This window comes from Eumetopias jubatus, unplaced genomic scaffold (assembly GCF_037043125.1).
Source record: "Eumetopias jubatus isolate StellerSeaLion01/CBP00866 unplaced genomic scaffold, mEumJub1_p1.0 scaffold_11, whole genome shotgun sequence".
Lineage (NCBI taxonomy): Eukaryota > Metazoa > Chordata > Mammalia > Carnivora > Otariidae > Eumetopias > Eumetopias jubatus.
Window position 1 is genome coordinate 45,518,972 of NW_028274817.1, and position 72,089 is coordinate 45,591,060.

The 72,089-nt window shown below is 39.0% G+C and overlaps 1 protein-coding gene across 1 annotated transcript; it reads left to right on the plus strand.

The window, feature by feature from the left end:
* Window positions 1-14,071: 14,071 nt before the first annotated feature.
* On the plus strand, window positions 14,072-52,301 carry LOC114202257 (nuclear RNA export factor 2-like). The gene is made up of 22 exons (XM_028095361.2): window positions 14,072-14,106; window positions 15,992-16,089; window positions 36,782-36,965; window positions 37,198-37,351; window positions 37,655-37,738; window positions 37,853-37,957; window positions 38,075-38,155; window positions 38,274-38,343; window positions 38,492-38,580; window positions 38,701-38,808; window positions 38,986-39,095; window positions 40,931-40,967; window positions 41,324-41,392; window positions 41,478-41,533; window positions 41,673-41,780; window positions 41,901-41,959; window positions 42,070-42,185; window positions 42,278-42,320; window positions 42,902-42,974; window positions 43,529-43,711; window positions 51,993-52,053; window positions 52,192-52,301. The coding sequence occupies exons 1-22, from the start codon at window positions 14,072-14,074 to the stop codon at window positions 52,234-52,236; spliced, it is 1,968 nt and encodes a 655-aa protein (XP_027951162.2). The 3' UTR covers window positions 52,237-52,301.
* The last annotated feature ends 19,788 nt before the right edge of the window (window positions 52,302-72,089 follow it).

Below are 72,089 nucleotides of genomic sequence, written 5' to 3' on the forward strand. Positions count from 1 at the left end.
TTAATTGTATGTCGATTATACCTCAAAAAGTCTGTTAAAATAAATATTGATTGGATAAAAGAATGAACTCATAACCTAGGACAGTTGTTTCCCAGAAACCTACCTCAAATGTATATTCTGTTTCACATTTCACAATTGAGTAACCAGGCCCCTAAATTTTCACTCTCTGAGAATCTTAAGAATGGGTTTCAGAAACATAATTGACCCTTCTATCCTTACCTTTTATATGGAAGACTCAACAAACACAGCCCCACCCCAAACCTTGGTAAAAAACTGGTATGAAAGAAAGGACTTCTTAGACAAGCCCCTCTGATCTGGCCAAGACTAGGCAGCAGTGAACACAGTTGATATTTCATGGGCAAAAGTGGACTTGCTGAAATTGTTGGCACTAGGCAGGAACATCATAGCTCCAGGCTACACCATATGTTGAAAAAGACATTGTGGGCCATTGGCTGAAAAATCCCTGTGGTGAAGAAGAACTGTATTTGAAGTTATGAGAAGGAAATGAGAAAATCAATGTGACAATGAAAAAAAATTATATACAACTCTCTCATACTTTAAAAAGGGGGGATATAAAAAAGGATTCTTTATGTGCTAGAACAGGGTAATGTATGTGAGGATTCAGTGATAAGCTGAGAGAAGTAAATGGCTCCACCTAGGACAGAGAGTTGGAGAGAAGGAGGTTGTTCAAGAAGGACAGGGGCTGATACTCTTCCATCTCATAAGACTGCAGGGAAGGGAGGCACGACTGCCTGATGGAAAGAGTCTGATGAAGTTTTATTGTGCACTGTGCCAGGTAACCTCTCCCATTGTACTCCTGAGGATATCAATAAAAGGCACCTTGAATATTTTTTGAAATTAAATTTATTATTAGTTGAAAGGTGGGAGATGGATTTCAGCACCTGCTGTCAAAAGTGGCCCTAAGTGCCCCAATAATATCCTGCTTCAATAAGGTTGCCACCCTTTACTGCAAATTATTTCAACCAAATTTGAATGGTTAAATATGGGTTTTACCTTCAGAGAAATGTAATAATTCTGAAGAAACTTAGAAGTTTCAAACTTGCACAAACAAGCACAGCTGCAGGAGATGCTCCAGTCTTCTTCGCAGAGGTTTTAAAAACATTGAGTGGATTTGACAGGTGCCTGCTTCTTCCCACTCCTACCCTGTGCTTGCCCCCTCCTCTGCCTGTTCAGTTGACTGTCTGCCAGTCCTAAGAAGAGAAGTTCTAGATTGCGGTGGTCTTTTTTTGGCAGCTTGATTTTTAAAACAAACATTTATCAACTTTACCCCACTCCAATGCCAACAGAATGATGAACTACCTGTTGTAGGATGAGATGCAATGACTATTACAGGAACCAGTAAAATAGAGTGAGGGTGTAAAGAAAATTAGGGTTAGTGTTGAGCGTGAGGTGTTTCAAATAGTACAAAATATAAGGGTGATTAAAGGCTCTGCTTTAGATGCTTTTACTGACTCCTCCAGTAATCAAATCCATACTCTGGTCTCTGCCTTGGGAGGTACTTAGGACTACCACGTTTTTAGTCTTTTAGGATTCTGCAATTTGTTTCTTAGGGACTTGGTATTTAGTTTCTGTGGTCTGCTCAAGAGTTATTACAGATCCATCTGTTTTCCAGCTTCCAAAATTTTGCTCAGATTTTTTTTTTTGTCTGCTGTCCTTTTTTCCCACCTTTTTTTCATTTGAGGAGGTTTTCTACTGAGATCAAAAAAGCATTTGTATTCAATTTTCCAGGAATAAGCAGAAGTTCATGAATAGATTTTTCTAACAGTCCACTATGCTTTCATTTCTGGAATAAATTCTTTGTAATCTTATTTCTTTATAAAATATTGGTTGGTTCAATTTGGTAATATTTTATTTAGAATTTTTACATCCATAATTATACATGTACTATAATTTTCCTTGCTTATGTTATCTTTTTCTAATGCTTTGTGTCCAATTTTACTAGCTTTACAAGAGAAGTTTTTTCTTATTGATTTTAATGATAAATGTTTTCTCATCTGGACAAATTAGTGGATATAAATACATCTGAATAAATAAAAAGAAGGATAGTCTTAACATGCAGAAAGGGACCATTACTATTTCAAAAGCACTGCTCTATGAAAGGAGGCCAAAAAAAAAAAAAAAAACCCTTCAGTGCATGGACTATTACCAATGAAACTAGGATAAAAGGTTGCTTTGTTCAGGAGATTTCATTAAAATGGCTTTGTTAGTTATAATGTCTATCTTGAGGAAGAGCCAATAAACTATGTTTTTTATTAGATATCAGTGTTTTTTTTAAGTTTTTATCTAAATTCCAGTTAGTTAATATACAGTGTAAGATTAGTTTCAGGTGTACAATATAGTGATTCAGAATGGCTAAAATCAACAATACAAGAAACAACAGGTGTTGGCGAGGATGTGGAGAAAGGGGAACACTTTTGCACTGTTGGTGGGAATGCAAACCGGCACAGCCACTCTGGAAAACAATAAATTATGAGTGAATAGTGTCTTGCTTGTTCACCTCCATGGTGATATGTAAGACAAAAGAAAAATCCTGAGTGGATCCTCACAGTGCTCAGCTTTCTTCCCAGGTCAGGCCAGAACAACCCTTCACAGTGGCAGATTCAGGAGGGAGTCCCAATGTTCTCCCTTATCCTTCCTTCCATCCTGCAATTTTCAACTAGCCATCTACAGTTATTCCTTTGCCCATGTTATCCCTTATTATGCCATGCCTTGGTACTAGGTGATTTAGATGAGAATCATCACGATGGTTAATTTTATGTGTGAACTTGACAAGGCCACAGGGTGCCCAGATATTTTGGTAAAATGTTATTTCTGGGTGTGCCTATGAGGATGTTTCTGGATGAGGTTAGAATTTGAGTTGATAAACTGAGTAAAGCAGATTTCCCTCTTCAGTGTGGGTGGGCATAATCTAATTGGTTGAGTGCTGGAGCTGGAATTCTCCCAAGAGGTAAGACTACATCATTGGACAGGGTTTCACTTCCAGTTCTTTAATTAGATAGTGGAAATGAGTAACCTCTTGATAACCCACAGCCCCCAGGGAAATCTGTTGACTGCTTCTTCCTGTTGAGTAAGCTAGATCACTTTCAGAAGCTTCACTTAATCTTTAAATATCTCTCAGGCCACCTATATAAGATGCTCAGGGATTGTATGTAAAAGTTTTTCTGAAGATACAAAGACCAAGATCTCCAGAATGCCTCTCTGAAACTCGTCAGGTTAGAGGCAAGCATAGGTTTCCTTTCCATAAATTTATGCTGAATCATTTGGGAGCACTGGCTCCACACCTAGGGTCCTGGTCAGCTAGGGGCTATTAACTGTTAGAGGGAAGAAGGATATATGCATGGAATATAACTATCATTCATTCACACATTCATTCATTCATTCATCCAAGCTCCTAGTGCATGTCAAGCATAATGATAAGAAGGGAAAATAGGACCATAAAAAATTCAGGCAATGTCTTTGTCTTCCTGAAGCTTAAGAATCTATATAGAGAAATGCAACAGGCTCTGGAGTAAGGGAAGTATTTGGGCCCCTATAGTGTCTAACCCCAGTTTACAAGGTCAACTCTTCCCCTTCTGCATGTCTCATAGACAATGCCGTGGCATGACCTAGAATAGAAAGCTGTTCACCAGGAGCCTGTCCATTGTGTAAATAAAAGGCTGAGGAACCAGCTTTCCAAACATTCCACCCAATAAAACACTTAGTCCTTATTAGGTGCAGAAATATACTAAAATTTCATTTAATTCTCATAACAATTTGAGGAGCATGACTATTTTCTGTCTATATCTAATTAGGAAGTTAAGGTTAAGGAAGATTGAGTGTCTTAAAAGAAAATAGAAGGCATATTGGTAATAGGAAAATGTTAAACTTTGAGCTATGAATTATTAACTAGTATAATATACTGGCTCCCATCCTTCAGGTCCAGGCCAAAGTAGTGGCAAAGCACATTTCTCAGTCCAGTGCTTGGAAGTTTATTGGCCCTTAGAGAATCATATGAACTGGAGAAGCTGTAAGATAATGGAAGCCTAACATGCCATCCTCCTGCCTGCTCTGTATCATTGTTCCTGCCTCTGCTCTCTTGTCTCTTATAATAATGCCAACTTGACACTGGGCTTTGGTTTTTTTTTTTAAAGATTTTATTTATTTATTTGAGAGAAAGAGAATGAGAGAGAGCACGAGAGGGAAGAGGGTCAGAGGGAGAAGCAGACTCCCCACTGAGCAGGGAGCCTGATGCGGGACTCAATCCCGGGACTCCAGGATCATGACCTGAGCCGAAGGCAGTTGCTTAACCAACTGAGCCACCCAGGCGCCCAACACTGGGCTTTGTTTTGACTGAATTATGTTCTCCCCCAAAGTCATATGTTGAAGCCCTAATTCCCAGTGCCTCGGAATATGACTACATCTGGAAATGGGATCTTTAAAGAAGTGATTAAGTTAAAGTGAGGCTGTTATATACCTTAATCCATTCTGACTGGTGTCTTCATAAGAAGAGGAGTTTAACAAAAAGCAGAATCAGACCCATAAATAGAGAGAACAAACCATTGGTGACCAGAGGGGAAGGGAGTCAGGAGACGGGCAAAATGAGTGAAGGGGAGTGGGAGATACAGACTTCCAGTTATGGAAAGAATGTCATGGCAATAAAAGGCACAACATAGGGAATATAGTCCAAGATACCGTAATAGCATTGTATGGTGACACTTGTGTGCATGGCACAACCTATAGAGAAGTTGAATCACTATGTTGTACACCTGAAACTAACATAACATTGTGTGTCAACTATACTCAAATATAAAAATTTTAAATAAGTAAATCCATTTTTGTTCTTTTTAAAGGAGCTTAAGACACACAGACACCAGGAGTGTGCGTGCACAGTGAGACAACCATGTGAAGAGGCAGCAAGAGGGCACCCATCTGCAAACCAGGGAGAGAAGCCTCAGAAGAAACCAAACCTACCAACACCTTGATTTTGGACTTCTAGACTCCAGAACCATGAGAAACAAATTTCTGTTGTTAAACCACCTAGTCTGAGGTATTTTTGTTATGGCAGCTCAAATAGTCTAATACAAGCTTTATGAACATGTTGCAGAGTTTTGTAGGTTATAAAGCAGGTACAAAAGCCTGTCAGAGAAAAGATGAAAGTAAAGTGATGATCAATGACCAGTAAAACTAAGAGAAAGATGGTTTATTTGTATTTGTGTCAGGCAAAGTAGATATCAAGCATTATTTGAAATAAAGAAGGTTACTATATAATCATAAAAGAAAATTTATTAAAAAGATAAAAATTCTGAATTTACATTCACCTGATAACATAGCTTTAAAAATATATAAAGCAGTAAGTAACAAAGTTACAAGTAACAGATAGTAAAAGTCATTTTTGTTTATACAACAAGGAAATTCATTTGCTTATATAATTGAGAGTCCAGAAGAAGAGGCTTCAAGGTTAGTTGATCCAGTGACTCCAGGGTATAAAGATTCAGGCTCAGTCTTGAACCATTCACTGTGGCCAGGGACATAGGTTTATTGGGTTCAAGTAGACTAACTCTGGACACACTCTTAGAGCTAGTGGTCATATTCCTCCCAAACACATGACTGTATGAGAGAAGTAGTGTGCTTATATACCTTAATTTAAATATACTTTATTGTTAAAGAATGCTTACCGTCATCTTAGCTTTCAGTGAGTCATAATCACTGATCACAGTCACCATAATATAATAATTTGAGCCCATTAAAATGATGAGGCATGAATATGTGTAGGTAAACAAAGATATCATCTCCAGGGACCAACTCAAAGCACATTTATCAATATAAGCATAATACCCACAATACTTAATCTCTACTTGTTTCCAAATACTCTCTATCCAAGTAACAAAGACAGGTACTTCTATTCAAGAACTACCTACACTGAATTAGTGAATGGGTAGTTACAAAGCACTAACGTTCTCACTGACACAGTACAAATTTTGGAAGAATCTCAAAGACATCCAGTGCAGCATGCTTAAGTCTAATTTTCTTTGTCAAGTTTTTAACAGGGACTTTTCTTCACTATTGTACTTAGATATTACTGTGTCAGGATAGTTTTATAAAGGAATAAATTCTTCATATTTACTATTTTATCATTCTGTAAACATATAACAGATTTCATAAAGATATGAAAGATGGGAATCAAAGAAAATTGTCACCACTTATAGTCATCAAAAATTTTCTTTAAAGAGCATCATTAAATTTCAGTATGGAATGTCTTTAAAAGCTCTGGACTTTGAGAGGAAAGCTAGTCTCATATAAATATACAAAAATTAAAGAATATCTTCCATTAATACACATACTTGTAAATATAGGCATACCTCAAAGATTACAGGTTTGGTTCCAGAACACAATAAAGTGAATATCTCAATAAAATGAGTCAAATGAATTTTTTGGTTTCATAATGGGTATAAAGTTATGTTTACACTAAACTGTAGTCTATTAAGTGTGCAATAGCATTATATAAAAATTTATATACCTTAATTTAAATATACTTTATTGTTAAAGAATGCTTACCATCATCTTAGCTTTCAGTGAGTCATAATCACTGATCACAGTCACCATAATATAATAATGAAAAAGTTTAAAATATTGTCAGAATTACCAAAATGGGACAGAGTCACAAAGTGAGCAAATACTATTGGAAAAAATGCCAAAATGTGACACAGGGTTGCCACAAACCTTCAATTTGTAAAAAAAAAAAAAAAAAATTACAGTATCCGTGAAGCACAATAAAACAAAATACAATAAAAAGAGGTATGCCAGTAGGTTAAAAGGAATATTTGTCTTAACAAACACAAAATATGCATGTGAAAGAAAATCTAAAATAAGATAACAATTCAGGGGTGCCTGGGTGGCTCAGTCAGTTAAGCATCTGCCTTCGGCTCAGGTCATGATCCCAGGGTCATGGGATCGAGTCCCGCATCGGGCTCCTTGCTCAGCGGGGAGTCTGCTTCTCCCTTGCCTGCCGCTCCCCCTGCTTGTGCTCTAGCTCTCTCTCACTCTCTCTTTCTCTCTCTAACTCTCAGATAAATAAAATATTTTTAAAAAGATAATAATTCAATCTGCAAATATACAGATATGAAAACCAAACACCAAGATAAAAATGTAAACTTTTAATTAACATGCTTTATATCATATAGATAAATTGTGTGGTGTATTTTGGTTTTGCTCATATTTTATTTCAGGCTGCATCTACACAATCAAATTAGTTTAATCATGTTTACTCTTTAGTTTATCCTTTTTCATAGTTCTTTGAAATGTAGGCTTAGGTTGTTTACTTGAGATCTTTTTTTAAGATTTTATTTGTGTGCGCGAGCGAGAGAGAGGGAGAGAGCATGAGCAGGAGTTGGGGGAGGGGCAGAGGGAGAGAGACAAGGAGACTCCTGGCTAAGCAGGGATCCTGATGCAGGACTCCATCCCAGGACCCTGAGATCATGAGCTGAGCTGAAGGCAGATGCTTAACCGACTGAGCCACACAGGCACCCTGAGATCTTTCTTTTTCAATGTAGATTATTTTTTTTTAGAGATTTTATTTATTTGACGGAGAACCAGAGAGGGGACACAAGCAGGGGGAGTGGGAGAGGGAGAAGCAGGCTTCCCACTGTGCAAGGAGCCGGTTGTGGGGCTCTATCCCAGGACCCTGGGATCATGACCTGAGCTGAAGGCAGACGCTTAAGGACTGAGCCACCCAGGTACCCCAATGTAGATGTTTTCACTATAAACTTCCCTGTTAGTACTGCTTCTGCCATATCCCATAAGTTTTAATATGTTATGTTTTGTTTTCATTTTTCTCCAGATATTTTTATATTTCTCTTTTAATGTTTTCTTTGGCTCACTGGCTGTGCAAAACTGTGTTGTTTGATTTCCACATATTTATGAATTTTCTAGTTTTCTTTCTGCTATTTTTTAATTAAGAAAATTTTCATTATGTACATGACCATGTCTGCAACTGATTTCTAGTTTCATTCCATTGTGGTCAGAAAACATACTTGGTATTATTTCAATGTTCTTAAATTTATTAAGACTTGCTTTGTAACCTAACACGTGATCTATTCTGGAGAATGTTTCATGGGTGCTTGAGAAGAATGTATATTCTGTTGTTGGGTTAAAAATTCTGTATATGTCTGTTAGGTCCATGGTGTTATTCAAATCCACTATTTTTTTTTTTTTGATTCTCTATCTGGTTGATCTATCCAGTAGTAAAAGTAGGGTATTACAGTCTCCTACCATTACTGTTTTGTTCATTTCTCCTTTCTGCCAATGTCTGTTTTCTATATTTAAGTGCTCTGATGTGGGATGCATATATATTTATAATTGTTATATCTTCCTGATGGAGTGATCCTTTTATCATTATATAGCATTCTTTATTTTTTTCTGACAGCTTTTGACTTAAAATCTATTTTGTCTGATATAAGTATAGCAACTTTTGCTCTCTTTTCATTACTATTTGCATGGAATATTTTTTTCCATCCCTTTACTTTCGCCCATATGTGTCCTTAAATCCAAAGTGAGTCTCTTGTAGACAGCGTATACTTAGATCTTGTATTTTATTCATTCAGCAACTTTACTTCATTTGAGTTTAATTCATTTATATTTAAAGTAATTATTTATAGGGTAGGATTTACTACTGCCATTTGAAAAACTGTTTTTTGTTTGTTTTATAGTTCTTTTATCCCTCTTTTTCTCTTTTGCTGTCTTTCTTTGTGCTAGAAACTTGAGTAAACATTTCTCTAAAGACACACAAATGTCCAATAGGTATATGAAAAGATGCTCAATGTCACTAATCATCAGGGAAATGCAAATTAAAACCACAGTGAGATCACCTCATATCTATTATAATAGCTGTGATAAAAAAGTAAAAGATAAATGTTGGTGAGGATGTGAAAAAATTGAAACCCTTATACACTGTTGGTGGGAATGGGAAATAATGCAGCCTCTATGGAAAATAGTATGGAAGTCACTCAAAAAATTAAAAACAGAACAACAATATGATAAAGCAATCTCACTTCTGAGTATTTATTGAACAGAATTGAAATCAGGATCTTGAAGAGAAATTAGTAGTCCATGTTCATTGCATTATTCACAATAGCCAAGATGTGGAAACAACCAAAAGGTCCATAGAAAGATAAGTGAATAAAGAAATGTGATATATACATACAATGGGGTATTATTCAACCTTAAGAAAGATCCTGCCATATGCAACAACATGGAGGAAACTTGAAGGCGTTTTCCTAGGTGAAATACGCTAGTCACAGAAGGACAAGGACTGCATGATTACACTTATATGTGGCATCTAAAATAGTTAATTTCATAGAAGCAAAGAAGAGAATGGTGGTTATCAGGGGCTAGGTAGGAGGATGGGGATATGGGGAGTTGCGCTAAACAACATGTATAAATTTTGGTTATGCAAGATGAATAAACTCCAGTGATCTGAAGTACAACATTGTGCTTATAGATAACAATACTTTTGATCACAATTGGTTAAGAAGGTAGATCTGATGTTAAGTGTTCTTGCCAAAATAAAAAAAAAAGAAGTATCATGTTTGTTGTTTCATTTTTTACTAATGTCATGATTGACTAAACCAACTGAGCAACCTGTTCAGTCATTTTATAACAGTCAACTTACTTTTTGATGTTTTTAATAGATGATTTTTTTCCTGCATCTATCGAAAGGATCATATGGTTCTTATCCTTTCCTTTATTAATGTGGTGTATCACATTGATTGGTTTGCATATATTGACCGACTCTTGAAGCCCAGGAATAAATCCCACTTGATCGTGGTGAATGATTTTTTAATGTACGGTTGGATTTGATTTACTAATATTTAATAGAAGAATTTTTTAAACATTGTTTGTCCTTCATTTTCACCTTCAATTTCAAATTAGAAATTTCATTTCTAATTACTGATAATATTTTATCAATAATGAGTTTATTACAAGAAACTAATTATAAGCTACATTCTACAATCCCTTTCAAAAGAATGTGTTTCCTTTAGGAAACTACATCAAGAAAATTAGCTCCCTCTTCTGCAGTATTTTTAATTTCTGCCATACGAGACTTTTGTTTTAGGATGTTGAGTGTGTGCTTACCAAATTTATCAGCTAAAAATTGTGTAGCTAGAGTATGATTTTCTGGTTAGTGTGGCAGATGTCAAATTTATTTAATTTCCAATTACACTTATTTATATAATTTGTGTTTCAATGTCTATTACTGCATAAGGGACTTGAATGAATTTAAATCTAAATTTTCAGTTTTTCTACTCTAACCATTTGCATGTATTAATTTATATCATTTGAAAGACTTTTAATTGCTGGTTTGTATAAAAGTATCCCATATAAAAACCGATACACTGAACTAAATTTGGATTTCAGAATCAGGTTCTAGTGGACTTTTGAAAGTACCTGTGTATTGTGTAAGACTGATGAATCACAGACCTGTACCCCTGAAACAAATAATGCATTATATGTTAATAATAGAAAATTAATTAAAATTTAAAAAATAAAAATAAATAAAATTGATTCAGTAACAAAAAAAAAAAGTACCTGTCAGTTTTTAGAGATCACAGGATATGCCATGTTTTTTGCATTTTGTGAAAGAATATACTGGTAGAGCATCTTGTACATTTTAGGTTATAATTGGGCTCAAACAGACTGTTGTGAAGTAGATAATTAAGAAATTATCTGGGGATATTATGGAAATACAAAGTTTACCAATATCACTTAGTTCCCAAGCCTAATTTTCTTCTGAATAAAGCTGGCTGGGGCGCCTGGGTGGCTCAGTCATTAAGTGTCTGCCTTCAGCTCAGGTCATGATCCCAGGGTCCTGGGATCAAGCCCCATACTGGGCTTCCTGCTCCACAGGAAGCCTGCTTCTCCCTCTCCCACTCCCCCTGCTTGTGTTCCCTCTCTTGCTGTGTCTCTCTCTGTCAAATAAATAAATAAAATATTTTTTAAAAAGCTGGCTAAGCTCACTCATTTATATCATTTGCAGACATCTCTCTCAGCAGTAGATTGAAGTGTGATATAATAACAAAACAGTGTGGCTGCTTACATAAAAACTGATTTCACAATATTTTTAAAGATTATTTTTTGAGTGGCAAAAAACAGTTACATTGAGTAGATAACAAAAGCCAAGGTGAGACCGTTTACATTTTCCACTTTTGATAACTTTAAAACCTTGAACCACATTTACTTATTTTTAATGGTCTTCATGTGAATGGGGTTTTCAAACTGTATCAGAGAATCATACTATCATAAATGGCACAGCTCGTGAGCAAAAATCCTGTAAGGAATCCCAATCTTTTCATTCCTCTCCATCCTTTGGCCTCAAAGAAGTTTTCATTGTAGATGTAATTTTCTATTTCCATGCTGTGGAAGCCCCCAAGAATGAACTCATTATCTGTAGTTGTTGAATTTTACATTATATTAGGGAAGGGGAGCATAGGGAGCACTTTGTCACGGAGCATTGTCTACAACTGGTTTTCTTCTTTCCCATTGCTTGACACTGACAGTAAAATTACTTCTAGTTAAATAATGAACTTCTTGAACAAAAAAACAACCATCTTCTGATTACAATTTCTATAAAGATACAGTCACATCTGATGAATTCCCTTGTATAATGTTATCAGGTAAGTCAATTTTACTTTCTGGAAGTAAATTCACATAGGACCTCTAATTCAGTTGTACATATTTGTTTTTGAACCAAAAGCATTTGAGTATTTATGTTTAATTTAATGGATCACAACTGCCTGTTATTCCCCTTTTCCATCTTTCTGTGTTAGGTAAAGCCACTCCTCCAAAAGCCACTAGCGCTGACCTCCAAAATGTTCACCACCAAACAGAAATATAAAAGTAGTAAAAGTTGTTCCCAACAAATCTTGCCAAATAATGTTCAAGAAGAATGACATATCAATCTGCCTCAAATAAATGCAGTACCTGATAAATGCAGTGTGTAAACTGCCTAGCACATATAAGCTGTGTTCATATAGATGTTTATCCGCAGGCTTAGCACCCCCCCCAATGTATATTAAACAGTGCTGACAGGCACCCATTGATGTAACTAAATATTTTTTTAATCCTAAAAAATTCCTGGTAATCATCTCAGAGGAAAAATATATGATATGACTACAGGTCTGACAGGAGAAAATCTGACTTTTCTGAAGAAAAGTTATAATTAGAACTACAGTGTTCATCTTTTGGTGAAAGAAGCTGATCTCAATCACCATCAATATGTGTAAGTCTCACTTGAGCATAAGTGGGATAGGTATAATTCTGCTGTGTCTTACACTGTGATCTGTCCATCTGTAGGTAGTTACAGAAACTAGAGTTGGTCCAGGCATAAGGTCTTGATGTCAGACTCCTGTGACTATAAAGATGCTTCCTGAATCTGATTTGAAGTTTTGTAATAGGTTTTATTGTAAATACATGGCTCCATTTTCATAACCTGCATTTACATGTGTCCCATAAATGATTTTTCAAAATTATCTACAGAACACCAATTTTCATGAATTGTAGTCAATCAAAAAGAAAATCACAACTTCCTTCAGTAGTCTTAGAACTACAAATACAGAGTCTGTTGTCCTCCTTACTAAAATATTCAGATTCAGCCCGGGTGCAAAATTTGGTCTGTTGAAATTTCTTCAGCTTATTTGTGTAACTATGCTATATTGCAGGTACCCAGCAAAATAATACCATTGCTTTTATAGCATTAAGTTTCCTAAGTCAGCAAACCAGAAAGGCCACATCAAATTTATTGTGGATATACATACAAAGCTTCAGTTTTCCACACAAATCAGCAAAAGAGGTGTTCATAAAACTGCAATTTAAAAAAAAACACTACATTGTATATTCTTCCCCTTTCTCTTCTTTCTAGGGAAGTTCAAAGTATATCTAATATACACAGTAATATCTAATTCAGATTCCACTCATTTTTAATTTTTGTAATTCCAGCAAGAGCCAGGTATTATGTTTAAATTCTGCAATATTTCCCTTTTTGGTATTTATTTAAAAGGAGATGTTTTCAACTAGCATTTAGCATTATATACCACCTATTATATAAATGAATATTATATATATTATTACAATTATATTTATACATTAAAATAAATCTAAGGGCCTTAATTAAAAATTAAAGTTTTAATTTTGAATAGTTCTAATTACTGGTAGTACTTGAAATTATTTAAATGGCATTTCAAAGAGGTCCTCCATTATCTCAACTTTTCAGAAACTGAGGATGGCTTTCCAGTTAGTCTGAATAAGGAAGGCTGAATTAATATTAATTTTCTTTGGAGAATCTAGTGGTTGATCAGAAGACAAAGTTTGGATCCAAAGTGTCTGAAGGCAATCCCTGACTTGACATCTATAAATTCTGACTTCTTAGGCAAGTGGCTTAACACATCTGTGCTTCAACTTCCTCATCTGTGAAAATTGGAATAATAAAGATAGCACCTATGCCATAGAATTACAACTATTAAATGAGTTAACATTTTTAAGTCCTTGACACATAGTAATTACACATTTTTTTTCAAATTAAAAGCTAAAATTCACTTATTGGTTTGCTTTAATTTCCTTTAGACTTGCACAAAATTAAGTCAACAATGCTTATCTGTAACCACTCCTTAGGCTTTTGATGTAATCTCCACAATATGGCAATTGTTATGGTTTTAGGGAGGACCCATTTCATTGCTATGTATTAATTTATGTTTTAAATCTCATGTATTATTAGAAAAATAACATAGAATTAACACATTAAAAAAGGGGTGGGGCAGGTAAAGCCCAAGCTTGTGTGCTAAGGAAGGTCACTTGGAGCCACCACCATGTGTCTCTATCACATGGAGATCGTAGGCTACCAAACTGTAAATCTATGAGTTAGGAGCCATGTGACTCCTACCATTACGTGGCAGTCACGTGAGCACCGCACTACCCAATCACCATTGGTCACCTATATCCTCTGGTCTCGTGAGGCTCAGCTTTCTCCGTCACATGAAAATCCACTGCTCCTAAACCCTGAAGTCACTTGGATCTTTCTGTCATGTGGACCCTGCCAGTGAAGGCCGTGGAAGTCAGGTAGACCCCCGACAGCTGTGGGTTACACGGATCCTGCAGTCACGTGATCCCCCTATGTCCCCTACGGTCGTGTGCGAGTGTGCTTTTCAGTGTGTGGAGTCTCCTGAAATGTGGCTCAACTTAGCTTTGTACGAAGTCAGACCTATACAAAGGGAAGACCTTTAGAACTGTGGTCTGCACCCTGGAAAAGGGAGAAATTTCCTGAAACTCGGGTTCAGATCCCACCCTTTCCATCAACTTATATCCTGCCGCGGTAAGCGGCACTCGGGTGGGTTGGGGACCAGTAAATACTGGATATTTACTCAGAGAATTGGCATGAGAGGATGCGGCAGAGGTTCATGTACTTCTCTCAATGGTCAGTCTCTAGAAACGCGGTGGGACCCCATTCCTATTCCTCTTCTGCACCCCCACACTAACGCCCTATTCGATTATCACCCTGCCGTATTAGCTGTCTGTATTGGACTCCTCTGCCATCTATGAGTTAGGAGCCGTGCTGTTATCAGACACCAGAGACCTCTTAGATGCCAATTTTTTTTTAAGATTTTATTTATTTCTTTGACAGAGAGAGATAGCGAGAGAGGGAACACAAGCGGGGGGGGAGGGGGGAGAGGGAGAAGCAGGCTCCCTGCTGAGCTGAGAGCCCCAATGCGGAGACTCCAGAGAGTCTTGCTGTTATCAAAGACACCAGAGACCTCTTAGATGCCTCTTAGATGCCAATTTGGTTTTTTTTAAAGATTTTATTTATTTCTTTGAAAGAGAGAGCGAGAGAGGGAACAGAAGCGGGGGGGGGAAGGGGGAGAGGGAGAAGCAGGCTCCCTGCTGAGCTGAGAGCCCCAATGCGGAGACTCCAGAGAGTCTTGCTGTTATCAAAGACACCAGAGACCTCTTAGATGCCAATTTGGTTTTTTTTAAAGATTTTATTTATTTCTTTGAAAGAGAGAGCGAGAGAGGGAACACAAGCGGGGGGGGAGGGGGGAGAGGGAGAAGCAGGCTCCCTGCTGAGCTGAGAGCCCCAGTGCGGAGACTCCAGAGAGTCTTGCTGTTATCAAAGACACCAGAGACCTCTTAGATGCCAATTTGGTTTTTTTTAAAGATTTTATTTATTTATTTCTTTGAAAGAGAGAGCGAGAGAGGGAACACAAGCGGGGGGGAGGGGGGAGAGGGAGAAGCAGGCTCCCTGCTGAGCTGAGAGCCCAATGCGGAGACTCCATCCCAGGACCCTGAGATCATGACCTGAGCCGAAGGCAGACGCTTAACAACTGAGCCACCCAGGCGCCTCTAGATGCCAATTTGTACAAACAATTCCAAATCTGATCTTAATTTCTCTTTCTTCTTTGATTTTGTATAGAGAGGGAAGAAGAGAGACTTTTTTAAAGAACTGGATATTTTTTCAATAAAAGTGAAAGTTCAGCTATACTCAAAGAATATTTTTAAGTGTGACAGTAGCCATTATATGAAGTTTTAGAATGTTTTTCTTAGATTTACTTTGTAGTTCAACAGTTTTTCAAAGTGCACATTGGGTGCATATATTTTTGTGCTAAGGATTTCTAAATGGCTTAAACTAATCCAACCAGACACTATTACCTTCTGATTTTCCTCCTGATTTTCTAACCATTGCTTTTTAGAATCCTTGAAAATTCTCCCTTCCTCCTGTTCTTCATATGGAAAAAATAGTAAATTTATTTAAGAAAAACATATTAAGTAAAATTATGGGTGATACATTTCATAAAGATCACATAGATGGTAGAGAATGAGTAAAATTCAGCAAATAAAGGATTGTGTTTATGTTTGTGGGGTTTTGAAATATTGTTTGATAGACAAAGAATATTGTCATGTGTAATGTTTTTATTATATGATATCCATTTTACCTTTTCTCTCATTTCAGCACTTCCAGGTTTGATATACAAAACACTATGTCTGAAAGACACCAACAACAAACATATGTTCTTCCATCAGAGAAATTTGGAACATACAGAAATGAAGGTAAAAGGATTTTTATATTATCATATTTTTAAGATAACTATGCTAATATGCAATTTGAATATCAAAGAGAGAGGTAGTGTCTTAGTCCATTCAGGCTGCTTTAACAGAACATCATGGAATTTACAACTGAGAGTTTCCAAGTGAGCCAATTCACAGAATATTTCACAGACCATATCTTTTTGCTATTGTAAATAATATATTCACAATGAAATATTATTTTCTATTTGTACAATTCTTTTGTATATATTAGTATTACATCCAATAAATTGGTTAATCTCTATTCTTATAATTTTCTGTAGATTCTCTGGAATTTTTTATGAAGACAGTTTTGTTTTTTCACTCTTACACACTTATTAATTTATGTATATATGTATGCATTTATTTATTTTGGTTAACTGCACTCATTCTCTGCCTAGGAGACTCAGTCAGATGTTGAACAGAACTGATTATATGAGGGGTGCCTGTGTGGCTTAGTTGGTTGAGCGTCTGACTCTTGATTTTGGCTCAGGTCATGATCTAAGGGTTGTGAGTTTGAGCCCCATGTTGGGCTTTGTGCTCAGTGCAGAGTCTGCTTGAGATTCTTTCCTTCTCTCTCTGTCCCTCCCCCCACTCATGCTCTCTCTCTCTCTCTCTCTTAAATAAATAAATTCTTTTTTTAAAAGAACTGATTATATGAGTCATCCTTGCCTCTTCTGGTTAAAATGGAATGTTTTTAATGTTTCACAATTATGTATGGTGTTTGTTGTCTTTTTAAAAAAATACATGTTATCAGTTTAAAGAAATAGCTCTCTATTCTTGGTTAGCTGAGAGTTGTTTAATCTTGATTGGTTATTAAGTTTTATTTATGTCCTTTTCTTATGAAATCTTTGTGATGATTATCATTTTCCTGCTTCTTTATCTTATTAACTTAATGGATTACATTATGGATCTCCTAATGTTAAACCACACTGCAAGTTTGGGATAAACACAACTTTGTTATGTTGTATTATCTGTTTTACCCATTGCTGGATTTGGTTTGCTAATTTCCAATTTTTTGCATTTCTATAACTAAGATTGAACAAAAATTTTGCCTTTTAATGCATTATTTGTCAAGAATTCTCTTTATATTAAAAAGGAAAACCCTTATATTATTATTTTCTATTTCTTCAATTTAAAAGAATATTTTATGACACATGAAAATTATTTGAAATTCTCGTGTCTGTGGCCATACTTAAAGTTTTACTGGAACAGAGCCATGTTATACGTATAGCAGCCTTTGGTTGACAACAACAGATTTGAATAGCTCTTGATAGAGCTATTCTCAGGTGTGGGGATTGATTTTCCAAACATTCAAATATGTAAAAGCCATTCTCACCTTGCAGGGCCCACAAAAACAGGCCGCAGGAGCGGTTTGGTCCATGGGCCATAGTTTGCCAGTTCCCTGCTCTATGCTAATGGAATCACTAGGTCTCCAAAATAGCACTGAGTGGAAGGTCAGCAAATGAGATGGAAATCATTCCTAGGCTCTCCTGGCAAGCATAAACCAAAAACTGACACTTTAACACAGTTTTCAGTCTTGGTTGCACACTGCAGTCATGTGGACAGTTTAAAAAATGTAGTTGCCTAGTCTGATTCCAATTCTGCTTTAATTGTTGCAGGTATACCCTGGTGCTAGAATTTTTTCCTTTTTTTATAATTTCTTTTTCTCAAATTTTTATTTAAATTCTAGTTAGTTAACATATAGTGTAATACTGGTTTCAGGAGTACAATTTAGTGATTCATGACTTACATATTACACCCATGGCTCATCATAAAAAGTGCCCTCCTTAATACCCATCGCCCATTTAGCCCATTCCCCATCCACCTCCCTCCATCATCCCTGTTTGTTCTCTATCATTAAGAATCTCTTATCGTTTGTTTTCCCCTCTATTTTTCCCTTATGTTCATCTGTTTGTTTCTTAAATTTCACATAGGAGTAAAATAATATCATATTTGTCTTTCTCTGACTGACTTCTTTCACCTAACATAATGCACTCTAGCTCCATCCACATCATTGCAAATGGCAAGATTTCATTCTTTTTGATGGCTGAGTAATATTCCACCCTATGTATATACCACTTTTTCTTTATCCATTCATCAGTTGATGGACATTTGGGCTCTTTCCATAGTTTAGCTATTGTAGATAATGCTGCTACAAGCATAGGGGTTCACGTGCCCCTTCAAATCAGTATTCTTGTATCCTTTGGGTAAATACCTAGTGGTGCACTTGCTGTATCTTAGGGTAGGTCTATTTTAACTTTCTGAGAAACCTCCACACTGTTTTCCACAGTGGCTGCACCTCTGTTTATATTCCCACCAACTGTGTAAGAGGGTCCCCTTTTCTCCACATCCTCGCCAACATCTATTGTTTCCTGTGGTTTTAATTTTAGCCATTCTGTTGGGTTGAGGTGGTATCTCATCGTGGTTTTGATTTGTATTTCCTTGATAATGAGTGATGTTGAGTATCTTTTCATGTGTCTAATGGCTATCTGGGTGTCATCTTTGGAAAAATGTCTATTCATGTCTTCTCATTTCTAAACTGGATTATTTGTTTTTTGGGTGTTGAGTTTGAGAAGTTCTTTATAGATTTTAGATACTAATCCTTTGTCAGATATGTCATATTATAAATATCTTCTACAATTCCATAAGTTGCCTTTTAGTTTTGTTGATTGTTTCCTTCATTGCGTGAAATTTTTTATCTTGATGAAGTCCCAACAGTTCATTTTTGGTTTTGTTTCCCCTGCCTCTAGAGTCGTGTCTAGTAGAGTCATGTCTAGTAACAAGTTGCTACAGCCGAGGTAAAAGAGGTTGCTCCTTGTGTGCTCCTCTAGGATTTTGATGCTTTCCTGTCTCATGTTTAGGTCTTTCATCCATTTTGAATTTATATTTGTGTATGGTGTAAGAAAGTGTTCCAGTTTCATGCTTCTGCATGCTGCTGTCCAGTTTTCCCAGCACCATTTGAAGAAACTATTTTTTTCAATTGGATGTTCTTTCCTGCTTTGTCAAAGACTAGTTGACCCTATAGTTGTATGTCCATTTCTGGGTTTTCTATTCTGTTCCATTGGTCTATGTGTCTGGTTTTGTGCCAGTACCATACCGTCTTGATGGCTACAGCTTGAATTCCGGAATTTTGATGCCACCAGCTTTGGTTTTCTTTTTCACAATTCCTTTGGCTATTCGGGGTCTTTCGTGGATCCATACAAATTTGAGGATAGTTTGTTCTAGGTTTTTGAAAGATGTTGTTGGTATTTTGCTAGGGATTGCATTGTATGTGTAGATTTCCTTGGGTAATATAGACATTTTAACAATATTTGTTCTTCCAATCCATGAACATGAAATGTTTTTCCATTTCTTTGTGTCTTTTTCAATTTCTTTCTTAAGTGTTCTATATTTTTCAGTGTACAGACCTTTTACCTCTTTGGTTAGGTTTATTCCTAGGTATCTTATTGTTTGGGGTGCAATCGTAAATGGGATTGATTCCTTAATTTCTCTTTCTGCTGCTTCATTATTGGTGCATAGAAATGCAACAGATTTCTGTACATTGATTTTATATCCTGTGACTTTGCTGAATATATGTATTAGTTCTACCAGTTTTTTGGGTTTTCTACATAGAGTATCATGTTGTCTGCGAAGAGTGAAATTTGATTTCTTCCTTGCTAATTTGGATTCCTTTTATTTCTTTTTGTTGTCTGATTGTTGAGGCTAAGACTTCCAGTACTATGTTAAATAGTAATGGTGAGAGTGGACATCCCCATCTTGTTCGTGACCCTAGAGGAAAAGCTCTCAGTTTTTCCCCGTTGAGGTTGATAATAGCTGTGTCTTTAATATATGGCCCTTATGATGTTGAGGTATACCTACTTTGTTGAGTGTTTTTATCAAGAATGGATGTTGTACTTTGTCAAGTGCTTTTTCTGTATCTAATAAGATCATACAGTTCTTATCCTTTCTTTTATTAATGTGGTGTATCACATTGATTGATTTGTGAATATTGAACCACCCCTGAAGCCCAGGAATAAATCCCACTTGATAGTGGTGAATAATTCTTTTAATGTACTGTTGGATTCAATTTGCTAGTTGAGAATTTTTGCATCCATATTCATCAGGGATATTGGCCTATAATTCTCTTTTTTAGTGGGGTCTTTGGTTTTGGAATCAAGGTAATGCTGGCCTTGTAGAATGAGTTTAGAAGTTTTTCTTCCATCTATTTTTTGGAACAGTTTAAGAAGAATAGGTATTAACTCTTCTTTAAATGCCTGGTAGAATTCCCTGGGAAGCCATCTGGCCCTGGACTTTTGTTTGTTGGGAGATTTTTGATTACTGATTCCATTTCTTTGCTGGTTATGGGTCTGTTCAAATTTTCTATTTCTTTCTGTTTCAGTGTTTGTAGTTTGTATGTTTCTAGAAATTTGTCCATTTCTTCCAGATTGCCCAGTTTGTTGGCATACAATTTTTTATATTCTCTTATAATTTTTGCATTTCTGTGGTGTGGTTGTGATCTCTCCTCTTTCTCTCATGATTTTATTTGGGTGCTTTCTCTTTTCTTTTTGGTAAGTCTGGCTAGGAGCTTATCTATTTTATTAATTCTTTCAAAGAACCAGCTCTTAGTTTTGTTGATCTGTTCTACTGTGGGTTTTTGCTTTGTTTTGTTTTTATATCATTTATTTCTGCTCTAATCTATTATTTCCCTTCTTCTGTTGGCTTTAGGTTTCATTTGCTGTTTCTTTTCTAGCTCCTTTAGGTGTAAGGTTAGGTTGTGTATCTGAGACTTTTTTTACTTCTTGAGATAGGCCTGTATTGCAATATTCTTCCCTCTTAGGACTGCCTTTGCTGCATCCCAAAGGTTTTGAACTGTTGTGTTTTCATTTTCACTTGCTTCCATGTATTTTTTAAAATTTTTTCTTTAATTTCCTGGTTAACTCATGCATTCTTTACCAAGACGTTTTTAACCTCCATGTATTTGTAGTCTTTCCAAATTTTTTTCTTGTGGTTGACTTCAAGTTTCATAGCATTGTGGTCTGAAAATATGCATGCTATTATCTTGAACTTTTTGTATTTTTTGAGGCTTGATTTGTGACCCAGTATGTGATCTATTCTGGAGATTGTTACATGTAGACTCTAAAAGAATGTGTATTCTGCTGCTTTAGAATGAAATGTTCTGAATAAATCTATTAAGTCGATCCAGTCCAATGTATCATTCAAAACCATTGTTTCCTTGCTGATTTTCTGCTTAGATGATATGTCCATTGCTATAAGTGGGGTGTTAAAGTATTGTATTATTATCAATGAGTTTCTTTATGATTGTTATTAACTGATTTATACATTTGGCTGCTCCTGAGTTGGGAGCATAAATATTTGCACTTGTTAGATCTTCTGGATAGATAGACCCCTTAATTATGATATAATGCCCTTCTGCATCTCTAGGTATAGTCTTTGGTTTATTTTTTTTAAGATTTTATTTATTTATTTGCTAGAGAGAGAGAGCATAGGGGAGAGAGAGTGAGCAAGAGTACAAGCAGGAGGAGCTGCAGGCAGAGGGAGAAGCAGGCTCCCTGCTGAGCAAGGAGTCCAATGTGGGACTCGATCCCAGGACCCAGGATCGTGACCAGAACTGAAGGCAGCCGCTAAACTGACTGAACCACCCAGGCGTCTCTAGTCTTTGATTTAAAATCTAGTTTTTATGGTATAATTGTGGATACTCAAGCTTTATTTTGATGTCTATAAGCATAATAGGTGGTTCTCCATCCCCTTTCAATCTGCAGATGTCTTTAGGTCTAAAACGAGTGTCCTGTAGGCAGCAGATAGATGGGGCTTTTTTTTTTTTATCCATTCTGATACCCTGTGGTTCTCCATCCCCTTTCAATCTGCAGATGTCTTTAGGTCTAAAACGAGTCTCCTGTAGGCAGTAGATAGATGGGGCTTTTTTTTTATTATCCATTCTGATACCCTGTGTCTTTTGATTGAAGCATTTAGTACATTTACATTCAGAATGATTATTGAAAGATATAAATTTAGTGCCATTGTGTTACCTATAAAGTTGATGTTTCTGGTGATGTTCTCTGTTCCTTTCTAGTCCTTGTTGCTTCTGGTCTTTTTTTCCCCACTCAGAGTCACCTTTAGTATTTCTTGCAAGGCTGGTTTAGTGGTCTTGAATTCCTTTGGTTTTTGTTTATCTGAGAAACTCTTTATCTCTCCTTCTATTCTGAATGACAGTCTTTCCAGATAAAGTATTCTTGGCTACATATTTTTCCCATTCAGCATGTTGAATATATCATGCCACTCACTCTGGCCTGCCAAGTTTCTGTGGACAGTTCTGCTGCAACCTGATCTGTCTTTCCCTTGCAGGTTAAGGACTTTTTTCCCTTGCTGCTTTCAGCATTCTTTCCTTGTCTGTGTAGTTTGTGAGTTTGACTATGATAGGTCTTAGTGATGGCCAACTTTTGTTGAATTTAATGGGAGTTCTCTGTGCTTGGATTTCAATGTCTATGTCCTTACTCAGATTAGAAGTTTTCAGGTGTAATTTGCTCAAATAAACCTTCTGTCCCTTTCTCTCTCTCTTCGTCTTCTGAGATTCCTATGATATGAATGTTATTAACCTTTAAGGAGTTGCTGAGTTCCCTACATCTACATTTGTGATCCAATACCTTTCTTTCCCTCTTCTTTTCAGCTTCATTATTTTCCATCATTTTATCTTCTATATTACTGATTTATTCCACCACTTCATCCAACCTCATTGTCATGGCATCTAGTCAGGTTTGCATCTCAGTTATAGCATTTTTTATTTCAGCCTGACTAGTTTTTAGTTCTTTTATCTCTGCAGTAAGTGATCCTGTAGTGTCTTCTATGCATTTTTCAAGCCCAGGTAATATCCTTATAATTGTTGTTTTAAATTTTGGTTCAGACATCTTACTTATATCTGTATTGATTAAATCCCTGGCTTTACTTCTTCCTGTTCTTTCTTTTGGGGTGAATTCTTCTGTCTTGTTATCTTGTCTAGGTCACTGTTTTTTGTGTGTGATTGTTAGGAAAGCCTTTATATTCCTGCTCCTGAGAGTAATGGCTATATTAAGAAGAGGGCCAAAAAAAAAAAAAAAAGTCCTATATGTACTCTGCTCCAGTGTTTTAGCTGCTCCTACCCTCAGGTCAGTCCTCTGCAGAGTTTCTTTTTTGCCTGCAGTGGGGAGTGTTTGGACCTTGTCTACTGTGTGGCAAGTTTTAACTAGGTGTCTTTTGGTCTGCTTGTTAAAAGAAGCTAGATCCTATTTCCCCCAGAGCTGAAGCTTTGCAGCACTCTATGATCAGTAAACTTGGTGCTTATGAGGGGTTTGTGCTGGTCTTCTAGGGGTGGGGCCTGCTAAACTGATTCCAGAAGAACTTGCCTAGGAAAGATGCTCCTGCAGGGTGCAGGGGGGTGGGGTTTGACGTAAGCAGCTCCAGCCTCCACTGGGGGCACTGTGTTGCTCACTGAAGTCTTTCAGTGCTGATGAGTGGGGATGGGGAATGGCCTTGTCCCACTCTCTTGCCTTGGAGCAGGGAGTTTGCACCTGTCACTCTTCACAGAAGAGCAAACAATCACCCATATTGTGTCCCTGGCTTCTGTCAGATCCATGCCTTTACCCTGTCTGTGTCTGAGCTATCTGCCTGCCAGATGGCAAAGTACTCCTGTGTTTTACCTCAGGCATGCAGCTGGGTTTCAAAACTCCAAATTTTAGGAACCCACATGGCCTGGACCTGCACTGGTCCTCTGGGAGAGGGTCTCACTACACTTCCCGGTTTGCAGGTTTGTTCCAGAGAAGCGGTGACACAACCACACTGCAGTTCAGAGATTATGGTAAACTGCAGCAAAAAGTTGGCACCAAGGTTTTCTGCCCTCAGCTGGTGTCTTTGTTCCTATGCTAGGGAATAGGGCAGCATGTTGGCACTGCCAGTTCTTTTGTCCCGGAGAGGCTGTGCCACCACTCCCAAATTCACTCCAAAGAAGGGGAATTGTTTCTCCCCATGCCACCCAGGGGATCCTCAGACCACGCTGCCCACTTCTGGGTCTCTGCCCTCCTTCCACACAGGAGCACCACTAGGCCTGACCCCGGTGATGGCTCAGACTTTTAAAATTTCAAACTTTGCACTCAGCTGCTTATAATAACTTGTGGTAGTCAGTCCCCCCGCCCTTTCCCCAGTTAGTGGTTTTGGAGAAGAATTTTTCTTGTGTAATCCCCTACCTGCTGCTTCTCTCTCTCTCCCCCTCTCCCTCTCCCTCCTCTCTGTGATCAAGGCTACCTCCACTTCCCAGCACCTACAGTCTTTTCTCCCCCAGATCAACTCTCTGCAGCTCCTACCTTCCACAGGTGGTCATTTTTCTACCTATAGATGTGCAGTTTTGTTCTCTCAGTCCTCAGATTGATTTCTTGGGTGTTCAGAATGATTTGATATTTATCTAGCTGTGTTCGAGGGATGAGGCAAGCTTAATGTCCCCCTACTACTTTGCCATCTTAACTCCTCCCTCTTTTTTCTATCTCCCCAAGTGGCTCTAGTATGTGAACAAGGTTCAGAACTACCTGAATGATTTAAATGATGACAGTGTAAATATTTAACAATATTTCATTTGAAAATTTTATACTTGTGGTTTTGGAATAATAATATTACATTAATAAATACATATAATATGCCAATAGTAATAAACAAGGTGCAGATGAAAGCCAAGCACCCATGAGCACAGTGCTGACTTGGCAGTGAAGCTTTCTTTGCAGGAGACAATTACAACCCAGGGTAAGGGTGGAAGAGACAGAACAAACTCAACAAATCAAATGATTTGCACTAAGGGAATATAAAAAAAAAATAGAAAAAGCTGAACAGGACCTTAAGATAATATTTTCTAGAGAGATAAAAGAGTGATAAAGGAAGAAGTTATATCCATTATAAAAGAATAGAAAACTGATCAAGAAATATGGCTGATTTAACATAAAGATTCACTTTCACTTCTTCCTGAAATCTCATTAAAATAATATCAAAGGTATACAGATACATGTGATGGGATATTACTCAGCAATAAAAAAATGCAAAAACCTGGGCGGATCTCAAAAACATTGTGCTGACTTAAAGAAGCCAGACACAGAGGCATACAGGGTGTATGATTCCATTTATATGAGATTCTAGAGCAGACAAAATGAATATGTAGTGACAGAATGCAGATCAAGGTTTACATGGAGATGAGAGAAAAAGAGATTAATTTGCTATGGTATATACGCATGTGGTATATGCTTTATATTTGATCAAGGTGGTGGTTAGCTCTAATCCCTGATTTTTACATATAAATAATTTGGGATCAGGATAAACTGGGTGAATAGTCCAAATTGTTGCAGCTTATTAATCAGAGAGAAGACAGGGGGATCTGATTATCAATAATAAATTATTTCTATTGTGCTGTGTAATGAATCAATAAGAGTAGTGCTTCCCCCCAAGCACCTGACAAAACCTCAACCCAGCCGTGTATACTAGTGAAGCGTGGACATGAAAGTATAAATATCTGCATTCCAATCACCCATTTTTAAACACAGTTGACATTCTTATGTTCTTTTACCTTGACTTCTTTGTGTTTATATTTATAAATCAAAACAAACTTTCACTAATATTTATTTCTGAATAATGTATTATAATGTACATTTTTTAAAATTGTGGTAAAAAACACAGAACATAAATTTACCATCATAACCATTTCTAAGTATATAGTTCAGTACTGTTAAGTATACTCACATTGTTGTGAAACCAATCTCCAGAACTTTTTCATCTTACAAAACTGAAACTATATTAAACAGCAGGTTCTCCTTGCCCTTTCCCCCAACCCCTGATAACCACCATTCTACTGTCTGTTTCTATGAATTTGACTACCTAAGATACATCATAAGAGTGGAATCATATAATATTTGTTTTATTGTGACCAGCTTATTTCATTTAGCATAATATTTTCAAGGTTCATCCATTTTGTAACATGTGACAGAATTTTCTTCCATTTTAAGGTTGAATAATGTCTTATTGTATGTATATACCAAAATTTTTTTATCCATTCATCCATCAGTGAACATTTTACCATCTACCTCTTGGTTGTTTATGAATAGTGCTATGAACAAGCATGTGCAAATATCTCTTTGAGACTCCACTTTCAATTCTTAATATATAACCAGGATTGGGATTGTTGGGTCATATGGTAGTTTTTTTTTTTTTTGAGGAATCACCATACTATTTTCCATAAAGGCTATATTGTTTTGCATTTCCACCAACAGTGCACAGGGCTTCCAATTCTTCACATCCTCACAAACACTTGCTCTGTTTGGGTTTTTTTGTAGCCATCCTAATAGGTGTAGGTGGTAGCTCATTGTGGTTTTTATTTGTATCCCTCTGCTGATTAGTGATGTTTCCTTCTATTCTTATTTTGTCAAGTGTTTTCTTTTTTAATTATGAAAATGTGTTGAATTATGTAAAATGTTTTTCTGTATAACTGTGATTATCAGTTTGTTTTTGTCCTTCATTCTGTTAATGTAGTTTATTACATTGATTGATTTTCACATGTTGAGCTATTCTTGCATCCTATGCATAACTTGCACTTGGTCATGGTGTATAAACCTTTTAATGTGCTGTTGCATTTGGTTTGCTCATATTTTGTTGAGGATTTTGCATCATTATTCACCAGGGATATTGGCCTATAGTTTTCTTGTAGTGTCTGTCTGGCTTTGGTATAAGGGTAACGCTGGTCTCCTAGAATAAGCTTGGAAGTGTTCCTTCTTCAGTTTTTTGGACAGGTTTCATGTGGCATTCATTCTTTAAATATTTGATAAAATTCTCCAGTGAAAGGCATCTGGCCCTGGGCTTTACCTTGTTGGGAGGTTTTTGATAATTGATGCACTCCCCTTACTGTCGATCTGTTCAGATTTTCTTTTTCAGTTATGATTCAATCTTGGTAGTTTGTGTTTTTCTAGGAATTTATTTCTTCTAGGTTTTCCAATTTGTTGACATACAATTGTTCATAGTATACTCCTATAATACTTCCCATTTCTGTAGTATCAGTTGTATTGTCCTTCTTTCATTTCTGACTTTAGTTATTTGGATCTTTATTTTTTTCTTAGTGAATCTAACTAGAGGGTTGTCAATTTTGTTTATCTTTTCAAAACCCCAACTTTAAAGTTTTGTTGATTTTTTCTATTGTTTATCTTTTCTCTATTTCATTTATCTTTGCTCTTACTGAATTATTTCCTTCCTTCTGCTAGTTTTGCGTTTAGCTTGGCCTTTTTCTAATTTCTTGAAGTATAAAAGTATGTTGTTGATTTGGGATCTTTCATCTTTTTAATGTACACATTTAAAACTATAAACTTCCTTGTTAGCACTGCTTATGCTGCATCCCATAAGTTTTGGTATGTTTTATGTTCATTTTAATTTGTCTAGAAGTAGTTTCTAATTTCCTTTGTAATTTCTTTGGCCCATGGGTTGTTTATGAGTGTGTTGTTTAATTTCAGTACATTCATGGATTTTCCAGTTTTCCTCATACTATTGATGTCTAGTTTCATTCCATTGTGATTGGAAGAGATATTGGTATTATTTCAGTCTTCTTGAGTTTGTTAAGACTTAACGTTGTGGCCTTACATGCAGTCCTGGAGAATGTCCCATGTGCGCTTGAGAGGAATGTATGCTGTTCTTGGGGGAGTGTTTTGTATGTGTTTCTTTGGCCCAATTAATCTATACTGTTGCTTAAGTCTTCTATTTCCTTATTGATCTTCCATCTGGATGTTCTATCCATTATTGAAAGTTAGGTATTACAGTGTCCTACTATTATTGTGTTGTTGTTTATTTCCCCCTTCAATTTTATCAAAGATTCCTTCATATATTTAGGAACTCTGTAGTTTAGTGCATACATACATAAATAATTGTTATATCATCTTGCTGAATTGATCCTTTTACTATTATATAATGTCCTTCTTTGTCTTTTCTGACAGTTTTTTACTTAATGTATATTTTGTCTGGTGTTAGTATAGCCACTGCATCCCTCTTTTGGTTACCATTTGCATAGAATATCTTTTCCACCCTTTCACTTTCAGCTTATATATGTCCTTAGATCTAAAGTTAATCTCTTGTAGAGAGCATATAGTTGGATCTTGTTTTTTCAATCCATTCAACCAATCTATGTCTTTTGATTGGGGAGATAAATGCATTTATATTTAAAGTAATAACTGATGGGAAAGGACTTACTATTGCCATTTTGTTCATTATTTTCTGTATGTCTTATAGCTTTTTTGTCCCTACTTTCCTCTCTCACTGTCTTCCTCTGTATTTAATTGATGTTTTGTAATGATATGTTTTGATTCCCTTCTCATTTGCTTTTGCATATATTCTATAGATATTTTCTTTGTGGTTATCATTGTAATTACATAAAACATCTTAAAGTTATTGGGGCACCTGAGTGGCTCAGATGGTTAAACATCTGCCTTTGGTTTAGGTCATGATCCCGGGGTCCTGGGATTGAGCCCCACATCGGGCTCCTGGCTCAGTGGGGAGCCTGCTTCTCCCTCTCCCTCTGCCTCTCCCCCTGCTCATTCTCTCTCTTTCTGTATCTCTCTCTCTCAAATGAATAAATAAAATCTTTTTAAAAAATTATAGCATTTGTTTTAAATTGATAACAATTTAACTTCAATTGCATGCAAAAACTTTACTGCTTTACACCTCCACCTCCCCTACTTTGTGCTATTGAGATTGCACATTACATCTTTATATATTGTATATTCATTAACATAGATTTATAGGTTTTTAAAAATATTTCTGTCATTTAAATTCCCATTGTCATTTAATGCACCAAAATTACAATAGTACAGGTTACTATATTTGCCCATGTATTTATCTTTACTGCAGAATCTAATATTTTCATACAGCTTGGTGTTTCTGTCTAGAATTCTTTTATTTTAGCTTGGACTCCCTTTAGTATTTCTTGTAGAACAATTCTAGTGAGAATGAACTCCCTCAGCTTTTGTTTATCTGGAAAAGTTTTAATTTCTCCTTCATTTGTTAAAGGCAATTTGCCAGATACAGTATTCTTTGTTGACAGTTTTTTTTTTTTTTTTTACTTCAGTACTTAAAATATATCATCTCACTCCCTTCTTGCCTGCAACGTTTTGGCTGACAAATCAACTGGTAATCATATAAAAAGTTCCCTTGTACATGATGAATTGCTTTTCTCTCTTTTTTTTAAGATTTTATTTATTTATTTGACAGAGAGACACAGCAAGAGCAGGAACACAAGCAGGGGGAGTGGGAGAGGGAGAAGCAGGCTTCCCACTGAGCAGGGAGCCTGATGTGGGACTCGATCCCAGGACCCTGGGATCACGACCGAGCCGAAGGTAGATGCTTACCGACTGAGCCCCACTGGTGCCCGAATTGCTTTTCTCTTGATGCTTACAAGATTCTCTCATTGTCTTTGACTTTAGACAATTTGATAATGTAGTTTAGTGTGATTCTCTTTGAATTTATCCTAATTGGAGTTTCTTCAGCTTCTTGAGTCATCATGTCCATGTCTTTCCTCAGATTTGGGAAGTTTGGGCCATTATTTTTGCAAATAAGCTCTCTGCCCATTTTTCTTTTATTTCTGAGATTCCCCTAATGCATATATTGTTCTTCTTTATAATGCCTCATAAGTCCCATGGGTCTCCTTACTTTTCTTTATTCTTTTGTCTTTTTGCTCCTCTGACTCAGTGATTTCAAATGACCTGTCTTCATGTTCACTGATTATTTCTTCTGCCTGACCAATTCTACTGTTGAACCCCTTACAGATTTTTCAGTTGTTTTTGTATCTTGCAGCTCCAGAATTTTTGCTTTTTTTGTAGTGTTTATCATTTTGTTGATGATCTCATTTTGTTCAGACATCGTTTTCCTGTTTCATCCAGTTCTCTGTCTGTTTTCATTTTTAGCTTTTTGAGCATCTTTAGGATCATTATTTTAAATTCTTTGTCAGACACCTCACAGATCTTTTTATTTTACAGTTTCTGGAGTTTTATTTTATTATTTTAACTGGACCATATTTCCCTGTTTCTTTGTAGGCCTTGTAAATTTTGCTGATACTTGGGCATTTGAAAAAGCAACCAACTCTGCCAGTTGTTGTGTGCGGGCTTCATGCAGGGGATGACCTTTGCTAAGGTCAACCTTGCTGGAAGCTCTAAGACCTTTCATACCTTTTCTGGTCTCTTGCTCTCCCTGGCATCTGCCTGTGAAACTGCAGTTCCAATTTCCTGCTCACCTCTGTTTTCAGCACTTTCTAAACTTTGATGCAAGCCCAGTAAGTTTTCTAATTTAAACAAGACAAAATCATCCTGGATCAGTCCCCTAACAAGCCATAATGTTAGATATATGGCCCACTCTTGTTTCCATCCCAAGGGAAGAGAAGGAATATGGGCGGCTTCCTCCCAGTTGTTCTATGGTGTGTCACAAAGGCAGAGGGGCATGAACAATCCTGCAAAACAACATGAATTTTACTACCCTTTTAGCAAAAATCCCTCCTTGGTTTTATAAGGGCTTGAAAGCTGTATTTTCTCAGTTGATCTCCAGTCTTTACAGAGGTATTCTGGTTCATATGTTGTTGTTAACTCAATGTCTCTGATGGGGAAGGAAGGCCTGTAGCTTCCTGGTCAACCATGTTGCTGACATCACTCTGTAATACACAGTTTTGTATCCTGACTTTTTTTTCTTTCACATAGTGTCATAAGGTGTCAGGAGTATTCTATCTTGTTTTTTGAGCCTACTACTTAAACTTGAATCATTTTTTTATAGAGAGAAAGAGAGCAGGAGTGGGAGGGAGGGGCAGAGGGAGAGGGAGAGAGAGAATCTTAAGCAGCGTGGAGCCTGACATGGGGCTTGATCTCACAACTCTGAGATCATGACCTGAGCCAAAATCAAGAGTCAGATACTTAACCAACTGAGCTATCCAGATGCCCCACACTTTTTAAAATAATAATACATTTTTAGCAAAAATACTGGAACTCAGAATGTAAGCCCCCTTTCAAATCAGTCTGTATGCCTGTTTCAGAGTGTAAGCTTTTTATTTTGGTTGTCTTAATCAGATAAATGTCAGATAATTTCACACTAAGGCTATCCTGTTTTATTGTTGCTACTTTATAAAATACATTAATAGCTGACCCACAATCTTCTCCCACACACCCATCTGTTTTCCTTCTCATTTCCCAGAAGACTAATAACAATGAATGCAAATAACACCCATTCATCCTTTACTAAACATCAGATGTTGTACTAAGTACTGACCTAATAATAGCTAACTTACAGTGTTTATTTGGTCACAGGCATTTCTCCAGGTGCTTTCCATGTATTTCCATATATTAACTCAATTTTCACAACTATAAGGCAAAACTGTTACTATTTTCAATTTAAGGGGAAAAAAATAAGGTGAGTTACCATGAGGTCAAAGTTACTTTCCCTGGACCATAGAATTTAGCACCAGGATTCAAACCCCCATTGATCTGACCTCTAACCCTATGCCCATAACCAATGATGTATGACTCTGCGTTAGGGCTGAAATGAGCACTGGGATGGTACCCAAAGTCCAGTGGGCAATATTGGCTATGGTGTCTGGGACCAACATGACCTTAACTCTAGCCCTCTGTCCAAGAGACTCATCACTGTATGCCCTTCCCCTATATGATCTCTCTTTTCTCAGACTGTGTGGGAACTATTTCTCTGGTGTTCAGCTTGAAGATGAAGTAGCAGAGACAGACAAGTTATACATGGAAAGAAAGGACGGTTTCCAGAGAGGTGTATATTGCCAGGATGAATTCAGTTCCTCATAGACTTTTTCCATTTGTGTTTCATTCTCTTCCCAATGATCACCCTCATCTTTCTGGCCCATACATCCATCCCTTGGCCTTTTTGCTCTGTATGTCAGGTACCCATGCCCCTTCTTTCCCATCCTTGATTCGAGGGACAATCATTTCTACCCCTCTTCTGTCAATATCGGCCACTCCCTGATCCCATTGTCTTTCTATGTCAAAGAGCCTATAAAGCACAGACATATAATTATAAGTATATACTTCGGCATAGAATACTTTAAAGTGAAATGTCTGGGTCAAAGTGTAAGAATGACTTCTGAATGGTTAAGCATACTGTAGGAAATTAGATCCTCCTGCACTGTTAGTGGAGAAGTATATTGGTGTAAATATCCTTAGGAAATTGTCTCTTATAATTTAAAATATGATGTGCTTCTTCTGGGAAGCTGTAGAGCACAGAATAAAAACCTGGAACTGTCCTAAATCTCACGCCATGCTCCACTTGGTAATTTGGCTTCCACCATTAGAAATACCTTGTATAGAGAATTCTAATACTTCAAATTTGAAAATCAATTCAAATATTAAAATGCCAAGATGTAAAAAAAATTAAAGGGCATATTAAAAACAAGAAGCAAATATTGGGTGTATATATAGTATATAATACATGAAAAGAAAATGTACTTTAGGGTCCTGTTTTGTGTGGCAATGTACTTTCTAACATGATTTGAAATGCATGTATCTGTAATCTAATTATACAAATGTAAAACTGATAATATCAACACATGCCCATGCACACACACATGCTCATGCACACACTCTTGTTTTCCTCTGAGACAAGGACCATACTGCTGTCACAAAACTGAGCACTCACAGACATACATGTAGGTCCAGAACATTCTTCCTACATATACCAGGCACCCAGGAAGCTATATCAGCTGGATTTAAGGAAAACTTCTCATTTCTGCCACCAGATTGCAAAAGCCTCCCTTTCTCATGAGAGACTATGGACTCTCAGAAACAAACTGAGGGTTTTAGAGGGGAGGGGGGTGGGGGGATGAGTTAGCCAGTGATGGGTATTAAGGAGGGCATGTACTGCATGGAGCACTGGGTGTTATACGAAAACAATGAATCCTGGATCACTACATCAAAAACTAATGATGTATTGTATGGTGACTAACATAGCATAAAATAAAATTTAAAAAAAAAAAAAGCATCCTCAGATCAGAAAAGCAGTAGTTTTAGCATTAATCAAGAGGTGGGTAATTAGCTCTAGTTCTAATTGTACACTAATAAAAAATACTAATTTTGCAAAAGACAAATTCAACACATGGTAGTTTTACAAGCAGGTTGTGAAACAGTTCTGCAGCCCATTTTTTTCTGGAATAAGTAGATGTGGGTAGAAATGATTGAGATGTATGGATTCTCAAAAGTGGCTTTGTTGATCGCAAATCTACATTGCCTGCATTCATTTAACAAATACTAATTAAGCCCCATTATATGCCAGACAGTGCCACCTCAGAGTGACTCCTAATCTGCAAACACTGTGATCCAAACAGATTTCTTCATCTAGTTCAAGACGCATATCTCCACTTGGTCCAAGGCACCTGTACCCACCCAAGCAAGAATGACTAACTCCTGCTCACAAAACATCATCCCTGGTCTGCTCACAGAAATCTGTCCTTGAGACCTGAAAGTCCACCATTAAAGGAGAATAAGCACACTAGCTAGAGGAACACTTAGGATGTGGAGGCGGACCAATAGGTGAGGACACAATTTCTGTTCCACCACTGACTTGGCTGAGAAATCCTGGGACATGTACCTAACACCTGTGAGCCTAATAATCATGATCTGGAAAGGGACTGTGGATACAATCGTTTTTGGACTTCTGTGAGGAGGTCAAAGAACTCTAGTGAGTCTGCGCAACACTGAGCCAATGTTGGTTGCCATTGGGCAAGTGGTGTTTTACTTCTCACCCTGTTCTTTCCCTACCATAGCAGGGATGCCATTACCATGTACTCAATGGCATAGCAATGATGTAGGCAGAATTCCAAACCGACACAGGAAGTAGCCATGCGAACACGCATGATGTCGTAAAGGATACTCACAACCATTTCTTTATGGGAGGATCAGTTAATACTGTGGTAGAGACTGAGGGGAAACCCAGGCAGCCTGGGTGAGAGGCACCAGCTGATTTCCGATGCTCCTGTTGTTGCCTTTGTTTTAGGCATGACAATGAGACAAGGATCATGCTGAGAGGCAACCCTTCAGTAAGTGGATATGCGTGTGTGCACATGTGTGTGTGCGTGGTCTCTCTGGCTTTTTAATCACATGCCCACTGTCCTATGAGATTCCCAAAACAAGGCTATGCTTGAGATCGCTCTTGTCTGAATCACCTTGATGAGGGAGGCCTCTGGCCCTGTTTAGACTTGGTTGGTCAGTCTGGGGATTGCTGTAGCTGTTACCTGGCTCACTTTTAACACTTTCCCCTTGACAACGTTATTTCTGAAGTAATGTCAGTTCTCAAAGATGACTCTGACGCCCCATACACACCATATGTTAACCATGGATTATTATTATTTTTAATATTTGAGTTTTTCCTTTCATTGGTGGATTTTTATGAAAATCAGTTGGTTTTCTGACATTCTCCAAAGGTCACTAATAAGGTTTCTCTTTGTTGTTGTTATTGTTGTTTAGTATCATTATGAACTCATGGCTTTTTAACATGTTGATGGGCTTCAAACCATTGTTTTGAGCAGAGGAGTTAAATGATTTGCATTATGTTCTGCTGTTGGGCTGAAAACAGACGGTAAGGGAGCAAGGATGAAAGTAGAGGGACCAGTTGGAAGGCAGTATAATCTAGGATATAGACGTTGGTGTCTTGGCCAGGGTGGTAATAATGGCGGTGGTGAAAAATGGCTAGATTCTGGATGTACTGGAGAGAGGAGACAGGAGAATTTCCTGATCAGTTGGATGTGGAGTGTGTGAGAGAGAGAGAGAGCACTCCAGGCTGCTTCCAAGTTTTGAGGACTGAGCCACTGGCATTTCAGGGTCAAATGCTCTACCCATGTTTAATTCCACTTCCAGTACCACACAGGGAAGGTCCCGAAGGTGGTGAGTACAGGATTATCCTGACAGCAAGGTCACATACTGAAAGCAATGACTCTCCAGAGGAATTAATCTGAGGCATGGTCGTAATCACTACATCATGGAGCAATCAGTAGTGAACAAATTTTTACTCATAAGTGTGCCCTGAGACAGCATGGAGTAATTTAGGTACAAAATGTACAACACACAAACCGAGACAGCCTTAAATATTAGAACCCCAAAAAAAGCTGTTTTCTACCAGTCTAGGTACCTTAATCCTCCCCCCACTGCCTACTCAAACCACTAGTATTATTATCTGCTGTTACACTGTTTCATTTGAATGTGGTAAAAATAAAATACCCTTAGTGAATCCACTGTGGGAGAGAATTGGGACTCTTACTTCTGTAGATGCCAGAAAATTTCCAAATCTTTCCACATGGCGAATTATATATGTTAGCAGGGAGTATTTGCAGGGGGAGGGGTGGACATCAATACAACTCCTAGGAGTGAATACAGGGTGAAGTATCACCAAGACACTAAGTATACCTGTGGTTACAATATCCAAGAAAGTAGATATCAGAGCAAAGGAAATTGATAAGAGACAGAAAGAGGCATTATGTAATGATAAAAGGATCAATCCACTGGGGTGTCATAATGATCCTAAATGTGTACAGACCAAACAGATTCAAAATACATGAAGCAAAAAACTGATAGAGTTGAAAGGAGAAATAACCACATCCATAATTATAGTTGGGGCCTCCAACACCACTCCCCTGCTTAGCAAGGGATAAAATTACTAGAGACAAAACCAGCAAGGATATAGGAGATCTGAATAGCACAATAAATAGGATCTATATGAAATAAATATAGCACTCCACCCAACGACAACAAAGTACATTTGCCCCCCAATATCTATGTAATATTCATCAAGCTAGATCATCTCCTGGGCCATCAAACAAACCTCAACAAATTTTAAAAGAATTGAAATCACACAGAGTACATTCTCTGACCATAATAGACCCAAATTGGAAATCAGTAATAGAAAGGAAAAAGAAGAATTCCTACACACTTGGAAATGCTAGTTGACATATTATCCCAGTTTGTCATTCAGATCCTTGTTATAGAGGAGCCGAGGTTAGCAAGAGTTGTCCCCTCAGCTGAAAGGCATTTCAGGCTGGACAAAAAGAAAGCTCACTCTGGATATTTCAAACTGAGTATTGTTGACCGCAAGGCTGGAGGGAGGGGGACAGCTTAGGAGGCTGTTACATCAGTCCCACCTGACATTAAAGCTTGAACTACACCAGCAAAGGAAGTACAGCTTGCTGATTGTTAGTGGGATCAGTTTGGTGGCTGATTGTATTTGGGAAGCATGAGAGATTGCCTCCCTGGTATTGGTGTTGTTTTTAGACAGGCCTGAGAGAAGGTACAATTCAGATGTCTTCCCTGTGTATGGCTGGTTTCCAGTCTAACCCATGGATGCACACATCTCTGTTTTGTTTTGTTTTCTATTGTTTTTTTTTTTAATAAATCTGCTTCCTTCTTTAAAAGGTTCAATACAGTTTTCTCCTCCTCCTCCTCCCCCAAGATTCCTACCCTGATAGTGCCATCTGTCAAATAAGGCTCTCCTATCTGGATAAGCAGAGGAGTTTCCTTTCCAGGGTTTGGGAGATTGGACCCTTAGGGCAGGTTGACACTTTGCTTGCCCTACCATGGTGTTAGCCTAAGATGTGGTACACAGTAAGTGGACCACTGATGTGTCTTCAAACTTGTATTTTTGTTCCCCTTTTGAGAATACAACGATGGTGGTAACTCACCTCAAGGAAGAAAGAAAGTTTGGAGCTCTTTCCAAGGTAATTTTGGCAAGAGGAGCCCTCAGTATGAAGATGGTGGATATGAGCCTCAGCCTTCACACCTCCAGGAGGATGATGGAAATGTGTTGATGAGGGATGTCCAGGAGGACCCCCAAGTAAGACAGTAAGTGACCAGGCAGACTGGTTTGCATGCAGCAGCCCTTGGGACTAGGCAACTCTTTCACTCTCCCTGGTCTTCTTTTTCTTCTCTCACTGGAAAACTGAAGAATGCCAGAAGGGGAATAATAGCTAAGCAATCCTAATTGTAGTCCTGGTGACAGAGAGGTGAGGGTGTATAGAAGAAGACTTTCTTAGCATTTATGGTCACCCTCCTCCTCTCCACTTCCCCTCCACAGCATTCCCTATAGCACCCAGCGCGACAAGAGGAGAGTGAAATGGCAAAATGAGGGCCATATCCATATTACTGTGTGGAGAGATAGAAAAACTCTGAAGAGAGAAATGGGGGAGAACACACAAGATGGAACCCCAGGGAACTGGTTCAAGATTACCGTGAGTGTCTTGGCAAGGTCTGCATTAGATAGAATATCCCGGAACCTTATAAAAAAAGGAAGACCACATTAAACAACTTTATATCAATTATTTGGAGGAGAGCTTTCCAATGGAGAGTTCTATCCATTGGAGGGTCTAGGAAATCCATATTTGGCACGAAAATAAGAAATAATGCCAGTAGTCCCTTCTTATGAAGCCCTGTACAGCTCAATAGAAGGTCAGACAAGAATGCTGTTGGGTCTGTTTTCCAGCTTTAAATCTATGTTGTATCTCTTTACTCCCATCCTTTCTTTTCACCTTTAGATTCCCTGTGGGAGAAAGTATGACAAGACATGGCTAATGAATTCAATCCAGAACCATTGCAGTGTCCCCTTCACTCCAGTGGATGTAAGAGAGGATGGTGAAGCCAGATGAGTGGGCACAGGGAAGTGGGGGTGGGGGGAGCTCACTGAGCAGGAAGACTCTCTCCTCCAAAATTATTGTTGCCTCCCCCTCCTGCAGTTTCACTACGTGAAAAACCAGGCTCGGTTCTTTGTCCAGGATGTTGGCACTGCCTCTGCATTGAAGCATGTCAGCTACAAGATTTGTGATGAGGAGAACCGAAAGGTAATGTGTTGAGGGCATTACCTCTACCTAGTCCCGGGGCAGGACGACAGGGCAAGGGCTGGTCGTCTTCTTTGGAATGAAAGTTCTTGGTGCTGACCCCACGTCTCCTTTCTGCAGATATCTATCTTTGTCAATCCTTCTACTGTACCCTACTCTGTGCGGTATAAGTTGGAGCCAGAAGAAATGGAACAGCTAAAGGTAATGCAGCCTCAAGGTCCATTGTGCCCACACCCAGACCCACCTCTTCTTCCTCCAGCCCCTGATTTCCCTATCCCCACCAGAACCTCCCAGTGGCTCTCTCCATCTCTCTTTACAGCTGACCATGAACAAACGCTATGACGTCTCCCAGCAAGCTCTTGACCTCCAGTGTCTCCGCTTTGACCCAGGTACACTTGACAGCAGTAATTCTAGGGCAGGTGAGGGCACAGGGATCTACCTGGGAGGGAGACTGAGGGATGGTGATGTGGGGGAGAGGTTGGTGCTGGTCCTGGACCCCTCTCAGCCTTCTGATTGCCTCCTCTCGGCTTCCTGAAGACTTGGTAAGACATGATATAGATATAATCCTGAATCGAAGAAACTGCATGGCTGCCACCCTGCAGATCATTGAAGAGAATTTCCCTGAGGTGAGGCCTTAGGCCCAGTGCTGTTATTAATGGAAGGGGGTGGAATTTATGGGATGGAGGACAGATTTGTCTCTAAGACCCTAGATAGTAACTGTCACTTTAACTCTTCTTCACCAACAGCTGTTGTCCTTGAACTTGAGCAACAACAAACTGTACAGGCTGGATGGCCTATCTGACATCATAGAGATGGTCCCCACAGTCAAGATCCTGGACCTCTCCAAAAATGAGGTGGGAAGAGGGAGCCAGATCAAAGTTGGGGTTGTCAGTGGGTGGTAGTGCTCATACAAGTGATGACAGGAGGCAACAGAAGGTACCTGTGTGGAAAGGTGGGGACTGGGGGTGCAGGGACCTGTGTGTCTCTCTTTCCCTCGGACTCCTTTCCAGTTTCTTCCCCATATTTCTCAGCTGAACTTGGTGTGGGAGTTAAACAAGATGAAAGGGCTGGATCTTGAAGAGCTTTGGCTAGAAGGGAACCCCTTGTGTGACACCTTTCCAGACCAGTCCACCTACATAAGGTCAGTGTGAACACCTCTCACACGTCCTGGGAACCTTTGGTCCCGGGAGCCTGAACTGTCCCTGAGGATGCAGGTGTGCAGGAAGTTGCAACCCTGGTCCTCTAGAAGGACCATAAGTCCCACCTTCTCCTCTCTGTGTGTCCTTCACCTGTAAGGAGTTTCCTTCCTCTGACCTGCTCACCTATTCTCCTGGTCTGGGGTCTGTTTCTACCTCTCTGCAGCCAGTGTTCTTTTTTTTTTTTTTTTTTTTTTTGCTTTTTTTAAAATGATCTTTTTAAAATTTTTTTATTTAAATTCAATTTAGTTAAAATTTAGTGTGTTATTATTTCCAGGGGTAGAATTTAGTGATTCATCAGTTCCATATAACACACAGGGCTCATTACATAAAGTGCCCTCCTTATGCATTCAGTGTTCCTTAGCATGCCCTCCAAGAGTGTGTTCCAAGAAGCAAGGTTCCTCCTCCTCACCAGGACCAGGAGCGACCAGTCTTGAGCCAGATATTGGTGCCTTGGACTGAGAATGGTCCTCCCAGTCCAGGGCCTCATGCTAAGACAGGCCTTCCTACCCCTTGCTGAGATGGGTTTTCCCTCACTTGTTCTGAGAGGGGACCTCCTTCTTTTGCTCCAAAAGGGTTGCCCTCTCTAATCTCAGGCTGCCATGGTGGCTTTCCTGCCCCATGATGAGGGCCAAGGTCCTGAGGGACTGCCATCGTGACATCCATTCCTCTGACCCAATGTCAGGAGCAAGGTCTTCCTTGGGAGAAACCAGGGTTCCCTGAGTCAAGGGGCCAGAAGTGGGTGACTGCCAGTGAGCAGAGGGCTTCCTGAGGCAGGAATGGAAGCCAGAGGGCAGAGGTGCTTGAGAGGACAGGAGGACAGGCCTCTCAGAGGCACTGTCCCTCCCCTCCCTCCGCACGTCACAGCATCCTGACTGGTCCTTCAGAGGAGCCCTGGGTAGCCCGACATGTGTATAATCCCTCAGGCAAGGAACCGACTGGGACTGGAACAGGTGCACTGGGGTCATCAGGAGGGAAGGCGGTGATCATAAGAGGGGACCACAGACCCTCAGCCCCATGCTGACCTGGGGCTTGACCCTCTACTCCCTCTGGGGAAGGTCTCCTGCCCCCGTGGCTGCCTCATTTCCCATGCCTGGCTCAGACTGAGTTCACACGGGTGACAAAGTTTCAGCCAGCATGCGATGGGCCCCCAGCCCAACACCTGCATGTTTTCCATTGCTACGTCCGATGCCAGGGCCAGCCAGGGCAGATGAAGGAAAGGCCTGCAGGCAGAGAGCCATTTCCCCCTTCTCTCTTCCTCCCTGACCCCCACCACCATGGTAGAGCTTCTTTCCCTTCCCTTTGTTTTGCCTTCTCTTCCTCCTTTGTCTCTGGTTCCCCTATGTCTCTCCCACCTCTCCCCTCCTACCTTCACTCCCTCTTCTGTCTTCATCCCCCTACCTCTCCCTCCTTACCTCCTGGGCCTTGCCTCACTCACCTCCCTACCCCAGCATCCTGGGCTATCCCTGGGGGGGTATCATGGTCCTGGAGCATGTTGGACCCCTAATGAGGTAGTAGAGCACTGGACTCCCACTCCATTCCCACTTTCTGGAGTCTTCAGTGGGGACTTGGAGGAAGGAAGGGAGGCAGGAAGGGGAAGGCAGCCCTGGAGCCTGAGCTCTAAATTTTGTTTTTTGTGGCACTGAAGAAGGGAGTCAGGGCCATCTAGGTGGGAGCTACCCAGTAGAAAGGAGAGGGAGGGAAGGGAGGGAAAGTGTAGAAGGAAGGCTTCGCAACCCTGACCTATCAGTCACTTCTTTCTATTTTGGATTTTTGACAGTGCCATCAAGGATTGTTTTCCTAAGTTGTTACGCCTGGTAAGTGACTACATTCATCATCGTTTCTTACTAACATTGATCACCACCACACCTGCCCTCAAGCCCTTTGGGCCTTGCTTAGATTACAGGTTTGTGTCAGAACCTGAACCATTTTAGGGGACCAGGACTCCTGAAAAAAACATGAATATGTTCTCTGGAAAAATGTACACACACACACACACACACACACACACACACACACAAGTTGCATATAATAGTAAATACTTTCAGGACATCATGATGAAGACACTCACTGTAATCTTGCCCATGTAATTTCCAGTGCTCTTTCATACCTAACCTCTGATCATACAGGGCTGCCTCCCTGGTCTCCACTGTTGACTTCTTCCCTTCTCCAGGATGGCCAGGAGTTACCATCACCAATTATCATTGATACTGACACACCCTGCTTGATGAAGCCCTGCAAGGTGAGGGAAAATTGATCAACAACATTTGGGCTATTACAAGGGAGGCTTTATCAGCTGCATAATCTCAAATGTCTTTTGATTCCAGGAAAGTTACAAAGGATCTGATGCACTGAAGAGTCTAGTCCTGCAATTCCTGCAACAGTAAGTACTCCTGGGAATCTGGGGAAGGGGTTGGCTGGGATGGGTGAGGCCACCCAAGCTCACAACTGCTGAGTGGGTCTTGACATCTCATTTGGGGTCCAGAGCACAGAGATGGACTGTCCTCATTACTCTCCAACAGATACTATTTGATCTACGATTCTGGAGACCGTCAGGGTCTCCTTGATGCCTACCATGATGAAGCCTGCTTCTCCCTGGCCATTCCCTTCAACCCCGAGGACCCAGCCCCGTGAGTAGCAAAGCTCCAACTCTGCTCCTAGGCCCTGTGGCTCCCCAGTGGATACAGGAAAGCTCCTGGAAATACCCACACTAGCCAGACCACCACCTTCTGTTCCTCTTTCTCTACTAGAAGCAGCTTGTGCGAATACTTCAAGGAAAACAGGAATATGAAGAAGCCCAAGGAACCCTGTGCATGTATGATGAGGAAGATTGGGCAGGGAAAGGGGGTGTGCAGGGGTAATTATAAGGCTCAGGGTGTGGCAACCCTTGATCTTCGCTTTCTTCTCCTCCCCCCATAGCCCTGTGTGTTCAGCCACTGAAGTATACAAAACATAACATCGTGGGCTCCCTCTGTGTACTGCCCAAAACACAGCATGACCTCAGCTCTTTCTTGGTGGACATGTGGTTCCAGACGGTGAGCACTGGCTTCCTCCCAAGGGCAGCCCCCAAAAGTCATGGATGGGTAGGAAGTTTAGTTGACTTAGCACCTGGGCCCTTCCCTTTCAGGAGACGATGCTCTGTTTCTCTGTTAACGGGGTGTTCAAGGAAGGTGAGCATGCACTGAGCCCCTCCCCAGATGCCCCACTGCTCCCTCCCCGCTGGCTGGGCTCCCTCTCAGAACTGTCCCAGCTTCCCTGATCCCTTTCCTTCTCTTCCTATTCCTGCTGTGTTCTCCTGCCTCCACTCTGTCCCCAAACCATCCTGGTCTGAACCGGCTCTATGCCTGTCTGCCCCACACAGCTTGGGCATTAGGGACACAGTCTGTTTCCCTAATGAGTTTCATGGCTGTCATCCCAGATCCTTATTCTGAGAACTACCTGGGGTCGTTACTTAACCTCTAAGTTTCCTTGTTTGCAAAATGGGGCTAATAACACCCACCTCTCAGGCAGCTGTGAAAAATGAATCAAATGACCTTGTGAAATGGTTGTCATACCACCTGTCACATAGTAGAGGCCTTGTCACTGGAAGCAGATTGTTCCTACTGTTGCAATCCCTATACCAGACACCCCGACTCCCAGTGAACAATTGTCCCCTTCAGCATGAGTATCATGTCAGACCCTGACTGGGAACACTGTGTGGGCATGTGAAGCATGTGTAACTCTAAAGGGGTATTGTTGTTTGTTGTTAAAGTGGAGGGAAAGTCTCAGTGTTCTGTTCGTGCTTTCACCCGGACCTTCATCGCTACCTCTGCCAGCAATTCCAGGTGAGTGCTACATTGTAGGTGGGAATGCTTGTCCCAGCTTGGGCTCAGGGGTGTGGGAACCTGGTAGTGAAGACATCTTGGTTTTCTCAATATTGTGGGAAGCAACAGGTAGATCCAAGGAGCAGTCCGGTCTGGTGGTTAAGAGCATGGGCTCTGGAGTTAGAGCACTAGGTTCTCTTCTTGACCCCAGCACTCACTGGGTGTGTGTGATCTTGGTTAAGTCACATGACCTCTCTGTGACTCATTGTCTTCCTTGGAAAATGGGGATTAGACTGTCCATTCCCTTGAGCTATTGTAAGGGATGAATGCGGGTGTAAAATCATCCTTGGGTTGCAGGTTAAGTACACATCTAGTGAGGCTGGTAGACAGTCCCTGCACAGGTGGGCTCTGTGGGAGGGGTGGAGGCACCAGCCAGGGAATCTGGGGGCGGGGGGGCAGGCACAGTAGAGGTATGGAAGGAATCTGGTTGCTGAGTGGGAGTGGGAGCAGGATCATTGTTGGGGATGTGGAGTTGTACATTCATCCACTTGTCGGAGGGCCTGTTTTCCCTTCAGTCTATGCATCGTGAATGATGAGCTGTTTGTGAGAGATGCCACCCCCACTGAGACTCAGAGTGCATTCTCCAACCAAGAACCTACACTGACCACCAGCTCCGTGCCCACCCTCTCCCAGGAGCAGCAGAAAATGGTGCATGCTTTCTCCACTCAGTCTGGGATGAAACTCGAGTGGTCTCAGAAGTGAGTGCTGGGTGTACATGGGAAGAAGGGTGAGCTGGGACAGCGACTTGGGTGGGGGAGCGTGAATCAAAGAAACTCACAGGAAATTTGGAAAAATAACATTTTGGACAGTTTGCTTCCAAAAAAAAAAAAAGAGGAAAGAAAGTGGGCCCATGGAAAAGGTATCATACTATTATATATGTGAAGGATTTAAAAAATAGTATAATGCTCGATGACATTGTCTTATATATAGAAAATCTGAAAGAACCCACCAAAAAGCTACTAGAACTAATAAACTCAGCGGGGTTACAGGATAAACGACCAATATACAAAACTCATTTGCATTTCTATGTACTTGCAATGAGCAGTCCCAAAATGAAATTAAGACAACAAGCCCATTTACAATAACATCAAAGTAGTGAAATATTTGGAAACAAATATAACAAAAGAAGCACAAATCTTATACTCTGAAATCCATACAACGTTGTCGAAAAAAATTAAATAAATGGAAAGATATCCCATTTCCAGGGGTTGGAATATTGCTAAACGGCTTACTATTGTTAAGATGGCAGTAATACCTAGAGCAATCTACAGATTCAACACGATCCCTGTCAAAATCCTTCTCTGCAACAATTGACAAGGTTATCCCAAACTTCATATGTAAGTGCACCAAAACTATCTCAAAAGAAAAGGACAAAGTTAGAGGACTCACACTCCCTAATCTCAAAACTTGCTACAGAGGTACAGTAATCAGGACTGTGTGGTGCTGACTTGTGGACAGTGCATGAATCAGTGGAGTAGAACTGAGAGTCCACAAATAAACCCTCACAATTATGGTCAATTGATTGTCAATGAGAGTGCTGAGAAAAATCTGTTGGGAAAAGAAATAGTCTTTTCAGCAAGTGGTACTGGGACAACAGGATATCCACATGCAAAACAATGAATTTTGACCCCAGATTCACATCATGTACACACGTAGACTATAAATGGATCAAAGATCTAAAGGTTAAGAGCGAAAACTATAAAGATCTTAGAAGAAAACAGGTGTAAGTTTTCATTAATTAGGCAAGTGTTTCTTATATATGACACCAAAAGCACAAGCAACCGAAGAAAAATAGATAAATTGGGCTTCATCAAAATTAAAAGCTGTTATGCACCAACGGACACTATCAAAAGAGTGAAAATCCCGCCAAAGGGATGGGAGAAAATATTTGCACATCACATACCTGACAAGAATATATGAAGAACCCTTGCAGCTCAACAGCAAAAGGACAAACAACCCCATTTTAAAAAGTGGAAGGGGGGTCTGAATAGACATTTCTCCAAAGAAGATATACAAGGGACCAAGGAGCACATTTAAAACTTCTCAGCACCGATTGGGCGGAGCAAGATGGCGGAGGAATAGGAGACCTCGATTTCGTCTGGTCTCAGGAATTCAGCTGAATAGGGATCAAACCATTCTGAACACCTACGAACTCAACAGGAGATCAAAGAGAGTAGCAACAACTATCTGAACAGAGAAGCGACCACTTTCTGGAAGTCATTTTATAAAATCTTTTATAATTTTCATCTTTACAGTCATCTTCTATCCCTTCATTGTATCAACCCTTATTTTGTACATATATGTCTTTCTTCCTTTAAAATTTTAGGAGGCACTTTTTTCTAACAGACCAAAATATGCCCAAAATCTAGTGTGTGGCACTGATCTATACACTAGCCTGATCATATTTGATCACATTCTGCTTTTCTTTGTATTGTCCTGTTTTTGTTTTTATCTTTTTTTTTCTTTTTCTTTTTTTTTTCTCTTTCTTTTTTCTTTCTTTCCCTTTCTTTTCCCCTGGTTTCAGGTCTTTTCGGATTTGTATACAGTATATTTGCTGGGGACGTTGTAAACCTGTTAGCATTTTGTTCTCTCATTCATCTTTTCTCCTCTGGACAAAATGACAAGACGAAAAAATCACCTCAGCAAAGAGAACAAGAGGTAGTACCGTCAGCCAGGGACCTACTCAATATGGACATTAGTACGATGTCGGACCTAGAGTTCAGAATCATGACTTTAAAGATACTAGCTGGGCTTGAAAAAAGTGTGGAAGTTATTAGAGAAACCCTTTCTGGAGAAATAAAAGAACTAAAATCTAACCAAGTCGAAATCAAAAAGGCTATTGATGAGGTGCAATCAAAAATGGGGGCACTAACTGCTAGGATAAATGAGGCAGAAGAGAGAATCAGTGATATAGAAGACCAAATGATGGAAAGTAAAGAGGCTGAGAAAAAGAGGGAGAAACAACTACAGGATCACGAGGGCAGAATTCGAGAGATAAGTGATACGATAAGATGAAACAACATTAGAATAATTGGGATCCCAGAAGAAGAAGAAAGAGAGAGGGGGGCAGAAGGTATATTGGAGCAAATAATAGCAGAGAACTTCCCTAATGTGAGGAAGGAAACAGGCATCAAAATCCAGGAGGCACAGAGAACCCCTCTCAAAATCAATAATAATAGGTCAACACCCCGACATCTAATAGTAAAACTTACGAGTCTCAGAGACAAAGAGAAAATCCTGAAAGCAGCTCGGGAGAAGAGATATGTAACCTACAATGGTAGAAATATTAGATTGGCAACAGACCTATCCACAGAGACCTGGCAGGCCAGAAAGGACTGGCAAGATATCTTCAGAGCACTAAACGAGAAAAATATGCAGCCAAGAATACTATATCCAGCTAGGCTGTCATTGAAAATAGAAGGAGAGATAAAAAGCTTCCAGAACAAACAAAAGCTAAAGGAATTTGCAAACACGAAACCAGCCCTCCAAGAAATATTGAAAGGGCTCCTCTAAGCAAAGAGAGAGCCTAAAAGCAGCAAAGATCAGAAAGGAACACAGACAACATACAGTAACAGTCACCTTACAGGCAATACAATGGCACTAAACTCATACCTTTCAATAGTTACCCTGAATGTAAATGGGCTAAATGCCCCAATCAAAAGACACAGGCTATCAGATTGGATTAAAAAAACAAGACCCATCAATATGCTGTCTGCAAGAGACTCATTTTAGACCCAAAGACACCCCCAGATTGAAAGTGAGGGGGTGGAAAACCATTTACCATGCTAATGGACACCAAAAGAAACCTGGGGTGGCAATCCTTATATCAGACAAACTAGATTTTAAAACAAAGACTGTAATAAGAGATGAGGATGGACACTATATCCTACTTAAAGGGTCTATCCAACAAGAAGACCTAACAATCGTAAATACCTATGCCCCGAACATGGGAGCAGCCAATTATATAAGGCAATTAATAACAAAAGCAAAGAAACACATTGACAACAATACAATAATAGTGGGGGACTTTAACACCCCTCTGACTGAAATGGACAGATCATCTAAGCAAAAGATCAACAAGGAAATAAAGACTTTAAATGACACACTGGACCAAATGGACTTCACAGACATATTCAGAACATTCCATCCCAAAGCAACGGAATACACATTCTTCTCTAGTGCCCATGGAACATTCTCCAGAATTGATCACATCCTAGGTCACAAATCAGGTCTCAACCGGTACCAAAAGATTGGGATCATTCCCTGCATATTTTCAGACCACAATGCTTTGAAACTAGAACTCAATCACAAGAGGAAAGTCGGAAAGAACTCAAATACATGGAGGCTAAAGAGCATCCTACTAAAGAATGAATGGGTCAGCCAGGAAATTAAAGAAGAATTAAAAAAAATCATGGAAACCAATGAAAATGAAAACACAACTGTCCAAAATCTTTGGGATACAGCAAAGGCAGTCCTGAGAGGAAAGTATATAGCAATACAAGCCTTTCTCAAGAAACAAGAAAGGTCGCAAATACACAACCTAACCCTACACCTAAAGGGGCTGGAGAAAGAACAGCAAATAAAGCCTAAACCCAGCAGGAGAAGAGAAATCATAAAGATCAGAGCAGAAATCAATGAAATAGAAACCAAAAGAACAGTAGAACAGATCAACGAAACTAGGAGCTGGTTCTTTGAAAGAATTAACAAGATTGATAACCCCCTGGCCAGATTGATCAAAAAGAAAAGAGAAATGACCCAAATCAACAAAATCATGAATGAAAGAGGAGAGATCACAACCAACACCAAAGAAATACAAACAATTATAAGAACATATTATGAGCAACTCTATGCCAGCAAATTAGATAACCTGGAAGAAATGGGTGCATTCCTAGAGATATATCAACTACCAAAACTGAACCAGGAAGAAATAGAAAACCTGAACAGACCTATAACCACTAAGGAAATTGAAGCAGTCATCAAAAATCTCCCAAGAAACAAAAACCCAGGGCCAGATGGCTTCCCAGGGGAATTCTATCAGACATTTAAAGAAGAATTAATACCTATTCTCCTGAAACTTTTCCAAAAAATAGAAATGGAAGGGAAACTTCCAAATTCATTTTATGAGGCCACCATTACCTTGATCCCAAAGCCAGACAAAGACCCCATCAAAAAGGAGAATTACAGACCAATATCCTTGATGAACATGGATGCAAAAATTCTCACCAAAATACTAGCCAATAGGATCCAACAGTACATTAAAAGGATTATTCACCACGACCAAGTGGGATTTATCCCTGGGCTGCAAGGCTGGTTCAACATCCGCAAATCAATCAACGTGATACAATACATTAACAAAAGAAAGAACAAGAATCATATGATCCTCTCAATGGATGCAGAAAAAGCATTTGACAAAGTACAGCATCCTTTCTTGATCAAAACTCTTCAGAGTATAGGGATAGAGGGTACATACCTCAAGATCATAAAAGCCATCTACGAAAAATCTACAGTGAATATCATTCTCAATGGGGAAAAGCTGAGAGCTTTTCCCCTAAGGTCAGGAACGCGGCAGGGATGTCCACTCTCACCACTGCTATTCAACATAGTATTAGAAGTCCTAGCCACAGCAATCAGACAACAAAAGAAATCAAAGGCATCCAAATCGGCAAAGAGGAAGTCAAACTCTCACTCTTTGCAGATAATATGATACTTTATGTGGAAAACCCAAAAGACTCCACCCCAAAACTGCTAGAACTCATACAGGAATTCAGTCAAGTAGCAGGCTATAAAATCAATGCACAGAAAGCAGTGGCATTCCTTTACACCAACAACAAGACAGAAGAGAGACCAATCAAGGAGTCGATCCCATTCACAATTGCACCCAAAACCATAAGCTACCTAGGAATAAATTTAATCAAAGAGGCAAAGGATCTGTACTCAGAAAACTATAAAATACTCAGGAAAGAAATTGAAGAAGACACAAAGAAATGGAAAAACGTTCCATGCTCATGGATTGGGAGAACCAACATTGTGAAGATGTCAATGCTACCTAGAGCAATCTACACATTCAATGCAATCCCCATCAAAATACCATCCACTTTTTTCAAAGAAATGGAACAAATAATCCTAAAATTTGTATGGAACCAGAAGAGACCCCGAATAGCCAGAGGAATATTGAAAAAGAAAAGCAAAGCTGGCGGCATCACAATTTCGGACTTCCAGCTCTATTACAAAGCTGTCATTATCAAGACAGTATGGTACTGGCACAAAAACAGACACGTAGATCAATGGAACAGAATCGAGAGCCCAGAAATGGACCCTCAACTCTATGGTCAACTTATCTTTGACAAAGTAGGAAAGAATGTCCAATGGAAAAAAAAGAGTCTCTTCAACAAATGGTGTTGGGAAAATTGGACAGCCACATGCAGAAGAATGAAACTGGACCATTTCCTTACACCACACACAAAAATAGACTCCAAATGGTTGAAAGACCTAAATGTGAGACAGGAGTCCATCAAAATCCTAAAGGAGAACACAGGTAGCAACCTCTTCGACCTCATCCGCAGCAACTTCTTCCTAGAAACATCACCAAAGGCACGGGAAGCCAGGGCAAAAATGAGCTATTGGGATTTCATCAAGATAAAAAGCTTTTGCACAGCAAAAGAAACAGTCCACAAAACCAAAAGACAACCGACAGAATGGGAGAAAATATTTGCAAATGACATATCAGATAAAGGGCTAGTATCCAGAATCTATAAAGAACTTATCAAACTCAACACCCAAAGAACAAATAATCCAATCAAGAAATGGGCAGAAAACATGAACAGACATTTTTCCAAAGAAGACATCCAAATGGCCAACAGGCACATGAAAAAGTGCTCAACATCGCTCGGCATCAGGGAAATCCAAATCAAAACCTCAATGAGATACCACCTCACACCCGTCAGAATGGCTAAAATTAACAAGTCAGGGAACGACAGATGTTGGCGGGGATGTGGAGAAAGGGGAACCCTCCTACACTGTTGGTGGGAATGCAAGCTGGTGCAACCCCTCTGGAAAACAGTATGGAGGTTCCTCAAACAGTTGAAATTAGAGCTACCATTCGATCCAGCAATTGCACTACTGGGTATTTACCCCAAAGATACAAATGTAGGGACCCAAAGGGGTACATGCACCCCAATGTTTATAGCAGCAATGTCCACAATAACCAAACTGTGGAAAGAGCCAAGATGTCCATCGACAGATGAATGGATAAAGAAGAGGTGGTATATATACACAATGGAATATTATGCAGCCATCAAAAGGAATGAGATCTTGCCATTTGCAATGACGTGGATGGAACTGGAGGGTGTTATGCTGAGTGAAATAAGTCAATCAGAGAAAGTCATGTATCATATGACCTCACTGATATGAGGAATTCTTAACCTCAGGAACAAACTGAGGGTTGCTGGAGTGGTCGGGGGTGGGAGGGATGGGGTGGCTGGGTGATAGACATTGGGGAGGGTATGTGCTACGGTGAGCGCTGTGAATTGTGTAAGACTGTTGAATCACAGATCTGTACTTCTGAAACAAATAACACAACATATTTTAAGAAAAAAGAAAAAGAAGAAGATAGCAGGAGAGGAAGAATGAAGGGGAGTAAGTCAGAGGGGGAGACGAACCAGGAGAGATGATGGACTCTGAAAAACAAACTGAGGGTTTTAGAGGGGAGGAGTGTAGGGGGATGGGTTAGCCTGCTGATGGGTATTAAAGAGGGCACATTCTGCATGGAGCACTGGCTGTTATGAACAAACAATGAATAATGGAACACTACACCAAAACAAATGATGTAATATATGGTGATTAACATAACAATAAAAAAATTTAAAAAAAAACTCAGCACCATTAGTCATTAAGGAAATGCAGATTAAACCCACAATGAGTTACTACTTCACACCCATTGGGACGGCTTTAATCAATAAAATGAATGATAACAAGTGTTGGTGCAGATGTGGAGCAACTGGAGTTCTTATGTATTATTGATGAGAATATAAAATGGAACAGTGGTTGGGGAAAACATTTTGGCAGTTCCCCAAAATGTTAAACATGGAGTTACCCTATGACCCCGTAATTCCATGCCCAAGTATCTAAGGAAAACATATGTTCACTCTAAAACTTGTACAGGAATGTTCATAGCAGCATTGTTCATAATAGCCAAAAAGTGGAAACAACCCAAATGTCCTTTAGCTGATGAATGGATAAATAAATCTGGTACGTCCACATGGTAGAATATTATTCAGTCATAAAAAGAATACAGTTCTGATATATGCCGTGCCATGGATGAACCTTGAAAACATGCTGAGTGAAAGGAGCAAGCCTCAAAAGGTCACATATTGTATGATTCCATTTATATGAAATGCCCAGCATAGGCAAATCCACACGGACCAAATGCAGATTAGTGTTTTCCAGGGTCTGGGGAAAGGGGAGGAATAGGGAGTCATCTCTAATGTTTAAGGAGGTTTTTTTTTTTTTGGTTGTTGTTGTTGTTGTTCGTTTTGTTTTGTTTTTTAGGCGATAAAATTACATGGGAATTAGATAATGGTGATGGTTGTGCAATCTTGTGACTATACTAAGAAAACACTGAACTGCACACTTTCAAATGGTATGTGCATAAAAAAATAATAAAATGGCGTGTGCATTATATCTCAATAAAAATGATTAGAAACTTGTACTCTTAAATTTTCCATTTATTTTCTTGGACGTCTCTCTTTATCAATGTATATTAAGTTCCCTTGTTCTTTTGGAGAGCTTTATTTTCTGTTTTGAAATCTAGTGGGCATGAATGCCAGTGATAGGCATTTTCACTAGGTCTTTCTTCATCATTGCACATAGCGTTCATACCAGTACATGCATCCCAGCAAAAATGTGGCACAGATTTAGCATTGCGTGGTCAGCATGTCTGTACTGTGGTACTAATGGAGATCACCTGTTCTCCCACTCCAGGTGCCTTCAGGACAACGAGTGGAACTACACCAGAGCTGGCCAGGTCTTCACTATGCTCAGGGTGAGGTGTAGGAGTCATTAAGCGGGCTACAGATGGGCATTTCTGGGCCTTCGGGAAGGCCAAGGAGGCAGAGGCTGGGTGGCCTGGGAATGAAACTCCAGATCTGGGTCTTCTGATGTCCCAACTCCTTCCCTCCAGAATGAGGGCAAGATCCCAGAGGAGGCCTTCAAGCAAATCACCTAAAAGGAGCCTTGGGTGTCCACGCCATCACTGTTTCTCTTTTGTCCAACCTAAGGCCATGCCCATGACTGGGGATGGAGGCCTGGCTGACCAAGAAATCAAAATGACCTTGCAAGCCAGGTAACATAACCACCTGAAGGATCAGTTGTTCCATGTATTTTCCCCACACACGATTGCTGTTTATTTTCATAATAAAGAGTTATGTTGCACTTTGTATGTTGTGTGTCCTGGATTGCTCTTCTCCTGCCCCAACCATGAGCCAGTGAGTCCAGGCCTAAAAGGCCCTGTCCCCTCCCCGACATTATTCACCCTGGCGGTCCCCGGCAGGGACACAGGCTTGACTCCATAGGTAGTATGTCAATAAGTTCTGGTGAGAAGGTACACACACTGCTTCCAGGGATTGGCCTTTGGAAACGGTGTGACTCAGTCAGACGCTCTACCCGGAGGCCTGCAAAAGGAGGCATGTAACCTGGAACAATACGGGCTTTGCAAGGGCTGCCTACCGGCTAGTGAGGACACTAAAAGGAAGGACGATGACGACTCACATATATTTACTTCTTATTCCTAATCATTGGAATGCATTCAAAGGCATACTGTCAACAGTTTTATGACTTGCACACAAGTGAATGGGCCCCTTCACACCTCTCCCCATGCTTGCATTTGTCTTCTCATCCATCCATTGTACTGCCCCCTCCCCCTCTCTGAAGGTGCACTCTGGGAAGGATCTCACTTTAGCACCTGAGAGTGAGGGAGAGCCAGCCGGTTTGCCCAGTGCATTTCTCAGAGAGCTGACAAGGGTGCTCCGTGTCCATGTGCTTGAGGAGGTTCAGACATTTAGTTTCACTTCCAGACAAACAACAATAGCACGGAATCTCACATTATGGTCGGTTCTGTGGGACCTTTCTCAATGAGCAGCAATTGGCAGTCCAGAATCGCAGGCAACAGTTGAAAGGGACACTTGTGCAATTTATTTTCCACACTTCTGTAATGTTTGGACTTTAGACCACAAGCAGGCATAATTCTTTCTCTCTCTCTCTTTTTTTTTTAGAGATTTTATTTATTTATTCACGAGAGACAGACAGAGAGAGGCAGAGGCAGAAGGAGAAGCAGGCTCCCCGTGGAGCAGGGAGCCCGACGCAAGACTCGATCCCAGGACCCTGGGATCATGACCTGAGCCGAAGGCAGACGCTTAACTGACTGAGACACCCAGGCGTCCCTGGCGGGCATAATTCTCGAAATTAAAAAAGAGCAGTACCAAGTTTCTCATTACCATCCTATAAATGATGGCACAGGTGAGGTACCACCAGTTTACAAATTATGCCTCTATCGGCAGGTCTCACATAAGTCATTTCCTACCACTTGCCACTTTTCAGTTCCTCATGTACATTTACACAAGGAATCCATATGGGGGTGTGTGAATTTCTTAGAAATATGAACTAAAGGAATAATTGCCATTCCACAAGGAGTAATTCCATGCTATTCCATGTAGTGCCTCAGTGGTCAAAGACAAGTCTCAGCCTCCTCACCCAGGGAACTGAGCCTGCATTGTGAGGAACAGAGGCAGTCTCACATGTTAGCGAGCAATTGCAGTGTCTGGCTCCAATTAGGCCCTCTGAGCTGAGTTCCCTCATGGGCAGGGACCACGGAACCCATTGCATGGCCCCTTACTGCCTCTCTCTACAGCATTACATCTACATCATTAGGTGTCCACATCCTTGGCCTCCTACCCTAGCTAGCTCAGATGCCATGGACTTCCAGTCACTCATTCTCCTGCCAATTCTCCCCATTCCCTTGGTCCCATGGTACAAAGGCATCAAGTTTATGGACAGACACCTCCAACCAGATGCCCTTCTCCCAAAGGCTGCTACTGGGGATGGGTGGTGGACCCCTCCCCGTATCCCATCAGGACCCAGGAACCTCTGAGGGGAAGGAACCCCAGAAGCAGCTGCAGGAACTCCAGGAGGAGTGGCCTTGATGATGACTTTTTCCAACTAACTTCTGTGCCTTTCCTAAAAATCTCTCTGACTCCAGTATTTTCCTGTGTTCCCAACACTTTGTCCCAGACCTTGCTCTGAACTGATGCCCTTATCCCTAGGATTCCTGCCTGGAAACACCACCCCTAGCTCTAGAGTATAACTGCTGCTTATCTTTCTAAATATGGATTCTATTTATCCTACTTGCCATTTCTTTAATGATCACAGAATTTCTCTTCAAGCACTGCTCCTTATGATTCTACCACCCTGTAAACCCTGTGCTGGAGAAAGTCAGTCTTGGATGTGAGCACATCACCCCTTCAGTGACCATAACCAAGGGCAGAAGCCTTGGCCCTAGATCATACAAGATTAGACACTGTCTCACACCCCTGCCAAAATAAAGCAGGGAAAAATGGTGTCTGGCTGTTCTTAGCACCCTAGCCTGCATCAAAGAAAGGTAGTAATGTAGTGGGAGGATGGCATGATTTCTGGGGGTTAGCAGGGAGAGTGTCTGTGGCAGGGTCTGAAAATTTGCAGTTGTAACAGGAGCCCAGCTGTGATGGTTAATTTTGTGTGTCAAATTAGGTAGACTGTGCTACCCAGATACTTGGTCAAACATTATTCTGGATATTTCTATGAGGATTGTTTGGGATTAGATTAATATTTAAATCTTAAAGCAAAGTAGATCACTCTTCATTATGTGGGTGGGTCACACCCAATCAGTTGAAGGCCTAACAGAGAAAAGACTGACCTCCCTGAAGGAAGAGGGAATTCTGCCAGCAAATCACCTTCAAAGTTGAACTGCACCTCTTCCCTAGGTCTCCAGCCTGCCAGCCTATCCTGCAGATTTGGGGCTTGTCAAGTTCCACAATAGCATGAGCCAACTCCTCAATTAAAAAAAAAAAAAAGAATGAAAAATGATACACCAACAAACTGGACAACCCAGAAGAAATGGAAAAATTCTTGGAAACATACGACCTACTAAGATGGAATCAGGAAAAAATAAAAAGTCCAAAGAGACCAATTACTCGTAAGAAGATTGGATGAGCATAAAACAAAACAAAACTCCCAATGAAGAAAAATTCAGGACCAGATGGCATCACTGGTGAATCTTACCCAACATTTATAGAAAAATGAATGACAATCCTTCTCAAACTCTTCCAAAAAATTGAAGAGGAGGGCGCCTGGGTGGCTCAGTTGGTTAAGGGACTGCCTTCGGCTCAGGTCATGATCCTGGAGTCCCGGGATCCAGTCCTGCATCGGGCTCCCTGCTCGGCAGGGAGTCTGCTTCTCCCTCTGACCCTCCCCCCTCTCATGTGCTCTCTCTCTTTCATTCTTTCTCTCAAATAAATAATAAAATCTTAAAAAAATTGAAGAGGAAAGAACATTCTCAAATTCATTTTACGAGGCCAGCATTACCTTTATATCAAAACTGGAAAAGGACACTACTAGAAAAGAAAACTACAGGCCAATATCCTTGATGAATATAGATGCAAAAGAAAAATCAATAAAATATTTGCAAACCAATTCCAGCGGCACATTAAAGGATAATTCACCATGATCAAGTGGGATTTATCCCTGGGATGCAGGGATGGTTCAACATATGCAAATCATTAAATGTGATACATCATATTAATAGAATGAAAGAAAAATTACATGATCACTCAATAGGAGCAGGAAAAGCCTTTGACAAATTCCAACACCTGTTCATGATAAAAACTATTAACAAATTAGTTATAGAAGGAACATACCTCAACATAACAAAGGCCATATATGACAAGCCCACCACTAACATCCTTCTCAATAGGTAAGAGGTTAAAAGCTTTTTCTCAAAGATCAGGAATAAGACAAAGGTGCCCACTTTGACATCTTCTACTCAACATAGTACCAGAAGTCCTTGCCAAAACAATTAGGTGTTAAAAAGAAATAAAAGCCATCAGAATTGGAAAGGAAGAAGTGAGATTATCTCTATTTCAAGATGACATGATTTTATACAGAGGTAATCCTAAAGATTTTACCCAAAACTGTTAGATCTAATCAATGAATTCAGTAGTGGCAGAATACAAAATTAACATACAAAAATGAGTAGCATTTCTATGTGCCACAGTGAATTATCTGGAAAAGACATAAAGAAAACAATTCCATTTACGACAAAAGCAAAAATGAACTATTGAGACGATCAAGATTAAAAGTTTCTGCACAGTGAAGGAAACAATCAACAAAGCTAAAAGGCAGCCTATGGAATGTGAGAAGATATTTGCAAAAGACATATCTGATAAAGGGTTATTATCCAAAGTCTATAAAGAACTTATCAAACTCTACACCCAGAAAAACAAATAACCCAGTTAAGAAATGGACAGAAGACATGAATAGACATTTTTCCAAAGAAGACATCCGGATGGCCCTCAGACACATGAAAGGATGCTCAATATCACTCATCATCAGGGAAATACAAATCAAAACCATGATGAGATGCCACCTCACACCTGTCAGAAAGGCTAAAATTAACAACACAGGAAACAACAGAGGTTGGCGAGGATGTGGAGAAAGGGTTAGAGGGAATGCAAACTGTTGGTGGGAATGCAAACTCATGCAGCCACTGTGGAAAACAGTATGGAGGTTCCTCAAAAAGTTAAAAATAGAACTACCTTACAACCCAGCAATTGCACTCCTAGGTTCGAAGGGGCACATGCACCCCGATGTTTATAGCAGCATTATTAACAATAGTCAAATTATGAAAAGAGCCCAAATGTCCATTGACTGATGAATGGATAAAGAAGAGGTGATATAGGGGTGCCGGCGTGGCTCAGTCAGTTGAGCATCCAATTCTTGGTTTTGTCTCAGTTCATGATCTTATGGCTCTTGAGATCAAGGCCCACATGGGGCTTCATGCTCAGTGGGGAGTCTGCCTAAAGATTCTCTCCCTCTACCCCTCCCCCACTGTATCTCAAATAGATAAATAAATCTTTATAATAAAGAAGAGGTGATATATATATCACCTCTTCATATATATATATATATATATTTATGTATATATGACTATCATCCAGTCCTCAAAAAGAATGAAATCTTGCCATTTGCAACAGTGTGAATGGAGCTACGGTGTATTATGCTAAGTGAAATAAGTCAGTCAGAGGAAGACAAATACCATATGATTTCACTCCTGTGTGGAATTTAAGAAACAAAACAGATGAACAAACTGTGGGTTGATGGAGGGAAGTGAGCAGGGGTCAGACTAAATGGGTGATGGATATTAAGGAGGGTACTTGTGTTGAGCACTGGGTGTTATATGTAAGTGATGAATCACTGAATTCTACTCCTGAAACCGATATTACACTTTATGTTCACTCATTAGAATTTAAATAAAATCTGAAACAAACAAACAAAAAAGAAACAATCTCATTTACACTAGCACCAAAAACAATAAAATACTTAGGAATAAATTTAACCAAGGAGGTGAAAGGTCACTACACTGAAAACTACAAACATTGATTTAAGAAAGTGAAGAACACAAATAATTGGAAAGAAGTCATAGATAGAAAGAATTAATATTGTTAAAATGTCCATACTACCCAAACCATCTATAGATTCAATGCAATCCCTATCAAGATTCTAATGGCATTTTTTTTTACAGAAATGGAAAAAAGCAATCCTCAAATTTATATGGAACCACAAAAGACACTGAATAACCAAAGCAATCCTGAGAAAGAAGAACAAACTGGGAGGCATCACATTTCCTGATTTCAAGCTATATCACAAAGCTAGAGTGATCAAAACTTCATGGTATTGGCATAAAAACAGACACATAGATCAATAGAAAAGAATTGAGAGCCCAGAAATAAAGCCAAGCATATACAGGCCACTAGTATTTGACAAGCAAGCCAAGAATACTCAATAGAGAATAGACTATCTCTTCAATAAATGGTGCCGGGAAAATTGGATATTCACATGTAAAAGAATAAAACTAGACTTCTATGTTACACCGTTTGTAAGAACTAAAACCATAAAACTCCTAGGAAAAAACATAGAGAAGAAAGCTCCTTGACATGAATCTTGGCCATGATTTCTTGGGTATGACAGCTTAAGCGCATGCAACAAAATCAAAACGAAGCAGTGGAACCACATCTAACTAAAAAGCTTCTGCACAGAAAAAACAAAAAACGATCAACAACAAAATAAAAAGCCAACCTATGGAATGGGAGGAAATATTGCAAATCATATATCATATACCCCATATATCATATAAGGGGTTACTATCCAAAATATATAAAGAACTCATACAACTCAATAACAGCAAGCAATCCAATTAAAAAATGAGCAAAGGCCTGGATAGACATTTCTCCAAAGAAAATATAGAAATGGCTGACAGATACATGAAAAGGTACTCAACATCAATAATCTTTAGGGAAATGCAAATCAAAACCACAATGAAATATCACCTCACACCTGTTAGAATGGCTATCATAAAAAAGACAAGAGATACAGGTGCCTGGGTGACTCAGTTGGTTAAGCATCTGCCTTCAGCTCAGGTCATGATCCCAGGGTCCTGGGATCGAGCCCTGTGTTGGGCTCCCTGCTCAGCAGGGAGTCTGCTTCTTCCTCTCCCTCTACCCCTCGCCCCCCCGGCTCCTGCTCTCTCTCTCTCTCTCAAACAAAATATCTTTTAAAAAAAAGACAAGAGATAATTACTGCTGACAAATATGGAGAAAAGGGAACCCTGTGTACTGTTGGTAGTGTGTGTGTGTGTGTGTGTGTGTGTGTGTGTATACACACACTATTTAGCTATAGAAAAGAAGAGACCCTGCCATCTGTGACAACATGGATGCACTTTAAAGGCATTATGTTATGTGAAATAAGTCAGACAGAGAAAGACAAATACTGTATGACCTCACTCATACGTGGAATACAAAAACAAAACAACAGAAACTCATAAAAAAATGAGAGATCAGATTTGTGTTTATCGGAAGCAGGGGATCAGTTGTCCACGAATTGGATGAAAGTGATCAAAAGGTACAAACTTCCAGTTATAACATAAAAACGTAATGGGGATGTAATGTACAACATGATGACCATAGTTAACACTGCTGTATGGTGTATTTGAATGTTACTAAGAGAGCAAATCCTAAAAGTTCTCATTACAAGAAAAAACACATTGTTTTTGCTTTTTAAAATATCAAAAACTAATGATATATTATGTGTTGGCTAACTGAATTTAAATTAAAAAATTTAAATATCTATGAGAGAGGATTGATGTTAAATAAACCCACAGTCATCATTTTACAATATACGTAAGTCATTATGCTGTATACCTTAAACTTATACAGTGCTGTATATGTCAGTAATGTCTCAATGAAACTGAAAGAAAAAAGGAAAATACACACACACATACACACACACACACGTGTGCATGCACACACACATAAGCTATTGTCTCTGTTTCTCTGGAAAACCCTAACTAATACACCATGTAATGCTGAAACTGCTATTGCATGGATCACACTTTGAGTAGTAAGAACTAGAGAATATCTGGCAAGTGGGCACATGGCTCCATCTATAATAACGCTCATTTCAGCATTGTTTGTGAGAGAAAAAGTGTAGGAAAAAACAAAATGTCCATCAAAGGTGGTCAAAAAAATGCATTGTGATTCATTCTTACAGTGTGATATTGTATAGCAATAAGAGTGTCTTAAAACTATAGGAATCAGGCCTTATATTCACCTGAAAAATGTACTGTTATACCAAATTATCAAATGGAAGATAAAGGCACCTACAATATGAATATATATGTATATGTATGTATGTATGTGTGTATAACATTTTTTATTAATTTCATTTTATTGTGTTATGTTAGTCACCATACGTTACATCATTAGTTTTTGATGTAGTGTTCCATGATTCATTGTTTGCGTATAACACCCAGTGCTCCATGCAGTATGTGCCCTCCTTAATACCCATCACTGGGCTAACCCATCCCCCCACCCCCCTCCCCTCTAGAACCCTCAGTTTGTTTCTCAGAGTCCATAGTCTTTCATGGTTCATCATCCCCTCCGATTTCCCCCCCCTTCATTTTTCCCTTCCTAATATCTTCTTCTTTCTTTTTTTTAACATATAATGTATTATTTGTTTCAGAGGTACAGGTCTGTGATTCAACAGTCTTACACAATTCACAGCACTCACCATAGCACATACCCTCCCCAATGTCTATCCCCCAGCCACCTCATCCCTCCCGCCCCCTTCCACTCCAGCAACCCTCAGTTTGTTTCCTGAGATTAAGAGTCTCTTATGATTTGTCCCCCTCTCTGGTTTCATCTTGTTTCATTTTTCCCTCCCTTCCCCCATGATCCTCTGTCTTGATTGTCAAATTCCTCATATCAGTGAGATCATATGATACTTGTCTTTCTCTGATTGACTTATTTCGTTTAGTGTAATACCTTCTAGTGCCATCCACGTCATTGCAAATGGCAAGATTTCATTTTTTGATGGCTGCATAATATTCCTGTGTGTGTGTGCGCGCGCGTGTGTGTGTGTGTGTGTGTACCACATCTTCTTTATCCATTCTTCTGTTGATGGACATCTTGGCTCTTTCCATAGTTTGGCCGTTGTGGACATTGCTGCTATAAACATTGGGGTGCACATACCCCTTCGGATCCCTACATTTGTATCTTTGGGGTAAATACCCTGTAGTGCAATTGCTGGGTCATAGGGTAGCTCTATTTTCAACTTTTTGAGGAACCTCCCTACTGTTTTCCAGAGTGGCTGCACCAGCTTGCATTCCCACCAACAGTGTAGGAGGGTTCCCCTTTCTCCGCATCCTCGCCAACATCTGTTGTTTCCTGACTTGTTAATTTTAGCCATTCTGACTGGTGTCAGGTGGTATCTCATTGAGGTTTTGATTTGGATTTCCCTGATGCCAAATGATGTTGAAAACATTTTCATGTGTCTGTTGGCCATTTGGATGTCTTCTTTGCAGAAATGTTTATGCGTGTCTTCTGCCAATTTCTTCATAGGACTATTTGTTCTTTGGGTGTTGAGTGTGATAAGTTCTTTTTAGATTTTGGATACTAGCCCTTTATGTGATATGTCATTTGCAAATATCTTCTGCCATTCTGTCAGTTGTCTTTTGGTTTTGTTGATGTGCATACTATTTTTTAAGGATACTTTCATTCACAGTTCAAGCATAAAGCAATAGTGTACAAACACCTTATTCTGGTTATTAGTTACATCTCAGGGGCGGGGAAGACAGATGGTGCAATTAAGGGGATGGACTCAAGGCATTTGTCACGTTTATTGCTTAACCTGGGTTATGGGTACACAAGGGTTTATTTTATAGCTTTTTGTAAAATTTAGTGTATTTGATATTTTTGATAAGTAACAAATAAAACGTTTAGGGGCTGAAGTTCTTTATCATAAATGTATATTCATTTTACCAAACAATTAAAATACAGTTAACTACAGAGATAAAAATATCAATAATCAGCAATCCCACCATCACTGGAAAAAAAGAGTAACACTGTGCTGTGTTCCATTCCTTTATCTTTAATTTGCTTGCATATATGCAAATACATTGTATATACATTACATCAACGTTTCATAGAATTGTGATATCATATATGCAGTTTTTATGTTAATACTGTTTTGTTAATTTTTGTAATTAATATTAAATCACTTGGTATGAAGAAAGGATTTAACTTAGATTTTTTAAAGATGTATTGTTTTAGAGCAGTTTTAAGTTCACAACAAAATTGACGGGAAATTACTTCCTGCTCCCACACATGCCTAACCACCTTCATTATCAACATCCTCAACCAGAGTGGTACATTTGTTCCCACTGATGAACGTACATTGATAAGTCATAATCACCCAAAGTCCATAGTTTATATTAGGGTTCGCTGTTGGTGGCATACATTCTATGGGTTTTGGCAGATATATAATGACATGCATCCATTTTTTAAATGTTGATTTTTATTGAACCTTTACAGCTGTACCTGTACCAGTTCTTGAACAATGCATCTTAATCTGTAGCCTTGGAAATGCCACACCTGTTTCATATTAAATAATGGAACTACCTTCTGCTCATGAGCTTTCTACAGTCTTCCTTTAATCTGAATGTCAACCATTCTCTTCCCAGCAGTGATGAACTTACAGCACCACAGAACAATTACACTGGCAATGTGAAGCCCACCTTTCCAACTTCCCTTTTGAATGGCTGGGAGGAGTAGTGATAATTAGAATGAATGACACAAAGATGTATTCAACACTGAAGGTGCTGATCATTTTTCTGATTGTTTTCAATGTAGTGTTTCATTTAATCTTCACTACAACAGGGGACAGGTACCATCCCGATCCCCATTAAATACAAGAGAAAAGGTGACACTTGGAAAAAGGAACCTGTTTACTAAAGATCATGTATCCTGCAACTAAAGGTGCCCATGGTCAAACCCATTCCCTGAACCACTGTTCCTATGTTATATGTCTTCTTTGTTATGGCTGAGGCCAGGACAGGGGAAGCGACTCACCCAAGATCCTGTGGTTTGGCATGAGCACAGGCCTCCTGAAGTTACTCTTCTGTCCAGCAGACCTCTTATTGGCTTGTTCCCATATATGCTCTCTTTTTCTGAGGCTCAGTTAGAAACTGTTCCACCAGTATCAAACTAGAAGGTAAAAGAAGGGAACAGGAAATCACCTGGAATAAAAGCAATTTATTTTCTTACCTTTCTCAAAATTCCTTGCTTAATTCATCCCACAACACAGGAATGACACCAAAACTCATGCACCAGGTAAATGTCTGTACATTTCTCTCCCTTGGCTACATTTCTGGATACTCTCTATGAGAGATATGCTCTTTGGTTTCTTTAAGTGTCAATTCTTTTATGAGAGGGGGAGGCAGACTGGGCAGTACTAATGTTTATACAAGTCCTACAATGTGCCAGATGTTTCTATCGGTTTTCTCCGTTTCTCCTCACCAGAGTTCTGTGAGGAATGTATTGTTATTCCCACTTTACAGATGATCAAAATAGGCCCACAGATCACTATGCTTTTCCAGAGTCACACATTGACTCAGGAGCAAGAATGAGGTTCTCTCTCTCTCACTCCCCACAATATACCCATCAGCTTCCCTTTGCGAGATTAGGTTTCCAAAGCTTAAGAACTTATTGTTTTAAACTCTCCTAGAATTATGACCACATGGCTACTCAATGTGATATTGATTACAGAGATGAAACCTTGTGCCAGGAGGCCCAGGTGTACAAACCACATGGTCCAGCTGGTCTCTGAGGTGTTAAGCAAGGTCGATGTGACAGCAGAGTTGTTTGCTCTTTTTGGAGGGTGACCTGAGAACAGGTTGTTGACATTTACACAGGGACTTTAATGATTGGGTACTTTATACTTTAACTTAATCCTTACAGCTACTCAAGTTGCTGTTCATTGTTGACATTATTCAGATTAGGGTACAGGAGTTATGAGAAGTGAGGTAACTTTCCCCGGGGGAAATAACCTTGTAAATTAATGCTCAGGAGCTTAAAACCTAGAATTACACAAAATGCCAGTGTTTTTCTGCTCTGTGATGTGGGCAAAGAGTCAATGGAGCTAAGTGTATTATTTAGGATTTTGCTTTAACAATGAGCTTTTACCCCTTTTGTATTTGAATATATACATTCATATATATATGTATATGGTGGTATGTGTCTGTATATATACTACATATATATATATATATATACACTGTATATACATATATCTGTATATATCTGCTATACAGATGGTTTAAAACACCATCTGTATAGCAAAATTTAAAAAGTACAAAGTAGGGGCACCTGGGTGGCTCAGTTGGTTAAGCGTCTGCCTTCGGCTCAGGTCATGATCCTAGGGTCCTGGGATCGAGCCCCGAGTTGGGCTCCCTGCTCAGCGGGAAGCCTGCTTCTCCCTCTCCCACTGCCCCTGCTTGTGTTCCCTCTCTCGCTGTCTCTCTCTCTGTCAAATAAATAAATAAAATCTTTAAAAAATAAAAAAATAAAAGTACAAAGTATATAAAAAGCTGGGAGAAAATATTTGGAAGACACATTGTAGGTACAGGGTTAACATCTTCAATCTTTCAATCAACAGAGAAATGAGCCAAAGATTACAACAGAGAATGCTCATTCAAAGCAACATAAATGTCCCATAAAATCCTTAAAAACATGCCCAACCATATAACTGATGAAATGCCAAATGAGCTCTCATTTGAAGTGAAACAGGTAAATATCAACACAATATGGAGAGTGATCACAAGTTTGTAAAATATATAATTTAGGATAAATATCTGTGCATTTTATTAGGATATATACCAGAAAAAACAACAAAATATGCATCAAATAATTAATAATGAGTATCTTCTAGTTGCTGTGGGAGTCCTGGCAGAAGATTAATATCCTGATATATTAATTCGGCTCAGTGAATAAAATCCCCAAAATGTTATTTTTAACCAACTGAGCCACCCAGGCGCCCCCAAAATGTTATTTTTAAATACTGGTTATGAAACACTTTTCAATAAAATAATATTGACTCTTATTCTGAAATGACTGTTTTCCTTCTTCTTTCTTATTTTAAAGTATACAATTCATATTAAGAGCGGCAATATTTAAATGTCTATAACCCTGTGCTGAGAAGGCCAGTGAACAAAACTGCCTAGGGTCAGAGCAAAAAGTCCACAATGTACACAGATGTAATGCCCCTAGAACAGTGGTCTGGATCTCAGAAGTAAGACCTGGGTACCAGTATATGTCACCTCCCTAAAGGCAGAAGGGACCGGTCACAGTCAGTAGTGTAAGTCCAGGGGGAAAAGAGGCAGATATGGGATCAGTGCAGAGGAAGGATTCTGTACCAGACACAACACGTTTGCAACATAATTTACAGACATAATTAATATACCATTAATTTCCATATAAGGAAATCTGACTAGCTGAAAGAGTCAGGTTCACATATACCAACAGATAATTCAAGGAAGAAAAATGAATGGCAATCAGACATGTGTAAAATTGCTCAACCACACCAAAAACTAAATGAAAATAAATGTAATAGAAGCATCGAGATATATAAATATGTAAACAAGGTATAGAACATCATGTAAAACATGACCTAATTTTTGAAAAATTTCTATTTCCATAAGAACATACATACATCATATTTTAAACGATAAACAATCCCACACAAACATATATGGGGAATATTAACAAATATATTGACTGGTTATTTTGAGGTGGGACATAGAAGTTGAAGAGGGGAGATACAAGATACTTCCTCTCACAAATGCGTATTTCTTCCGTGTTTCCAAGGACTTGGGAGAGCACGTGCACTGATTTTTAATTAACAAAATAAAAGAAAATTATGACAGCATAAGAAAACCTAGTCGTGTTTTTATTTACAAAACTAATGCTGAAAAATATATTCCTGGACATTAAATGTGTTAAATATATTACAAAATAAAAAGGTTACACACAGCTTTGTATTTATAACCACACACATACGTGCATTCCTTAGTTTGAGAGAAGGGCCAAAGAAAACATCCTGTTACAGGAGTTAATATCCATGGGCTCTGCATCACTGCTTAATACTTCCTGTGCCATATAGACCCCAGAAAGTTTTCTCCAGAGGGCTTCCACAGGGAAAGCCTTTTTTTCCCTCTCTCCCTCCTTTTCAGGCTTCTTGCTCATGAGACCAAACTGCAATTCTGGATTTGATCACCAGATGGCATGAGTCTCCAATTAAATGTTATTTTCCAAAGGGAAAAACTATTCATTTGGCAAGATGAACAAATTCTACTTTGAATGGAGGTTATGAAACAGTAATGTAAAAAAACAAAATCGTGATTAATTTCTTAATTCAGCAATAAACACTTTTCAAAACATTCCTTCAAATCTTTGATAATGAATTGACAATATCAAATGAGTTCATCATAAAAGTCAATGAAATTTAAAGATTAAAAGATGTATGAAAAATTAGAGGGAAATTATTCATATTTACTGCAACACATACTTTGTATACCAGGAGCTCTCTTGAATCAGGAAAGACATAAACAAATGAAAATGAAAAATTCATAGAAAACTATAGGAATGCAAATAAACTTATGAAAAGATATCCAACAATAAACCTACAAATAAAAGTAATTTTATCCTCAACTAAAAAACATAAATTGCATGATAAGGTTTGCTGCCACCCCATTCTTACAAAAAAGTGTGTAAATCTGCTCACACATATTGTGCATCTGCACATATATTGCACATATACATTTGAGAAAAGCATCTGCAGAATGTGCTCCACACCATTAACAAAGGATAGCTCAGCAGGATAAAGGCTGCTAGATATAAGATCATTTTATTTTCCACATATACCTGCCTATATTGTTTGATTTATTTCAATTACAAACATACGTTAGCTTTATAACTGAGGAAAGTAAATGAGATAAATTTTGGAAAACAGGAAACAACTTGTTATGATCTGACCCCTGATTCCATATAAATCTACTGACCTCAAAAGTAATTCATAGTTGGGCGCCTGGGTGGCTCAGTTGGTTAAGCGACAGCCTCCGGCTCAGGTCATGATCCTGGAGTCCTGGGATCCAGTCCCACATCAGGCTCCTGCTCCGCAGGGAGTCTGCTTCTCCCTCTGACCCTCCCCCCTCTCATGCGCTCTCTCTCATTCTCTCTCTCTTTCAAATAAATAAATAAAATCTTTAAAAACAAAAAAAAGTAATTCATAGTTAATTGCTAAGTTAAAAAAACAAACATGAAGTATACGCCATATAATCCCAGTTATTGTTTATAATACACCAAAATGCAAAAGTACATGAATATGGGTGAGTACATGTGTGTCTAAAAGGATATGGCCAAAAATAGCCACACACACACACACACACACACACACACACACACACAGATACACACTCCCTCAGAGACACTCACAATGGCAGCTTTCTCTTCATGAGACAGGGGTGGAACTTCCTGTCAGAAGTTCAGAGAATCAGGTAGCATCTGATTCTGCAGGAAGGCCTGCCTGTGCCATACAAGCCTCCAACAAGCCCGGTTCGGTGGGTCAGACCAGAGGCCCCTCCCCAAATTCTTGCACAGCACCTGCAGAGGTATCGAGAGATGTAGTTTTGGTTCTTACCAGCAGGTGGCGATTTTCTCAATATGCTACCTTTGTTGCGAAGGAGAAGTATCAATTTTTGCGAGAAGAGACAAAGACAATATGAAATAAATAGACCTAAATAATTTTTAATTCATATGTATATGAATTTATACATATATATGAAAATATATATAGGAATATATATAGAGAGAATATATATATATATATATATATATAGACTCAAACTGTATGTATGATTTCATTTGTTGATAATGATTCCCAAAGCTGAGTCTCTCACAACCATTCATTTATTCAGCACACATATGTGGAACACCGGTAGCTCAAGTCCATGTGTCCATCCCACTCTTTTCTCTGATCCCAAACTCTCATTTCCAACTACCTACAAGACTTGTTCACTTGGAGACAAATGACTACAATTCCTTTCTATATGTGTGGAGTGGGTTTGTGTACGTGTATTGTTTCTCTGCTGTTGAAAAGAAAACTAAAGAATCAGACAGGATAACTCATTAAATAATAAAAAGAAATGGCACAAATATCCTTTCCTCTCTCCAACTTCATATATTACGGTGAAAAAAAAGCACCAAAGCTCATAAATGTGTATACATTTCATATCTTTTATGTATATTTTCATATGCTCCTTATTATAGTCATGCTATTTCTTCTACATCAAAAATCCCATTTGATAGAAAAGAGAACTCTGGGACTAGCATTTTTAACATTTCTTAAAGGCTTAGTATGTGCCAGACACTTTCTATAGTTTATCTGATATTCTCCATCAAAATCCTGTTAGGCTGGAATTTTGCTACTCAGCAATATCTATTTCCTTCACTATTATTTTCCATTTATATATACACATGATGAAATATTGTATGTATGTACATGTTATAATAAAGATACATTTAACAGTTTATGATAGCACTATATTGATGAAAGGGCTGTGGAAAAAAAACAAAAACGTTGCAGCCCAAATCTGTCACATCTCAGTAGTCACCAGTGCAGGGAGCTACCTAATGCCCAGGATCAAGTAAGCCACCAATGCCTTTTGCCTCCCCAACCCATCCCCAGCCACTCACATAACCAAAACCATGTGATGGAGAATGGTTGGAGGTGGAGGGCAAGACTACCCTGAGAGACTGTAAGTATTTTCAGGGAAACAGAATGTGCTAGAATAGGCAAAGCCAGGTGCAACCAGAGCCAATGAGGACAACTAGAGCAATTATACAGAGATAAAGGCCCTACATAGTTTTGCTGACCTAAATATATACTGATCAAATTGGGGCACCATTGTGCTAGAAGATAATCAAATTGGATTCTCAGTTTAATGTTCAATGTAGAAGTTAATATTTTCAGTAGACAGTCTAATGCCTTTACATTGTGGACATTGACTTCTTCACTTTAAACTAACACTGTTCTCATGCTTTCTGCCAAACCATTTTTATTCCCAGTGTATGAAAATGAGTTGTGTCAATGGGAGAACAAGGATGCTTTGTATTCAGCCATATTTATTTTGAGAATTTAATAGAGAGTATTCATAGTGAGACTACTTTCGTGGGGGATGGGAGTCAAACATCCTTTAAATAGGAATGAAGGCAACCTAATTTTGTTCTCAATTTGTATGGTCTTTGTTTATATTACCAACAAGCAAAAATATTGTCATTCAATCTTTCATTGGTGAGTGCATTAAAATAAAATATTTAATTTTGAGAAAAATTATTCAGTTGGACGTTATGCTTTTGTATGATTCCTGCTTAGTTTTGACAGTGAGATTTTTGAACTGGTGGGTTTTTTTCTCCAGAGTCAAATGACAAATAGGTTTCTTTCTCTGTAAACACTGTCCATGTACCAGCAGATAAAACTTTAGAAATGAGAGTAAAATGTGTCCCGAATCTTTTACATTAATATGATTTTAAAAATAGTATTCAAGGCTCAGCAAAGACTAGTGCTGACTTTCTGTATTCTAGACATCCGGTTGACATTTCCGCCTTCACTATGTGAACTTTAACTGAGATTTGCATGAATAAAAGGTTATTTATTCCTAGTCCTTTCTCTGTAACATGGTTTATGCCTTTGATTTCCTGATCTATGAAATACAGATCATCACTCCTTGCCAAAAAAGAGACTGTGGTCATTATACAAGAGCTTATAAACTGAGAATCCCTGTACAATACAAGAAAGCCATATTTACACGACTCATGGCATGTCAAAAATGAGAATCGTTCTTATTTTAGGAAGGCTCTTGGGGGGCTGGCTGTAGTGTCCCCGTTTTTCTCATTGAATATTATATTTATCCGTGATAGTTCTGAAATTTTGGCAAACATTTTCATTAACCTCCATAATAACCGAAGCAATGAAAACTCTCACCTTATATATCTACTTATATATAGTTACTATATCAACTATATCTGGATGAAGTATATAATGCCAGGTTCTTCATGTTTCTGATTTTAATTTCATTCCCTTTCTTTTTCTACTCCTGATTTTCTAACTGAATCTCTGTTTATACAAAGATAATTGTGAAATATTAATCAAATCTGTCTTTTGATTTTAACTTACCTGGTTTTAGATGTCTTATATTCCTTCAGTTAATATTAGTTTACAACAGAGGATAAAAATTAGTGACCTGAAGACCACAATTTTTTCCACATATTTAATTATTTAAATAATTGTCAACATCTAAAAACTGGGGTATTTCACATATAAATACAGCTTTCTGGCTTATCTTTAAAAATGGGGTTTGGCCACATGGGGCCTACATTTTTACATTCCCTCAGGAAAACAACTGGCTGGAGCTGGTAGCAGTTTCCTCATCAGGCATTCATCATAATATTTATCACTCCCTATTCTATGACTCCACACACTGACACAGAATGTTAGTTTCTATTTTGTTGTTAATGCTATTGATTTTCTTACAGTAAAGAGAAAACTGAAATATTTCTTGCCTCCATTTAACCAAAAGTGTGGGACCAAAAGACTGAGAGTGTTGTTCATTTCAAGAAAACTGGAGGGAGAATATTCACCTGTAGAAGCAAAGGTTCTTCCCCTGATTTTTACATAGACCAACTTTCATTATTTACATTACCAATGTGGCCACCCTAGGCTTTGAGTTTAGCCTTCCTGGAGTTAAAAGTTTTCCACGTCACATCACTAATATGCCACACAACCTTTCTGAGGAGAATATGGTATATATGCGCATTCTAAAATATTTAAACACTTAAAGGACAAGCATATTTGAAGTGACTTTTTAATGACAGATTAGAAGAATGTTTGATAGGATATAATGAACTTTCATTTGCTATATTTAGTACCATCATATTTTTTTTATCAGAGAAAGGATTATATTCTTCCTCCTGGCAGGTCACAATGGGGTATTGGATACAATACGTATTAGATAAATTCAATTCTGTGCCAAGTTGCCTCTGGCCATGATATTTTCCTCTGACCCAATGAGTGACGTTATATAGCAATAGCATTTCAATTGTGCCAGAACACTTTCAGAGATAGACAGTGGTCTGAATTAGGAAACTCTAAGACAGGCTTTGCCTGTTTTCAGAGTGGTTTGCTTTATGCCTTTACAAGAATTGTATTGCAAATATTCAACATAACTTTAAGTGCCTAAAATCAGGGAATGGACTTAATGGATTTGGATTTTCAGTAATAGAAGTAACTCCCACTGCTTTCTACATGTGTAACTTTTATTTGTGAAGTATGGGAAAGCATTAACTTAACTGCTAAATGCCCTCTCTCAAAATTTCAGATATTGTATTTGTCCACATTCCATGCTGGCTCTTGTTCATATCCAGCCATTTGGTAATGTCATGAAAACAGTTTTGTTTATTCACGTGTGCATTTGTTTTGGTCAATTATGCACAAATATTATCTGCTTTGGTTTAAAAATGAACATGTGGCCTGCAATTCTACTCCTAGGTATATACAGAAAAGAATTAAAGCAAGTGTTCAAACAAAAACTTACACACTAATCTTAAAAGCAACATAATTTATAATAGCCAAAAGATGGAAATAACCCAAATGCCCATCAATGGATGAATGGAGAAATGAAATGTGGTATATGCATATAATGGAATATTATTCATACATTAAAAAGTACTGATACACACTACAACATGGATGAACCTTGAAAACATTATGCTTGTGAAAGTGAAAGTGAAAGAAGCCAAACGCAAAAGGTCACATATTATACGATTCCATTCATATGACATGTCCAGAATAAGGATAGCCATATAGACAGAAAGTAAAGTAGTGTTTGCTTAGGACTAGGGGAAGAATGAGGGGATAAGAGAGTGATAGCTGAGTGGTACAGAATTTCTATTTATGGTGATGAAAATGTTCTAAAATTGTGGTTCCATATATCTGTAAATGTACTAAAAACCATTGAATTGTACACCTTAAATGAGAAATTGTATGGGTGTGATTGCTATCTCAATAAACTTTCACAAAAATATAAATTTTTAAAATGAACACATGAGCCCTCTGGTTTTAGTCAATGAACTTTTAATTCAAGGAGTACTTGGGTCCACCATGTTTAAGTTTTCAGACTGACTCCCACTACAACTGTAGCAGGGAAGACATTTTTGCTTGCTTTGTTACCACTGTATCTGCTGCATCTAGAACAGTGCCAATAAATTTCTTTTTGAACACCATGGGTAATTCTCTAATATTTAAAATCAGTATCCACCAGAAAATAAGCTTCAAGAAGGCAGGAATTTGTGACTGTTTTCTTCACTGCTGCTTCTCCTGACCTTG

Coding starts and splice junctions, on each gene's coding strand:
- LOC114202257 (XM_028095361.2), top strand. CDS start 14,072: ATGTGGACCCTGCCAGTGAAGGCCGTGGAAGTCAG. Junction 14,107..15,991: donor GTGAAGGCCGTGGAAGTCAG/GTAGACCCCCGA, acceptor CTCTCATTTCAG/CACTTCCAGGTTTGATATAC. Junction 37,352..37,654: donor GGAACTGGTTCAAGATTACC/GTGAGTGTCTTG, acceptor TTTCACCTTTAG/ATTCCCTGTGGGAGAAAGTA.